The sequence below is a fragment of the Procambarus clarkii genome, chromosome 14 (assembly GCF_040958095.1).
Source record: "Procambarus clarkii isolate CNS0578487 chromosome 14, FALCON_Pclarkii_2.0, whole genome shotgun sequence".
Classification (NCBI taxonomy): domain Eukaryota; kingdom Metazoa; phylum Arthropoda; class Malacostraca; order Decapoda; family Cambaridae; genus Procambarus; species Procambarus clarkii.
In genome coordinates, this window is record NC_091163.1 from 41,420,127 (window position 1) to 41,492,215 (window position 72,089).

Here is a 72,089-nt window from a genome sequence, read left to right on the forward strand (position 1 = left end):
TATACTGGCTTCCAAGTCCATGCCAACCTATACTGGCTTCCCTGACCCATGCCAACATACACTGGCTTCCCTGACCCATGCCAACATACACTGGCTTCCCTGACCCATGCTAACATACACTGGCTTCCCAGTCCCATGCAAACATACACTGGCTTCCCTGACCTATGCCACCCTACACTGGCTTCCCTGACCCATGACAAATACACTGGCTTCCCTGAACTGGCTGGGAGCCCATACCAGCCAGTCATCGAGGTAAGCCAGAACCTGAACTCCTAACAGAGGGAAACAGGTCACCACGACCCAGTATTGCGGATGAACACTGGAGATGCCAGATTCAAGTCGAATGGAAGGCAATGAAAGTGGTAAGCTTGTCGCCCCACGACAAAACCGAGCCAGTCACTGATCCCCGGATGAATCGGAATGCATACAATAAAATTATAAAACTAAAATGCGTCCCGGAGGACCTTAGACACCATCCAGGCACCCGGTGCCAAAAGCAGCCGGACCTGAGAGAGTGGCCATCCGAAAGGAGGGGTAAAAATCCCAGGGATTCAGACTAGACAAGTCCAGTATGAATCAGAGATCTGCACAGTTTCGTTTCGGAAACTGAAAACAGGTGGAACCTACCTGAGGGACGTTGTCGTTTTGACCACACCAAGTGAACTCACCCCCGGATGACCTGACAGCACAGGAGAAGAGACCCGCCCTGCCAGCCCTATTTCCCCCGAAGGAGAAGGAGCGACCCAATGCCACAACAAGTCGGAGGATATGACCCGAAATGCCCATGAATCGTGGGACCAGGCGAGAGCAAACAGCACTAGCCTCCCTCCTATCGCCCCGTCAACAGGGCAACCCGCAAAAGGGCCAACGACCCCTACGAGAGCCCAACCGACGCTCAGAGCAATCCCCCAGAACGCCGACGGCTCCAGAAGAGGTGCTGGCCCCGAATCTGGCACTACTGGCTTACGACAACCGAAGGAACCCCGAGACCTGGCACGACCCTTCTGGGCAAGACCTCCATGGCTCCCCACCTACTCCCCCCCCCCCCCCCGGAGAACCTACAAGTCCGTCAAAGGTCGTCACAGGACAAAGCCGCCTGCAGAAAAAGCACCACCGCAGACTCTGCAAACAGCAACGGACCAAAAGGTGATGAAAATCTAAGAGCCAGGGCCCAAGACAATTCCAAAATTTAGACAAGCACCGTCAGCACGTGAGGCGAGAAGCGAAGAACAGACACTGCTTCCCTCAGAAACCGCTCTACAACTTCACCAAAGTAGCCGGTACCCGAGCTGCCGAAGCAAGCACACCGGATCCTGGCCCGGAACCCAACTCCTCCACCACCCAGCACGAAACAGTCCTGAAGATAGCTCAGCAGGGAAAAGAAGCACAAGAACCGAAGCCAAGTGCCCATAGGTGCACAAATCCTTGGCCACCAGGGATGCGAAAGGGAACCCACACGTGAAGCTGCCACCTGCCGACATCAAAAGGAAGGACGGGAGCGAACTAGCACACCTTGAGGTGCTCCATCTCACCCCCCAGGAAAACCTGAACGACTAAGAGCAAATCTCGCCATTCAAGTGCACTTTAGACAGGACAAATGCCAAGCCCCCAAAGAAGAAAATGCAGTCTGCCAGCCTGGAAGACTCCAGCACTTTGTAACACACCCAATAAAGAAAAGAGGAGCCAAACTCAAAATGAAGGCTTAATTATCGAGGCGTAATCCGGGTCTTGCAGGAGGTAAGCCGCAAGGGGCCTCCCACACCTTCCTCGGTAGGATGCGGGAAGCCAAAAAACCTCCAGAAGGAGGGAACCGAAGAACCCAAGGGAACTCGCACCTGAACCTGGGGAGGAGTCGAACTCGTAACAAAAACGTACAGGGAGGGGAAAGGAAAAAACCCTCCCCCTGTAACAACAAGCCCTGCACTGAGGGTACCAAACACCCAAGCAAGGACAAGTGGGGCTCAGGCTCCCCCAAGTCAACTCCTAACCAGACCCGGAACCCTCCACATTAGGACTCGGGGCCGAGCCGTCCTCCAAACCCTCTGCCTTTGGAGAAAAGCAGAGATGAAGGGGGCCCGCTGGCGTGGCCCAAAAGCTCCGGCAGGAGGACCAGGCTCGAATGCCTCTGCCACCGATCTGGAAGGGGCAATCCCTGAAGCCATCCGAGTCTCACTACAGTATAATTCAGCGGGGCAGCTGCGGGGCATCCGGAAAGGCAACCAACCTTGTACTTGCTGCAACTTAAACCTTGCATGCAACGCTAAAACTGCCTGCACCCAAATATCAGTCTCAGTGGACTGGGTGAATAGAGTACAAGCAAAGAACACCACTCGCAGGACTCCGGATCATAAGTGTCACTGACCCCAACAAGCAGCAAGGCGGAGGCAGATGGTGAATGACACCCCAAAACAGGGGGACAGAGCAACCTTCAAACTCACACAAGGCGAGGTGGGACTCAGAGGTCTCCTACATTGGCCCACAGAGCCCAATGAGGGGGTTTCCCAGGGCCCTTAGGTTGACTGCTAAGGGAAGCCCAGGCGAGGTACTGCTAACCGGTTTATCCAGAGCTACCAAGCAAACAATGTAAAAGCTGAACCCCTGCGACGTGTGCAAGCACGGGGACCTAGTGGAGGGCCACCAAAAACCTACCTGTGGTCCTACTGCCCACACCTGGCAGACCCCCGCCAGGCAAAAAAAAACAAAAACAAAAGAAAAACCTTGCAAAAGCACAATGTCTCCAGGAGAATAGAACTGGTCGCTAGCATATATCAGACAGCCTGCCACAGTACCTCGTGCCCCAGCCAGCAACGAAACTACCTCCTAATCTAAGGAAAACAGGAGTAAGAACCACCCCAGCTGAACTCCCAAGGGTGGGCAATCACCGAGCAGCGACACGGAGGTAGCAGCTCCTGAACGGCTCATGGAAGATAACCCTGAGGCCGCAAAGGCAGTACTTACAGGGCTCCTAGGGAAGGTGGCCCTAGGTGCATGCAGCCCCAGTACTCTTTTTTGTTACGCCTGGCTCACACCCCACCAAAACAGAGCAACAACACCGCACTGCAGCACTGCGCAAAGAGTGGAGCCAGAGCGATCGGACCGTCATGAACAAAACAGCCTCCTTCAACTGAGGAGAGTTGCCAGCGTGGAGGTCTGGGACCACCCCCCCTCCCCTGTCTCAGACCCTGCATGGTTGCTTGCGGGGTTGCGCAGACGAATGCGCAGTGTTTGTGGTGACGTCATACCTGTTTCCTTGGTTTTAATTGGGGAGTTTTGTTGCTAGTTTGGCTTTCGGTTTACAATTATTTGATCAGCAATAGTTTGTTTTGGAATTCCTACCTTTCTGGGTGCCTGACTTGGTAGATGGCAGACAAAGACTACTTCCAACTACACGGGGGTGTCCTTTAGGCCATTGCTCCTCGTGCCTCTCTTGAGGGGGCCAGGTTCTGGCTCTGGTCCCTGGTGGGTTTAGAACTACTTCGATTGACTGTTGCCATGGTCTAATATATGCACATCAGCCCGGTATAGCTCCAGGGAGCCGTAGGGGCTCTCCACAGAAAAAAACTTTTTAAAGGAAAGGCAGAGCTATAGTACACTTTGTTAGTTAGATGAGACTATAATTTATATTCTGGTTATTCAGCTGTTATCCCACTCACCCAGGAAAGAATTTAGGTGTGCCTCAGTGGTTATTACATAAGTTTTTCCAGAGTCAGTCTTCCTAGCTATAATTTTACCATCTTGCACAAAACAATGCTTAATTTCATTGGAATTTTTGCAGATTCCATGCAGTATAAATATGATTTTTTTTTCTGAACCTGGTCAGTCATTCATTCACAAAAACAGTGGGTTTCCTAGAGACTGCAGCTCTGATAAGGTTTGACTTATGGGAGCAGCTATCTAATTTAACACAAATTTTTCTGTTACAGTACAACCTCGCTTCAACGCACTATATGGGACCAACCCCAGTGCGTTGGAGCGTTGGATGCATTGCAAGAGGTGACCTTCAGGAGGTGTTTACGTCAGTGTCTTTTTTTCTTGTACACAATAAAAATGCATTATCATATCATATACTGTACCTATATATTATTACCCTACTAAAAAATACTGTGCTACATTTGTTATTTACCTTATTGTTGGAGTTATGTCCATCTTGAAGTCTCATGGAGTTGTGAATGCTGTACAGTAAATACGTACTGTAGTGTATTATACCGTTAACACCGTATTGATTAAGTAGTTCTGCTGTATGTTGAGTACTACAATACAGTTTAGGAAAAATATTGTACACTAAAATTACTGCAACTTTAATTTCAACACTATGTACACACTTAAATTTAACACTTGTTCTAATTGTTCACGCCACACACGATGTTTTTAGATGTTTGCATCAGCTTTGCTGGTGCTCACTGCTGCTGCTGTGGCTTCAGCTACAACTGAGCTGGTGCTGGCTGCTGTTTGTACCAGTGCTGGGTACGGCTGTTCTCGTGCTGGGTACGGCTGTGCTCGTGCTGGATGATTTTTTGCTACAAGTTCTTGCAAAATATTGCTTCATTTTTGGCATTAATAAGGCACTATTAGTAAGCCCCTGAGACATTTTGTTGTATAACAGTAAAGCTGTAGTCAAAAAATGGTAAATTCCACAATTATTCTTCCACTGGTGGTTAAATACTGTACTTCAATCACAGACAAAGCTAAAGGCACTGGGTACATACTAGACGAACGCAGACTAGGTCTATATGAACACTCTACAGTAGGCTGGTGTTTAACCCTTAACCCTTAAAGTGCGCATCACGTCATATGACGTGCTGGACATTGTTCCAGTCAACTGCGCATCACGTCATATGATGTGTTGGAACACTACGCAAGATTTAAACAGCCTGCGGATACAAGGGGTTCACCACACCTTCATCAGGGCTCTTGTAAACAGACGCCATTTAAAAAAAAAATCGTGGGCCAAACTCCCGGGTGTTATTGGCCTCAGTATTGAGTGAGCAACCAAGCCTGACGCACGCAGCATGAGCTAACAGCACTGCTGTTCAGCTTGTGACCACAGCATCGCCTAAAAATGCCAAATTATACTTGTTCATGCTATTATGTAGCGAAGATATTATTATAGAAGGCCCCTGACTGTGATAAAACTGACCAGGGTTCTGATAATGGCAGGATTGTGGTGATATTTAGCGCTGTGCGCCATGGAAGGAGGTGTAATGCTGTGGGAGGGAGGGTGGTGGCGATGTCTTTTGACTGTGTGTGGCCAACCTTTTATTGACTGCACTCACCATACCAGCTTAGTGGTTCGCTATGGTGAACACAAATGTAGATATGTATATATAACGTGCGAATAGAGGGTATAAACAGCAAGAGAAGGTTTGGAGCCGCCATTTTGGTGAGGGCGGTGGCGTCGTCTGCACGAGCCACTGTGCAGACGACGGTGTTGTTTACTGGTTACCACGATGGTCTTTGGGCACCATACCAGTTTATTTGTACAAGTATGATGAATAAAATAGGTAGATATTTATATATAATGTGTGTATATAGCGTAATAACACCACACAGTATTGTTGGAGGACAAATATTAGTGCGTCTGGCCTTGAGGGCGGCCGCCGATCAGCTGTGTGAGTAGCCACATCTTTGTGCCTTTACTCACCATACAAGCTTAGATGTACAGTTATGGTGAACAAAACATGTAGATATTTATATATAATGTCTGTATATAGTGAATTATAGCAAAAACATTATTGTGGGAGGAGAATGAGGGTGAGTCAGATGACTGGAGGGAGGGCGGGAGTGGCTGGCTGGTACACGGTGGTCACTCCTCATTACTTTTTGACTCGTAATAGCTACTTAGTGGTTCGTTATAGTGAACAAACATGCAAATACTTATATATAACCTGTGCTTATAGTGTAATAACCGACAAAGTATTTGTTCACTGATTGATGAACATAATTGAATCAACAATATGCACACCATATTTTTGAGTACACCCAACGATTCACTCATTTTATTATATAAATATATCAAACTACACACTATTGAATAATATTACAGCAAAAAAAGTATGAAAAATCAATCAGAGACATTGAAATAATTCGGTAATTATCTCTTTGTGGCAACTCTGGCCTGACAGCTTGCGAGCAACAGACCGCCTGGGACGCACGCTGAGTCAGCGCCTATAATTTGCCAGACTTCCCCGCCCAATAGCGGGCAATATATGCCACTTACGATTTTTTTATTATTTTTCCCGTGATCAGTGAACACAAATTAACAGGTTAGAAAGAAAAAATAATTTTTTTTTTTTTCAAAATGACATGCGCCTGTGGGGATGACAGGATGTTAAACCCCGAGCATGTTAAGGGTTAAATGGCACATGGCTATATACTATTTGACACCCACAGGTGCATACGAAAAAAAAAAAAAAAAAAAAAAATTCTTCCAAACCTGTTAATTTGTGTTTACTGATCATGGAAAAAAATAATAAAAAAATTGTAAGTGGCATATATTGCCTGCTATAGGGCAGGGAAGGCTGGCAAAAAACAGGCGCTGACTCAGCGTGCGTCCCAGGCGGTCTGTTGATCGCCAGCTGTCAGGCCGGAGTTGCCACAAAGAGATAATTACCGAATTATTTCAATGTCTCTGATTGATTTTTCATAGTTTTTTTTGCTGTAATATTATTCAATAGTATGTAGTGTGATATATTTATATAATAAATGAGTGAATCATTGCTGTACTCTAAAATATGGTGTGCATATTGTTGATTCAATTATGTTCATCAAACAGTGAACAAATACTTTGTCGGTTATTACACTATATACAGGTTATATATAAGTATCTGCATGTTTTGTTCACCATAACGAACCACTAAGTTGCAATTATGAGTCAAAAAGTAACGAGAAATGACCACCACACACCAGCCAGCCACTCACTCCCTCAACACCTCACTCGCCCACATTCTCCTCCCACCATACTGTTTTTGCTTTTATTCACTATATACAGACGTTATATATAAGTATCTACATTCGTGTTCACCATAACGAACCACTAAGTTGGCATGCTGAGTGGCAGTGCCAGTGTCAGCCCGCCACTGGCTGCTACTTCCTCCCTCCCCTCAAGTCACCTGACTCACCCACATTCTCCTCCCATATTACTGTTTTTGCTTTTATTCACTATATACAGATGCTATATATAAGTACAGTATCTGCATTCGTGTTCACCATAACAAACCACTAAGTTGGTATGATGAGTGGCAGTGGCAGCCAGTGGTTACCCGCCACTGGCTGCCACTCCCTCCCTCCCTCACCTCACCTGACTTGCCACAATTCTCTTCCCACCATACTGTTTTTGCTTTTATATACAGACGTTATATATAAATATTTACATGTTTTTGTTCAACATAACTGTACATCTAAACTTGTATGGTGAGGTAAAGGCACAAAGATGTGGCTACTCACACAGTCAGCTGATCGGCGGCCACCCTCAAGGACAGACACACTAATATTTCTCCTCCAACAATATTGTTTGTGGTGTTATTATGCCTATATACACACATTATATATAAATATCTACCTGTTTTATTCACCATACTTGTACAAGTAAACTGGTATGGTGCCCAAAGACTATCGTGGTCACCAGTAAACAACATGGTAAGTCCTGCAGACGACGCTCCTCCCTCACCAAAATGGCGGCTGCCAACCTACTCCTCTTGCTGTTTATACCCTCTTTACACACGTTATATATAAGTATCTACATTTGTGTTCACCATAGCGAACCACTAAGCTGGTATGGTGAGTGCAGTCAATAAAAGGTGGCCACACACAGTCAGAAGACAATGCCACTACCCTTCCCTCCCACAGCATTACTCCTCCCTCCATGGAGCACAGCGCTAAATATCACCACAATCCTGCTATTATCAGAACCCTGGTCAGTTTTATCTCAGTCAGGGGTCTTCTGTAATAATATCATCGCTACATAATAGCATGAACAAGTATATTATGGCATTTTAGGAGATGCTGTGGTCACAAGCTGAAAAGCAGTGCTGTGAGCTTATGCTGTGTGCATCAGGCTTGGTAGCTCAGTCAATACTGAGGCCTCTAACACCCGAGAATTTGGCCCACGATTTTTTTTTTATAATGGCGTCTGTTTACAAGAGCTCTGATGAAGGGTGTGGTGAACCCCGTGTATCCGCAGGCCGTTTTAATCTTGCGTAGTACTCCAAAGCATCATATGATGTGATGCGCAATTTAAGAGTTAAGCCAGATCCAGTAACATAAATTTCTCTCAAATATTCAATTTACATCAAATTATATAATTTTGAGTTATACATTGGTACCTCGGAATGCGAGTGTCCCTGTATGTGAGTTTTTCGGAAGACGAGCAGGATTTACTCCAAAAATATGTCTCGGAAGGCAAGGGTTACCTCGGGACGCGAGTTTGTTGATACGTGTACAGGCCGACTGGCGCGTGGTGGCATGGCGATCGCGCCTCAGTTTACCAGTGTCTCGTGTCCAGTGACTATCCCACCTGATTCTCACAAGGATTTACAGTTTTTTATCGGTTTTTTGGCCAATTTGAGCATAAAAGTTGTCATTATATATCTTGCCATGGGTCTCAAGAAAGCCATTGGTAAGGTTCAACCTAAGAAAATAGCTGTGAGTAGAGGATGTCCCTTCTTGATAAGAAAATGTGTGAAGTATGGAAGAACTGCAAAGTTTTGTTGAAAAAACTCACCCAGATAAAGCTGTAGCAGGCCGTTGCATTGACCTTTTAAATGATAATGTGATGTCTTACTACAGACAAGTGTTAAAATGTAGGGAAAAACAAGTGTCATTAGACAAATTCTTAGTAAAACAAGCAAGTCCTAGTGGTATGCAGGCAAAACTGTGCCAGAGTGTGCATACCAGTGAAGTCCTCACTGCCTGATGTGATAATGGAAGGGGACTCCCCTTCCAAACAGTAACTCCTCTCTTCCTCCCACCTCCTCACCATCTTCCATACGCCTACAGCATTCAACAGCAAGGTAAGTAATAACTTGAACATAGTTTTGTAGGTTTATTTAGATGAATTAGGTATAAAAATTTAGTTTGATGTGGGGTTTTTGGGGTAGTCAGGAACGGATTAATTCATTTCCCTTTATTTCTTATGGGAAATTAGCTTCGGAATGCGAGTTTTCGGAATACGAGGCGTCTCCAGGAACCAATTAAACTCTTAAACTGAGGTATGCCTGTATATTTAATTTAGCAACATTATTACGATAATAAGAGCTATAAAAATACTTATTTTAGAACTGATTTTATTTATTTTATTATTTCGAAGCCGTAGGTCACTTAACTGTGGCACCGAAATCGAACAAAACACTGCCTGTGTTGTGTTCGTATTTCCAGTAACATAAATTTCTCTCAAATATTGGATTTACATTAAATTATATATTTTTGGATTATATATTTAGTTTAGCAACATTATTATTATATTAAGAGCTATAAAAATACTATTTTAGAACTGATTACTTAATTTTATCATTTCGAAGTTGTAGGTCACTGAACTATGCGACGAAATCGAACAAAACAAGCACGGTGTTGTGTGCACACGGACTAGACCTGTCCACTCGCGCTGGACTTGTGAGCCGCCATTGACATGAATAATTTCTCAAATAGCAGATATCTATCATTACAGTATATTTTGGGTTTATTTAGTTTGAAATTGAATTGAAATTGAAATAAGTTTATTGATGTAAAATACACACAAAGGGATGAGGTAGCTCAAGCTATTCTCACCCCGTTCAGTACATCGTGTTAATACATACATAGACACACATCACAAACACTAAATATATTACCAAACATTCTGAGAGATAAACATCTACATTTCCTCCTTTACACAAGTAGTATGGTATGAGACGTACACACAAATACTTTTATGACCTAGATATACTGTATAGACAATGTGACAATAATCTCCTTCAAGAGATTGAGCCTGCTCTTCCCTCCACAAATACGTCATTACATCTATATAAAACTACTATGGAAGAAATGTCCAACAACGACAACAACACCAGCAAGGTTTGCCAGAGAGCAAAACGTATGCAGCCAGGAACACCTGCTCAGACTCAAACCGCCAAACTATCCGTCCTGCTGCCGGCTCCTCGCTGATTGGTCGCCGGTCTGGCTGCAACTGCACTCGCCCACCATACTACTTGATGTCTGGGGCCGCCACGACCTCAGTCCTCAGAATATTCAGTGCTTTCTCACAGTTAACACTTCTCCCTGCTAGACGTAAGCTTTGGCGTACGTGTACTGAGAGAGGTGATAGCTTAAAGCCGATATTCCCGCACCTCTCATTTACTTGTCTATTGCACTTCTTGTTATTTTGCTCACTTGTCTTAACGTAACTTTTCATTGTGTCATTTAATTATTCTTATTATTTTGATTGATTTTATTATACGAATTTGTTTGTCCATTTTATTCATGTTTTGATTTATTTAACGTAATTAAAATTCCATTGTTAAAGTTTACTTGTGTTTTGTGTGTCTTCTCCTTACCTTACCACAGACGAAGTTCCAGATTTTCTATTTTTTTTTTATACTATGTGACGAGGCCATACCCCTAGCTTTGAACAGCCGAACACCAACGCGTTACCGTCACAACAATTTGCAAGAGACATGCAGATAATTCAACAAAAAATTACAGTCTTGGTGCAAAATTCTTATATCTCTCAAGAATATCATCAACCTTTCCGTTGTGACACATTCAGGCTATTTGTTCAGGAACAGTCCTTATCTCAGTGTTTCTATATACATTAATCAACGGACAATTAAGAACATAATGGGCAAGGGTGTGAGACCTTAACATACCACATAGTTTACACTTCGTGTCATTATCACGAACACCTATCCCATATTCCCAGTAATATTTGTACCCAAGCCTGAGCTGCACGTACACAGAGTCACTCCAAGCATTTCTCCTTTTACCATAAGTGAAATGGGTGTTTTGACTCACATACATGTAGTGTTGCATGGTTTGACTTCTCTCATACATTATATCTCTCCCTCTCCACTCCTGCCTGTGCCTGAATATTTCTGATTTTGCTTCTTATTTGTCTCATTGTGAATTCACATTCAATGTCAACTTGTGGTTTTGATGTAGCACGTTTGGCCAAGTCATCCGCCACCTCGTTGAGCACTATTCCAACATGAGATGGAATCCACATGAATTTCACACTATGACCTTTCAGCTTGTGTCTCAGTTATTCTTTTCTTACAATCCTCAACTATGGGACATGAAGACTGGGTTTCGACTGTTTAAGGACTCAAGTGCTCCTCGGCTATCGACAAATACCAAAACATTTTTGTCGTCATGACGTACTTCCTCAAACCCGCCAGAATGGCCTGCAGTTCAGCTTGTGTGGATGATATATAATTACTAAGCCGGAGTTCAATTATCCTGTCCACAGTCCCAAACTCTGTATATTCTCTTATTAGGACACCACACCCTGCCCCTGCCATCCTCCGCCACCGACCCGTCGTAATATACATGTAAACTGTTGCCTCTTGGTAACCGAGATATCATGCTTCCATACAAACACCGTAATTTGTTCCGGTTCATGATGAATCTTTTTCACCTTGAGGGGTACAATTTCGACGTCTATTTTCTGTACTTTCCAGGGAGCAGACATATTACACTGTCGAGAGGGTTTACAGCAGTCAAGTACATCTTATTCCCTGAGGTCATGAGCTAATCTCCTCGTGTAGCGTGTCTCCCTCATATCTTGAGCATATCTTGAGATGATTTCGGGGCTTTAGTGTCCCTGCGGCCCGGTCCTCGACCAGGCCTCCACCCCCAGGAAGCAGCCCGTGACAGCTGACTAACACCCAGGTACCTATTTACTGTTAGGTAACAGGGGCATAGGGTGAAAGAAACTCTGCCCATTGTTTCTCTCCGGCGCCCGTGATCGAACCCGGGACCACAGGATCACAGTCCAGCGTGCTGTCCGCTCGGCCCGACCGGCTCGAGGGAGGGAGGGAGGTATGGAGGTAGGTAGGGAGGGAGGTAGGTAGGGAGGAGGTAGGGAGGTAGGGAGGGAGGTAGGGACTTAGGTAGGGAGGGAGGTATTGAGGTAGGGAGGTAGGGAGTGAGGTAGGGAGGGAGGGAGGTAGGTAGGGAGGGAGGTAGGGAGGTAGGGAGTGAGGTAGGGAGGTAGGTAGGGAGGTAGGGGGTTGGGAGTGAGGTAGGGAGGGAGGGAGGTAGGTAGGGAGGGAGGTAGGGAGTGAGGTAGGGAGGTAGGTAGGGAGGTAGGGAGTGAGGTAGGGAGAGAGGGAGGTAGGTAGGGAGGGAGGTTGGGAGGGAGGTAGGTAGGTAGGTAGGTAGAGAGGGAAGAAGGGAGGGAGGTAGGGAGTGAGGTTGGGAGGGAGGTAGGGAGTGAGGTAGGGAGGGAGGGAGGGAGGTAGGTAGGGAGGGAAGAAGGGAGGGAGGTAGGGAGGTAGGGAGGGAGGTAGGGAGGGAGATAGGGAGGGAGGGAGGTATGTAGGTATGTAGGGAGGTAGGGAGGTAGAGAGGTAGGGAGGGAGGGAGGGAGGTATGTTGGGAGGTAGGGAGGTAGGGAGGGAGGGAGGTAGGGAGGGAGGGAGGTAGGGAGGTAGGGAGGGAGGGAGGTAGGGAGGTAGGGAGGTAGAGAGGTAGAGAGGTAGGGAGGGAGGGTTGGTAGGGAGGTAGAGAGGTAGGGAGGGAGGTTGGTAGGGAGGTAGGGAGGTAGAGAGGTAGGGAGGGAGGTTGGTAGGGAGGTAGGGAGGTAGAGAGGTAGGGAGGGAGGTTGGTAGGGAGGTAGGGAGGTAGAGAGGTAGGGAGGGAGGTTGGTAGGGAGGTAGGGAGGTAGAGAGGTAGGGAGGGAGGTTGGTAGGGAGGTAGGGAGGTAGAGAGGTAGGGAGAGAGGTTGGTAGGGAGGTAGGGAGGTAGAGAGGTAGGGAGGGAGGTTGGTAGGGAGGTAGGGAGGTAGAGAGGGAGGGAGGCCCGGGAGGGAGGTGCCAGACAAGCTTGTGCCAGCGAGAATTATTACGTACAAATATTTACGTGTAAACAGGACCCAAACTTTGTCAAAGAGGTTAATAATGATATTGCTGTCACTGATAATGAAGGCGGAGTTGTGGTGCGAGTGTGTGTGTTGAGGGAGTGTTGTGTCCCGTCTCTCGTGCGAGGTGTACACACACACACACACACACACACACACACACACACACACACACAGACACACACACACACACACACACACACACACACACACACACACACACACACACACACACACACACACACACACACACACACACACACACACACACACACACACACACACACACACACACACACACACGCACGCACGCACGCACGCACGCACGCACACACACACACACGCACGCACGCACGCACGCACGCACGCACGCACGCACGCACACACACACACACACACACACACACACACACACCACACACACACACACACACACACACACACACACACACACACACGCACGCACGCACGGACGCACGCACGCACGCACACCCACCCACACACACACCCACACACACACCCACACACACACACACACACACACACACACACACACACACACACACACACACACACACACACACACACACACACACACACACACACACACACACACACACACACACACACACCCGCACACACCCACACACACACACACACACACACACACACACACACACACGCACGCACGCACGCACGCACGCACACACACACACACACACACACACACGGCGAATGTGGTCCCAATATACAAAAAGGGCGACAGACAAGAGGCACTGAACTACAGGCCAGTGTCCTTGACTTGTATACCATGCAAGGTGATGGAGAAGATCGTGAGAAAAAACCTGGTAACACATCTGGAGAGAAGGGACTTCGTGACAAATCGCCAACATGGATTCAGGGAGGGTAAATCTTGCCTTACAGGCTTGATAGAATTCTACGATCAGGTGACACAGATTAAGCAAGAAAGAGAGGGCTGGGCGGACTGCATTTTCTTGGATTGTCGGAAAGCCTTTGACACAGTACCGCATAAGAGGCTGGTACATAAGCTGGAGAGACAGGCAGGTGTAGCTGGTAAGGTGCTCCAGTGGATAAGGAAGTATCTAAGGCAATAGGAAGCAGAGAGTTACGGTGAGGGGTGAGACCTCCGATTGGCGTGAAGTCACCAGTGGAGTCCCACAGGGCTCTGTACTCGGTCCTATCGTGTTTCTGATATATGTAAATGATCTCCCGGAGGGTATCGATTCATTTCTCTCAATGTTTGCGGACGATGCTAAAATTATGAGAAGGATTAAAACAGAAGAGGACTGTTTGAGGCTTCAAGAAGACCTAGACAAGCTGAAGGAATGGTCGAACAAATGGTTGTTAGAGTTTAACCCAACCAAATGTAATGTAATGAAGATAGGTGTAGGGAGCAGGAGGCCAGATACAAGGTATCATCTGGGAGAGGAAATTCTTCTGGAGTCAGAGAAGGAAAAGACTTGGGGGTTGATATCACGCCAGACCTGTCTCCTGCAGCCCATATCAAGCGGATAACATCAGCGGCATATGCCAGGCTGGCCAACATACGAACGGCATTCAGAAACTTGTGTAAAGAATCATTCAGAACTTTGTATACCACATATGTCAGGCCAATCCTGGAGTATGCAGCCCCAGCATGGAGTCCATATCTAGTCAAGGATAAGACTAAACTGGAAAAGGTTCAAAGGTTTGCCACCAGACTAGTACCCGAGCTGAGAGGTATGAGCTACGAGGAGAGATTACGGGAATTAAACCTCACTTCGCTGGAAGACAGAAGAGTTAGGGGGACATGATCACCACATTCAAGATTCTGAAGGGAATTGATAGGGTAGATAAAGACAGTCTATTTAACACAAGGGGAACACGCACAAGGGGACACAGGTGGAAACTGAGTGCCCAAATGAGCCACAGAGATATTAGAAAGAACTTTTTTAGTGTCAGAGTGGTTGACAAATGGAATGCATTAGGCAGTGATGTGGTGGAGGCTGACTCCATACACAGTTTCAAGTGTAGATATGACAGAGCCCGATAGGCTCAGGAATCTGTACACCTGTTGATTGACGGTTGAGAGGCGGGACCAAAGAGCCAGAGCTCAACCCCCGCAAATACAACTAGGTGAGTACAACTAGGTGAGTACACACACACACACACACACGCACAATGCAGCCCCAGTATGCGGCCCCAGCATGGAGCCCGTACCTTGTCAAGCACAAGACGAAGCTGGAAAAAGTCCAAAGGTATGCCACTAGACTAGTCCCAGAACTAGGAGGCATGAGTTTCGAGGAAAGGCTGCGGGAAATGCACCTTACGACACTGGAAGACAGAAGAGTAAGGGAAGACATGATCACAATCTACAAAATCCTCAGAGGAATCGACCGGGTAAAGAAGGATGAACTATTCAACACTGGTGGGACGCGAACAAGGGGACACAGGTGGAGACTGAGTACCCACATGAGCCACAGAGACGTTAGAAGGAACTTTGTCAGTGTCAGAGTAGTTAACGGATGGAATGCATTAGGCAGTGATGTGGTGGAGGCTGACTCCATACACAGTTTATAATGTAGATATGATAGAGCCCAGTAGGCTCAGGAATCTGTACACCAGTTGATTGACAGTTGAGAGGCGGGACCAAAGAGCCAAAGCTCAACCCTCGCAAGCACAAATAGGTGAGTACACACACACACACACACATATTGTGCGAAGAAAACTAGTGGAACATCTGGAGCGAAAGAACTTTGTAACACAGCATCAACATGGGTTCAGGGATGGCAGGTCCTGCCTCACTGGGTTACTTGAATTCTACGACCAGGCAACAAAAATAAGGCAAGAAAGAGAAGGGTGGGCAGACTGCATATTTTTGGATTGTCAGAAAGCCTTTGATACAGTACCACACAAGAGGCTAGTGAAAAAACTGGAGATGAAGGCTGGAGTGAAAGGGAAGGTACTCCGTTGGATAAAGGAGTACCTAAGCAACAGGAGACAACGAGTCTGTGTGAGGGGTGAGGTCCTCATATTGGCGAGACGTTACGAGTGGAGTCCCGCAGGGGTCAGTCCATGGACCTATACTGTTTCTGGTATATGTAAATGATCTCCCAGAGGGTAGAGACTCGTTCCTCTCAATGTTTGCCGACGATGCAAAAATTATGAGGAGGATTGAAACAGAGGATGATAGTAGGAGGCTACAAGATGACCTAGATAGACTGAGTGAATGGTCCAACAAATGGCTGTTGAAGTTCAACCCGAGTAAATGCAAAGTAATGAAACTAGGCAGTGGAAACAGGAGGTCATACACAGGATACAGAATAGGAGATGAAGTACTTAATGAAACAGACAGAGAGAAAGATCTAGGAGTTGATATCACACCAAACCTGTCTCCTGAAGCCCACATAAAGAGAATAACGTCTGCGGCATATGCGAGGCTGGCTAACATCAGAACAGCGTTCAGGAACCTGTGTAAGGAATCATTCAGAATCTTGTACACCACATATGTAAGACCAATCCTGGAGTATGCGGCCCCAGCATTGAGCCCGTACCTTGTCAAGCACAAGACGAAGCTGGAAAAAGTCCAAAGGTATGCTACTAGACTAGTCCCAGAACTAAGAGGCATGAGTTATGAGGAAAGGCTGTGGGAAATGCACCTTACGACACTGGAAGACAGAAGAGTAAGGGGGGACATGATCACAACCTACAAAATCCTCAGGGGAATCGACCGGGTAAACAAGGATGAACTATTCAACACTGGTGGGACGCGAACAAGGGGACACAGGTGGAAACTGAGTACCCACATGAGCCACAGAGACATTAGAAAGAACTTTTTCAGTGTCAGAGTAGTTAGTAAATGGAATGCACTAGGAAGTGATGTGGTGGATGCTGACTCCATACACAGTTTCAAATGTAGATATGATAGAGCCCAGTAGGCTCAGGAATCTGTACACCAGTTGATTGACGGTTGAGAGGAGGCCAGATACAAGGTATCATCTGGGAGAGGAAATTCTTCAGGAGTCAGAGAAAGAAAAAGACTTAGGGGTTGATATCACTCCAGACCTGTCTCCTGCAGCACATATCAAGAGGATAACATCAGCGGCATATGCCAGGCTGGCCAACATACGAACGGCATTCAGAAACTTGTGTAAAGAATCATTCAGAACTTTGTATACCACATATGTCAGGCCAATCCTGGAGTATGAAGCCCCAGCATGGAGTCCATATCTAGTCAAGGATAAGACTAAACTGGAAAAGGTTCAAAGGTTTGCCACCAGACTAGTACCCGAGCTGAGAGGTATGAGCTACGAGGAGAGACTACGGGAATTAAACCTCACTTCGCTGGAAGACAGAAGAGTTAGGGGGGACATGATCACCACATTCAAGATTCTGAAGGGAATTGATAGGGTAGATAAAGACAGGCTATTTAACACAAGGAGCACACGCACAAGGGGACACAGGTGGAAACTGAGTGCCCAAATGAGCCACAGAGATATTAGAAAGAACTTTTTTAGTGTCAGAGTGGTTGACAAATGGAATGCATTAGGAAGTGATGTGGTGGAGGCTGACTCCATACACAGTTTCAGGTATAGATATGATAGAGCCCAATAGGCTTAGGAATCTGTACACCTGTTGATTGACGGTTGAGAGGCGGGACCAAAGAGCCAGAGCTCAACCCCCGCAAACACAACTAGGTGAGTACAACTAGGTGAGTACACACACACGCACACACACACAATGTGTGTTTTAAGGAGATGGCCATCCCGGGCTGTGAGGGGTTCAGAGACTACATAGCAGGCACCATAACAATGGGAGGACCAAGAGTAGTAGTAGCAGTAATATACAACCCTCCACCAAATGACAGAAGACCCAGTCAAGAGTATGAAAACAACAACATGGCAGTTAACACTATAATTGAGAGGGCAGCCTCTGCTGCCTGTAGAAATAGATCCCATCTGCTCATCATGGGCGACTTCAATCACGGAAAGATTGACTGGGAGAACAAGGAACCGCATGGAGGCGAGGATACGTGGAGAGCCAAACTATTGGAGGTGGTGACTAGAAACTTTTTAACCCAGCATGTCGGAGAACCCACAAGGATGAGAGGCAATGACGAACCAGCGAGACTCGACCTGGTCTTCACCCTGAACGACTCCGACATAAGAGAAATCGGTTTTGAGGACCCAGTAGGAATGAGCGACCACAGTACTCACCTAGTTGTACTCACCTAGTTGTGCTTGCGGGGGTTGAGCTCTGGCTCTTTGGTCCCGCCTCTCAATTGTCAATCAACAGGTGTACAGGTTCCTGAGCCTATTGGGCTCTATCAAATCTACACTTGAAACTGTGTATGGAGTCAGCCTCCACCACATCACTTCCTAATGCATTCCATATGTCAACCACTCTGACACTAAAAAAGTTCTTTCTAATATCTCTGTGGCTCATTTGGGCACTCAGTTTCCACCTGTGTCCCCTAGTGCGCGTGCCCCTTGTGTTAAACAGCCTGTCTTTATCAACCCTGTCAATTCCCTTGAGGATCTTGAATGTGGTGATCATGTCCCCCCTAACTCTTCTGTCTTCCAACGAAGTGAGGTTTAATTCCCGTAGTCTCTCCTCGTAGCTCATACCTCTCAGCTCGGGTACTAGTCTGGTGGCAAACCTTTGAACCTTTTCCATTTTAGTCTTATGCTTGACTAGATATGGACTCCATGCTGGTGCCGCATACTCCAGGATTGGTCTGACATATGTGGTATATAATGTTCTGAAAGATTCCTTACACAAGTTTCTAAAGGCCGTTCTTATGTTAGCCAACCTGGCATATGCTGCTGCTGTTATCCTCTTGATATGAGCATCAGGGGACAGGTCTGGCGTGATATCAACCCCCAGGTCTTTCTCTCTCTCGGACTCTTGAAGTATTTCATCTCCCAAGTGATACCTTGTATCTGGTCTCCTGCTTCCTACCCCTATCTTCATTACATTACATTTGCTTGGATTAAACTCTAACAGCCATTTGTTCGACCATTCCTGCAGCTTGTCCAGGTCTTCTTGCAGCCTCAAGCTGTCCTCCTCTGTCTTAATCCTTCTCATAATTTTGGCGTCGTCAGCAAACATTGAGAGGAATGAGTCTATACCCTCTGGGAGATCATTTACGTATATCAGAAACAGGATAGGTCCAAGTACAGAGCCCTGTGGGACTCCACTGGTGACTTCACGCCAGTCTGAGGTCTCACCCCTCACTGTAACTCTCTGCTTCCTATTGTTTAGGTACTCCCTTATCCACTGGAGCGCCCTACCAGTTACTCCTGCCTGTTTCTCCAGCTTATGCATCAACCTTTTATGGGGTACTGTGTCAAAGGCTTTCCGACAGTCCAAAAAAATGCAGTCCGCCCACCCTTCTCTTTCTTGTTTAATCTTTGTCACCTGATCATAGAATTCTATCAATCCTGTAAGGCAAGATTTACCCCTCCCTGAACCCATGTTGATGGGTTGTCACGAAGTCTCTTCTCTCCAGATGTGTTACCAGGTTTTTTCTCACAATCTTCTCCATCACCTTGCATGGTATACAAGTTAAGGACACTGGCCTGTAGTTCAGTGCCTCTTGTCTGTCACCCTTTTTGTATATTGGTACTACATTAGCAGTCTTCCATATTTCTGGTAGGTCTCCCGTTTCCAGTGACCTACTATACACTATGGAGAGTGGCAAGCAAAGTGCTCCTGCACACTCATTCAGTACCCATGGCAAGATTCCATCCGGCCCAACAGCTTTTCTCACATCCAGCTCCAATAGGTGCTTCTTGACCTCATCTCTTGTAATACAGTGTACTGGTGTTTGAGTACCTGATTGATGAAGGGTTTATTGAACTCAAGGAGGGATACCGAAACCAAAAGGTTAGCATACCGAAAGGGAAACTATGAGGAGATAAGCAAATTCCTAACAGATATAGCATGGGAAACAGAGCTCAGGGGAAAGACGGCCCAAGATATGATGGATTACATCACGCAGAAGTGCAAGGACGCAGCAAACAAGTTTGTCCCAGTCCAAAAGGAAAACAGTGAAATGAAGATGAGAAACCCATGGTTTAATCAGAGATGTAGGCTAGCTAAGCAGCAAAGTAAAAGGGCATGGAGAAACTATAGGAATAACAGGACACTGGAGAGCAGAGAAAGATACCAGAATGCCAGGAATGAATATGTCAGGATGAGAAGAGAGGCAGAAAGACAATACGAAAATGACATCGCAAGCAAGGCAAAGACTCAGCCTAAATTGTTGCATAGCCACATTAGGAGAAAAACAACAGTAAAGGAACAGGTTATGAAATTAAGGATAGGGGCAGAAGGATTCACTACAAACGACAAGGAAGTGTGTGAGGAACTGAATAAGAAATTCCAGGAGGTCTTCACCTTAGAGCAAGGAGAAATTCCAGAGATAGGAGAGGGAATAGTTAACCAGGAACCACTGGAAGAGTTTGAGATTACCAGCGGGGAAGTAAGGAAGTGTTTACTAGAGTTGGATGTGACAAAGGCTATAGGCCCAGATGGAATCTCCCCTTGGATACTAAAGGAAGGAGCAGAAGAACTGTGCCTACCACTCTCCATAGTGTATAACAAATCACTGGCAACAGGGGAACTGCCAGATATTTGGAAAGCAGCTAACGTAGTCCCGATATACGAGAAAGGGGATAGACAGGAGGCACTGAATTACAGGCCAGTGTCCCTAACCTGCATACCATGCAAGCTGATGGAGAAGATTGTGCGAAGAACGCTAGTGGAGCATCTGGAGCGAAAGAACTTTGTAGCACAGCATCAACATGGGTTCAGGGATGGCAGGTCCTGCCTCACAGAGTTACTTGAATTCTATGACCAGGCAACAAAAATAAGGCAAGGAAGAGAAGGGTGGGCAGACTGCATATTTTTGGATTGTCAGAAAGCCTTTGATACAGTACCACACAAGAGGCTAGTGAAAAAGCTGGAAATGCAGGCTGGAGTGATAGGGAAGGTACTCCATTGGATAAAGGAGTACCTAAGCAACAGGAGACAACGAGTCTGTGTGAGGGGTGAGGTCTCAGATTGGCGAGACGTTACAAGTGGAGTCCCGCAGGGGTCAGTCCTTGGACCTATACTGTTTCTGATATATGTAAATGATCTCCCAGAGGGTATAGAATCGTTTCTCTCAATGTTTGCCAATGATGCAAAAATTTTGAGGAGGACTGAAACTGAGGACGATAGTAGGAGGCTACAAGATGACCTAGACAGACTGAGTGAATGGTCCAACAAATGGCTGTTGAAGTTCAACCCGAGTAAATGCAAAGTATAATGAAACTAGGCAGTGGAAACAGGAGGCCATACACAGGATACAGAATAGGAGATGAAGTACTTAATGAAACAGACAGAGAGAAAGATCTAGGAGTTGATATCACACCAAACCTGTCTCCTGAAGCCCACGTCAAGAGAATAACGTCTGCGGCATATGCGAGGCTGGCTAACATCAGAACAGCCTTCAGGAACCTGTGTAAGGAATCATTCAGAATCTTGTACACCACATATGTAAGACCAATCCTGGAGTATGCGGCCCCAGCATGGAGCCCGTACCTTGTCAAGCACAAGACGAAGCTGGAAAAAGTACAAAGGTATGCTACTAGACTAGTCCCAGAACTAAGAGGCATGAGTTATGAGGAAAGGCTGCTGGAAATGCACCTTACGACACTGGAAGACAGAAGAGTAAGGTGGGACATGATCACAACCTACAAAATCCGCAGGGAAATCGACCGGGTAAACAAGGATAAACTATTTAACACTGGCGGGACGCGAACAAGGGGACACAGATGGAAGCTGAGTGCCCAAATGAGCCACAGAGACGTTAGAAAGAACTTTGTCAGTGTCAGAGTAGTTAACGGATGGAATACATTAGGCAGTGATGTGGTGGAGGCTGACTCCATACACAGTTTATAATGTAGATATGATAGAGCCCAGTAGGCTCAGGAACCTGTACACCAGTTGATTGACAGTTGAGAGGCGGGACCAAAGAGCCAAAGATCAACCCCCGCAAGCACAAATAGGTGAGTACACACACCATGATTGGACCATGACCCCCCTCCCCTTACGTGCCCCCCCCCCACCTCTTCCCCCCTTCTGCCCCAATGCCCACACCTACCCCCTGAGTTCCCCCTGACTAATACACCATCTTTCCCACTCTTACTCCCCATGCTCCATCCTCCCCTCTTCCCCCCCCACCCTCTCTATCCTTCTCCCCCCCCTCAACCTCTCTACCTTTATCCTTCTCTCCCCCAACCTCTCAACCTCTGTCTTACTCTCAGCCTCACGCTGCCTCTCAACCCCCCCCCCTCCTATGCCTATCAAATCTTCCCTAATTTTCAGACCCAGTATGCCCTTCCTACTCCTGACCAACCTACCCAGATCTTCCTACCCAAGACCTTCCTACCTACCATCCTAGATGCCCAGACACCATTCGACCCCCAGTCACCCCGCAGACCCCCAGCGAAAGGGAGAACTCTGGTACCAGAGTTTCCATGAAGAGTCTCAAGGTTTGGTACACCAATGCTGATGGGGTATCTAATAAAGCAGAAGAGATAAAAGAAAGAGTGAGTGAGGCAGATCCTGACATAGTTGCAATAGTGGAAACTAAAATAAATGGCATGATCTCAGATGCAATCTTTCCTGAAGGGTACCAGGTGATACGAAAAGAGAGGACACAGAGACAGGGAGGGGGAGTGGCACTCCTAATAAAGCAGGAATGGAAGTTTGAAGACCTGGGAAATCGGGTTACCAATGAGAGCACAACCTTCATACATGGAACTCTGACAGCAGATGGGAGGAAGATTGTGATCTTGGTAATCTACAATCCCCCAGCAAACAGTAGAAGACCCAGGCAGGAGTATGATGACAACAACAAGGCATGTATAGATGAACTGCAGAAGGCAGCAACATTAGCTCACAGAATGAGAGCGAAGCTGCTGATCATGGGGGACCTAAATCATGGAGAGATAAATTGGGAATGAAGGAATCACCATGGAGGGGACGAAACGTGGGGAGCAAAGTTAGTAGACGTTATAGACAGGAATTTCTTAATACAACATGTGAAGGAAGACACAAGGGAAAGAGGAGGAGATGCACCAAGCCTATTAGACCTGATTTTCACCCAGAACGTAGAAGATATCGAGAATTTAGAGCATGAAATACCTCTAGGGGCCAGCGACCATTGTGTCCTAGTCTTTGACTACATGATGGAACTCAAACTTGTGACCATGGAACAAGAGGTCTGGGAAAGGAGAGTTGACTACAGGAAAGGGGACTATAGGAGGATAAGGGACTACCTGGGAAAAGTGCAGTGGGAGGAAGAAATTAGAGGAAAAACAGTCCAAGATATGATGGACCTGGTCATACGGAAATGCCAGGAGGCCGAAGAGATATTTATACCACCAGTAAAGGGAATAATAAGAGGGAATATAATAACCCATGGTTTAATAGACAGTGTCAGGAAGCAAAAATGGCCAGCAGGCCGGAGTGGAGGAAGTACAGAAGACAAAGAACAGAGGACAACAGGATCAGATACAACAGAGCTAGGAACGATTACATTAACATAAGACGAATATCGTAAAGGGACTATGAGAACGATATTGCGATCAAAGCGAAAAAGCAACCTAAGTTACTACACAGTCATATAAGAAGAAAAATGTCGGTGAACGACCAAGTGACAAGACTAAGGAAGACAGAAGGGGCATATACTGAAAGTGACAAGGAAATCTGCGAGGCACTGAATGCCAGTTTCCATGGAGTGTTCACAACTGAGCCTGAGCAGCCCCCATTGTTAGACGAGATTACCCTAGATGAAAGACTATCAGATATAGAGGTGACAGCAGAGGAGGTAATGAAACAGTTGACAACTCTAGATGCAACTAAAGCAGTTGGCCAGACAAAGTATCACCGTGGATACTAAAAGAAGCAGTGCAGGCCCTCAGCGTGCCTCTGGCAATGATCTTTAATGTGTCACTTATGTCGGGAGAATTGCCCAGTTGCTGGAAGAAGGCAAATGTCGTGCCGATCTTCAAGAAAGGTGATAGGGAGGAGGCACTTAACTATAGACCTGTATCACTGACAAGCATGCCCTGTAAAATACTTGAAAGAATAATTAGGCTACGACTGGTTGCACACCTGGAGAACGTTAGGTTTGTGAACAAACATCTACATGGGTTCTGGACAGGGAAATCGTGCCTAACAAACCTTCTGTAATTCTATGATAAAATAACGAGGATAAGACAGGACAGAGATGGCTGGGCAGACTGCATATTTCTAGACTGCCAAAAGGCCTTTGATACAGTACCGCACATGAGACTGCTGTTCAAACTCGAGAGGCAGGCAGGAGTAAGCAGAAAGGTCCTAGCATTGGTAAGGAAGTAACTAACGGGAAGGTGCCAAAGAGTTACGGTAAGGGGCGAGAAGTCGGACTGGCGAACAGTAACGAGTGGAGTACCTCAAGGATCAGTGCTGAGACCAATTCTGTTTCTAATATACGTTAACGACATGTTTACAGGCGTAGAGTCTTACATGTCGATGATCGCGAATGACGCAAAGTTGATGAGAAGAGTTGTGACAGATGAGGATTGCAGGATCCTCCAAGACGACCTGAACAGGTTGCAGAGATGGTCAGAGAAATGGCTACTGGAGTTCAACACGAGCAAATGTAAAGTTATGGAAATAGGACTAGGTGATAGGAGACCAAAGGGACAGTACACAATGAAGGGGAACTGCCTACCTGTGACGACGCGAGAAAGAGACCTGGGAGTGGACGTAATACCTAATCTATCTCTTGAAGTACATATAAAAAGGATAACGACAGCAGCGTACTCTACACTGGCAAAAGTTAGAACGTCATTCAAAAATCAAAGTAAGGAGGCATTTAGGGCGCTTTACACTGCCTACGTGAGGCCAGTCTTAGAGTATGCCGCCTCATTATGGAGTCCCCATCTGAAGAAGCATATAAGGAAACTGGAAAAGGTTCAGAAACTTGCGACGAGACTCGTCCCAGAGCTACGAGGGATGGGGTATGAGGAGCGCCTGAGGGAACTGTGCCTTACGACACTAGAAAGAAGAAGGGAGATGGGGGACATGATAGGAACGTATAAAATACTCAGGGGGATTGACAGAGTGGACATAGACGAAATGTTCACACGGAATAGTAACAGAACGAGGGGACATGGGTGGAAGCTTGAAACTCAGATGAGTCACAGAGATGTTAGGAAGTTTTCTTTTAGCGTGAGAGTAGTGGGAAAATGGAATGCACTTAAGGAGCAGGTTGTGGAAGCAAATACTATTCATAATTTTAAAACTAGATATGATAGGGAAACTAGATATGATAGGGAAATGGGACCGGAGTCATTGCTGTAAACAACCGATGCTCGAAAGGCGGGATCCAAGAGTCAATGCTCGATCCTTCAGACACAAATAGGTGAGTACACACACACATACACACCCAGGAATAGTCATACGAAACTGAACGAATGGTCCAACAAATGGCTACTAAAGTTCAACCCAAGTAAATGTAAGGAAATAAAACTACGGGGAGGAAACAGTAGGCCAGACACAGGATACCGAATAGGAGATGAAGTACTTAATTAAACGGACAGAGAGAAAGATCTAAGAGTTGATATCACACCAAACCTGTCTCCTGAAGCCCACGTCAAGAGAATAACGTCTGCGGCATATGCGAGGCTGGCTAACATCAGAACCGCGTTCAGGAACCTGTGTAAGGAATCATTCAGAATCTTGTACACCACATATGTAAGACCAATCCTGGAGTATGCGGCCCCAGCATGGAGCCCGTACCTCGTCAAGCACATGGCAATGCTGGAAAAAGTTCAGAGGTATGCCACTAGACTAGTCCCAGAACTAAGAGGCATGAGTTACGAGGAAAGGCTGCAACTGTTAGGATAAACTATTCAACACTGGTGGGACGCGAACAAGGGGACACAGGTGGAGACTGAGTACCCACATGAGCCACAGAGACGTTAGAAGGAACTTTTCAGTGTCAGAGTAGTTAACAGGTGGAATGCATTAGGCAGTGATGTGGTGGAGGCTGACTCCATACACAGTTTATAATGTAGATATGATAGAGCCCAGTAGGCTCAGGAACCTGTACACCAGTTGATTGACAGTTGAGAGGCGGGACCAAAGAGCCAAAGCTCAACCCCCGCAAGCACAAATAGGTGAGTACATACCAACATGTGGGCCACACCACATACCAACATGTGGGCCACACCACATACCAACATGTGGGCTACACCACATACCAACATGTGGGCCACACCACATACCAACATGTGGGCCACACCACATACCAACATGTGGGCCACACCACATGTTGGTATGTGGTGATTACATTGATAACAGTGTTATGCTCCCAGGTAGCTGAGAAACGAGTCTACCTTGAGAGTTGTTCTGCAAGACCTGACCTAAATAAGAGGTCACAGAAAAATAGACATGAAGATACATACGTAAAACAATTGGGTAAATTTGACAGACAGTTTAAGAATATGGGCAGTGAATCAGGATATAGATAAATGACTGGTTATGAGATGTGGAGAGTTGGCTGGAGGCGTGAGGCTCGCTGGCAGAGTAGCTTGAGCACTTGAGCTGAAGAACTCGTGAGGGGAGGACGTGCTCTGTTGAGCCCCTGCTGAAGATGAACCCCTGTTTGATATACCTTCAAGAGGAAGGGAGTGGACAGACTTTTCGGCTGTGGAATACGTTTGTGGACGTGCCAACTCGAGTCGTGAAGTGCAGAAGGTGTTGAAGGGGCAGTTAAAGCAGTTCTGTGGGTAGCTTGAGGCGCCCTCAGTGTCCCGCCCCGTCACAGAGCGCCCTGCAAGACACCTTTTGTGGTAGGCACAATTTTAACCAGTTAATAGTGATTGCCTATAGTTGATCGTATGCCCAGCGATCGTATCAAGTGTCTGTTGATATGTTAGGCATGTTTTGATAAGGCAGAAGGCCTAAATAAGTGAGTAAAGATGAAGGAACGTCCTGGAGGGCGGAGCGACGTCCATCCTCTCCAAGCGCTGGCAGGTAACTGAGGAGCCTCAGCTCCTGACAGAGGGGCTGCCCCCCAGCGGCAGGCTGAGGAACCACCCAGCGGGAGGCGGAAGATGGACTCGTCCTGGATGGGGGAGTCCGTCCTTACAGCATGCAGAAAGCAGGGAGATGTCAAGTGAAACATTTATTGTGTGTGATTCATTTCAGTTAAGTGTTTGTAGAGGAACATTTTTATTGGCGTGTAGATGGGTTGCAGGTTTGTCTGAGGAAGGAGTTGCTGAGGAAGCCAGGAGAGTGGGAGTAGTTGATGACACTCCAAGGTTGTGGAAGGTACTGAGCTCTGTGGAGGAGCAGCCATACAGTGAGGAGCAGGACCTCAAGCTGTGAGAAGAGGAGCAGTGAAGTGAAGTTTCACATGTTTCTGTGATACCAGTGGTGAAGCACCATTGTTGCTCAAGGAAGACTTCATGGTGTAGCAGCCGGGAGAGCTGTGGAGGACCCTGGTAGACTGGTCTAGGAAAACCTGTAGATGTCAGGGTAGTGAACTTCCAGACGTGGGAAGGAAGTTCTTATTGACTACTTGTAGGGAGTTGGTAGCGTGTTTGGTGGTCATTAGCGTGCAAGACGCAGTGAAAGGTGGGTGATTGGTTACCATTTATGTGCCAAAAAGTACTTATACTGAAGTATAGAGTTACAACCGTAGGTTGGATTACCTGCAGAGACATACATATGTGTTCTAGGACTGATAGGCTGATTGATCATTGTTGTTTATCAAGGAATATTTATGTTATCCCAGTTATAGGCTGGTTTTCCTTGTATACATTTACGTATATATATTCTCTTGCTGATAGTGTAATATTGTCTTATGAGCCTTGACCTACTTGGTGAGGTTGGTGGTATAAGTGGTGAGTCAGGAGTTGGGCTCCCACTTGATAGGCAGATGACAGAATCCTGATGGTATTGGAGTACAACCTGACTACAATAGTATAGAGCGTTGGATTCATATTATTATATGTGTGTATGTATTGTGCATGTGCCTTGTTCAGTAAATGTTTTCAAATTTGCTGGTGTTTGCCCTTGTCCTAGTGAGGCTTCACAGAAAGTAGAAAAGAGGGAGAGAGAGAAAGAACCACTACTGTGGACAGGGTAGAACAGAATAATAATAAGAGAAAGGGGATTGAGGAGGTCATACCAAATAAGAAGAGAGTAAGGAGTCACGGCGGCTCGAGTGGGTGTGTGCACGTGACAACGAGGTCAGTATTGGAGCCGCATCCCCTAAACGTGTGACGTTGAACGCTTCGACAGTGTACAGGTGAGTACATTGATGACAGTTTACAGGTGAGTACATTGATGACAGTTTACAGGTGAGTACATTGATGACAGTGTACAGGTGAGTACATTGATGACAGTGTACAGGTGAGTACATTGATGACAGTGTACAGGTGAGTACACTGATGACAGTGTACAGGTGAGTACACTGATGACAGTGTACAGGTGAGTACACTGATGACAGTGTACAGGTGAGTACACTGATGACAGTTTACAGGTGAGTACATTGATGACAGTGTACAGGTGAGTACATTGATGACAGTTTACAGGTGAGTACACTGATGACAGTGTACAGGTGAGTACACTGATGACAGTTTACAGGTGAGTACACTGATGACAGTGTACAGGTGAGTACATTGATGACAGTGTACAGGTGAGTACATTGATGACAGTGTACAGGTGAGTACACTGATGACAGTTTACAGGTGAGTACATTGATGACAGTGTACAGGTGAGTACATTGATGACAGTGTACAGGTGAGTACACTGATGACAGTGTACAGGTGAGTACATTGATGACAGTGTACAGGTGAGTACACTGATGACAGTGTACAGGTGAGTACACTGATGACAGTTTACAGGTGAGTACATTGATGACAGTGTACAGGTGAGTACACTGATGACAGTGTACAGGTGAGTACATTGATGACAGTGTACAGGTGAGTACACTGATGACAGTGTACAGGTGAGTACACTGATGACAGTGTACAGGTGAGTACACTGATGACAGTGTACAGGTGAGTACACTGATGACAGTTTACAGGTGAGTACATTGATGACAGTGTACAGATGAGTACATTGATGACAGTTTACAGGTGAGTACACTGATGACAGTGTACAGGTGAGTACACTGATGACAGTGTACAGGTGAGTACACTGATGACAGTGTACAGGTGAGTACATTGATGACAGTGTACAGGTGAGTACATTGATGACAGTGTACAGGTGAGTACACTGATGACAGTTTACAGGTGAGTACATTGATGACAGTGTACAGGTGAGTACATTGATGACAGGGTACAGGTGAGTACACTGATGACAGTGTACAGGTGAGTACATTGATGACAGTGTACAGGTGAGTACACTGATGACAGTGTACAGGTGAGTACACTGATGACAGTTTACAGGTGAGTACATTGATGACAGTGTACAGGTGAGTACATTGATGACAGTGTACAGGTGAGTACATTGATGACAGTGTACAGGTGAGTACACTGATGACAGTGTACAGGTGAGTACACTGATGACAGTGTACAGGTGAGTACATTGATGACAGTGTACAGGTGAGTACACTGATGACAGTGTACAGGTGAGTACACTGATGACAGTTTACAGGTGAGTACATTGATGACAGTGTACAGGTCAGTACATTGATGACAGTGTACAGGTGAGTACATTGATGACAGTGTACAGGTGAGTACATTGATGACAGTGTACAGGTGAGTACATTGATGACAGTGTACAGGTGAGTACATTGATGACAGTGTACAGGTGAGTACATTGATGACAGTGTACAGGTGAGTACACTGATGACAGTGTACAGGTGAGTACATTGATGACAGTGTACAGGTGAGTACACTGATGACAGTGTACAGGTGAGTACACTGATGACAGTTTACAGGTGAGTACATTGATGACAGTGTACAGGTGAGTACATTGATGACAGTTTACAGGTGAGTACATTGATGACAGTGTACAGGTGAGTACACTGATGACAGTGTACAGGTGAGTACACTGATGACAGTTTACAGGTGAGTACATTGATGACAGTGTACAGGTCAGTACATTGATGACAGTGTACAGGTGAGTACATTGATGACAGTGTACAGGTGAGTACATTGATGACAGTGTACAGGTGAGTACATTGATGACAGTGTACAGGTGAGTACACTGATGACAGTGTACAGGTGAGTACACTGATGACAGTGTACAGGTGAGTACACTGATGACAGTGTACAGGTGAGTACACTGATGACAGTGTACAGGTGAGTACACTGATGACATTGTACAGGTGAGTACATTGATGACAGTGTACAGGTGAGTACACTGATGACAGTTTACAGGTGAGTACATTGATGACAGTGTACAGGTGAGTACATTGATGACAGTGTACAGGTGAGTACATTGATGACAGTGTACAGGTGAGTACACTGATGACAGTGTACAGGTGAGTACATTGATGACAGTGTACAGGTGAGTACACTGATGACAGTGTACAGGTGAGTACACTGATGACAGTTTACAGGTGAGTACATTGATGACAGTGTACAGGTGAGTACATTGATGACAGTTTACAGGTGAGTACATTGATGACAGTGTACAGGTGAGTACATTGATGACAGTGTACAGGTGAGTACATTGATGACAGTGTACAGGTGAGTACATTGATGACAGTGTACAGGTGAGTACACTGATGACAGTGTACAGGTGAGTACACTGATGACAGTGTACAGGTGAGTACATTGATGACAGTTTACAGGTAAGTACATTGATGACAGTGTACAGGTGAGTACATTGATGACAGTGTACAGGTGAGTACATTGATGACAGTGTACAGGTGAGTACATTGATGACAGTGTACAGGTGAGTACATTGATGACAGTGTGCAGGTGAGCACATTGATGACAGTGTACAAGTGAGTACACTGATGACAGTGTACAGGTGAGTACACTGATGACAGTGTACAGGTGAGTACATTGATGACAGTTTACAGGTAAGTACATTGATGACAGTGTACAGGTGAGTACATTGATGACAGTGTACAGGTGAGTACATTGATGACAGTGTACAGGTGAGTACATTGATGACAGTGTACAGGTGAGTACATTGATGACAGTGTACAGGTGAGTACACTGATGACAGTGTACAGGTGAGTACACTGATGACAGTGTACAGGTGAGTACACTGATGACAGTGTACAGGTGAGTACACTGATGGTGTCACCACGCCCCTCGCTCCTCGCTAATGACTCGGCTAACTACCCATTAATTACGCAGTGTTGTAAACAACGAGCAGCGCCCTGGTGGGTGTACTCACCTAGTTGTGCTTGCGGGGGTTGAGCTCTGGCTCTTTGGTCCCGCCTCTCAACTGTCAATCAACTGGTGTACAGGTTCCTGAGCCTACTGGGCTCTATCATATCTACATTATAAACTGTGTATGGAGTCAGCCTCCACCACATCACTGCCTAATGCATTCCACCTGTTAACTACTCTGACACTGACAAAGTTCTTTCTAACGTCTCTGTGGCTCATGTGGGTACTCAGTCTCCACCTGTGTCCCCTTGTTCGCATCCCGCCAGTGTTGAACACTTTATCCTTATCTACCCTGTCAGTTTCCCTGAAATTTTTTTGTGATGATCATGTCTCCCCTTACTCTTCTGTCTTCCAGTGTCGTAAGATGCATTTCCCGCAGCCTTTCCTCGTAACTCATGCCTCTTAGTTCTGGGACTAGTCTAGTGGCATACCTTTGGACTTTTTCCAGCTTCGTCTTGTGCTTGACAAGGTACGGGCTCCATGCTGGGGGCCGCATACTCCAGGATTGGTCTTACATATGTGGTGTACAAGATTCTGAATGATTCCTTACACAGGTTCCTGAACGCCGTTCTGATGTTAGCCAGCCTCGCATATGCCGCAGACGTTATTCTCTTTATGTGGGCTTCAGGAGACAGGTTTGGTGTGATATCAACTCCTAGATCTTTCTCTCTGTTCGTTTCATTAAGTACTTCATCTCCCATTCTGTATCCTGTGTCTGGCCTCCTGTTTCCACTGCCTAGTTTCATTACCTTACATTTACTCAGGTTGAACTTTAGTAGCCATTTGTCGGACCATTCATTCAGTCTGTCTAGGTCATCTTGTAGCCTCCTACTATCATCCTCAGTTTTAATCCCCCTCATAATTTTTGCATCATCAGCAAACAATGAGAGGAACGATTCTATACCTTCTGGAAGATCATAAGCAGAAACAGTATAGGTCCAAGGACTGAACCCTGAGGGACTCCACCGGTGACGCCTCGCCACTCCGAGACCTCACCCCTCACAGTGACTCGCTGTCTCCTGTTGCTTAGGTACTCCCTTATCCAGTGGAGTACCTTCCCTTTCACTCCTGCCTGCATCTCCAGCTTATGCACTAGTCTCTTATGTGGTATGTGGCGCGGCCCGCATGCTGGTATGTGGCGCGGCCCGCATGCTGGTATGTGGCGCGGCCCGCATGCTGGTATGTGGCGCGGCCCGCATGCTGGTATGTGGCGCGGCCCGCATGCTGGTATGTGGCGCGGCCCGCATGCTGGTATGTGGCGCGGCCCGCATGCTGGTATGTGGCGCGGCCCGCATGCTGGTATGTGGCGCGGCCCGCATGCTGGTATGTGGCGCGGCCCGCATGCTGGTATGTGGCGCGGCCCGCATGCTGGTATGTGGCGCGGCCCGCATGCTGGTATGTGGCGCGGCCCGCATGCTGGTATGTGGCGCGGCCCGCATGTTGATCATGTTACCGGTGTATGAGTTACACCATCATTGGCCTTTCCTGGGACACCAGATACCTCTCCCACTCTCTCACTCTCACTATCACACACTCTCACTATCACACACTCTCACTATCACACACTTTGAATTTCACATACTATCACACTCACTCACATATTCTCTCTCTCTCTCTCTCTCTCTCTCTCTCTCTCTCTCTCTCTCTCTCTCTCTCTCTCTCTCTCTCTCTCTCTCTCTCTGTCTCTCTCTCTCTCTCTCTCTCTCTCTCTCTCTCTCTCTCTCTCTCTCTCTCTCTCTCTCTCTCTCTCTCTCTCTCTCTCTCTCTCACTCTCACTCTCACTCTCACTCTCACTCTCTCTCTCTCTCTGTGTCTCTCTCTCTCTCTCTCTGTGTCTCTCTCCCTCCCTCCCCCCTGGCCCCACCTACCAACAATGTACAGGACCTGCACCAAGCATACATCACCCTATTAGGTCCCATACACAAATGACTCTCCACACTGCCCCAGGCAGCACCCATTACACCCCACCGTCACGGCTAATGGTTATACGACACCTGCCCATTATGCCAGTCACTCTAATGGCCCCATTACCCATTTGCTCCAATTAACGTGTGTTCACATCTGTACAATATTTGGAAAAATGTACAATATTTTGCTGGTATTATTTATTTTTTAGTTCTCTATGCTTAGCAGTATAGTGACTTTGTTGTCACTATACTGCCTCACCATCCCCAGTGACCACCATGATGGTCACTATACTGCCTCACCATCACCAGTGACCACCATGATGGTCACTATACTGCCTCACCATCACCAGTGACCACCATGATGGTCACTATACTGCCTCACCATCACCAGTGACCACCATGATGGTCACTATACTGCCTCACCATCACCAGTGACCACCATGATGGTCACTATACTGCCTCACCATCACCAGTGACCACCATGATGGTCACTATACTGCCTCACCATCACCAGTGACCACCATGATGGTCACTATACTGCCTCACCATCCCCAGTGACCACCATGATGGTCACTATACTGCCTCACCATCACCAGTGACCACCATGATGGTCACTATACTGCCTCACCATCACCAGTGACCACCATGATGGTCACTATACTGCCTCACCATCACCAGTGACCACCATGATGGTCACTATACTGGCTCACCATCACCAGTGACCACCATGATGGTCACTATACTGCCTCACCATCACCAGTGACCACCATGATGGTCACTATACTGCCTCACCATCACCAGTGACCACCATGATGGTCACTATACTGCCTCACCATCCCCAGTGACCACCGTGATGGTCACTATACTGCCTCACCATCACCAGTGACCACCATGATGGTCACTATACTGCCTCACCATCACCAGTGACCACCATGATGGTCACTATACTGCCTCACCATCACCAGTGACCACCATGATGGTCACTATACTGTCTCACCATCACCAGTGACCACCGTGATGGTCACTATACTGCCTCACCATCACTAGTGACCACCATGATGGTCACTATACTGCCTCACCATCACCAGTGACCACAATGATGGTCACTATTCTGCCTCACCATCACCAGTGACCACAATGAGGGTCACTATACTGTCTCACCATCACCAGTGACCACCGTGATGGTCACTATACTACCTCACCATCCCCAGTGACCACCATGATGGTCACTATACTGCCTCACCATCACCAGTGACCACCATGATGGTCACTATACTGCCTCACCATCACCAGTGACCACCATGATGGTCACTATACTGCCTCACCATCACCAGTGACCACCATGATGGTCACTATACTGTCTCACCATCACCAGTGACCACCGTGATGGTCACTATACTACCTCACCATCAAGAGTGTCACTATAACTGCACCATACATAAGACTTGTGTCACACTGGGGGCACTGAGTTGACTGTAATTGCAGAGATAATTGGTCACTATAATTACAGGGTAGTTACCGTGGATAATTACCCCGCCCCCCCAAGACCCTCTCCAGAATGTGTATAGATTTCTTCCTCCTCCTCTGACCTCCTACTTCAGGTCTAACTACCTCCTAACTACCTCTGACCTCCTGCTTCAGGTCTAACTACCTCCTAACTACCTCTGACCTCCTGCTTCAGGTCTAACTACCTCCTAACTACCTCTGACCTCCTGCTTCAGGTCTAACTACCTCCTAACTACCTCTGACCTCCTGCTTCAGGTCTAACTACCTCCTAACTACCTCTGACCTCCTGCTTCAGGTCTAACTACCTCCTAACTACCTCTGACCTCCTGCTTCAGGTCTAACTACCTCCTAACTACCTCTGACCTCCTGCTTCAGGTCTAACTACCTCCTAACTACCTCTGACCTCCTGCTTCAGGTCTAACTACCTCCTAACTACCTCTGACCTCCTGCTTCAGGTCTAACTACCTCCTAACTACCTCTGACCTCCTGCTTCAGGTCTAACTACCTCCTAACTACCTCTGACCTCCTGCTTCAGGTCTAACTACCTCCTAACTACCTCTGACCTCCTGCTTCAGGTCTAACTACCTCCTAACTACCTCTGACCTCCTGCTTCAGGTCTAACTACCTCCTAACTACCTCTGACCTCCTGCTTCAGGTCTAACTACCTCCTAATTACCTCTGACCTCCTGCTTCAGGTCTAACTACCTCCTAACTACCTCTGACCTCCTGCTTCAGGTCTAACTACCTCCTAACTACCTCTGACCTCCTGCTTCAGGTCTAACTACCTCCTAACTATCTCTGACCTCCTGCTTCAGGTCTAACTACCTCCTAACTACCTCTGACCTCCTGCTTCAGGTCTAACTACCTCCTAACTACCTCTAACCTCCTGCTTCAGGTCTAACTACCTCCAAATGTATCTCTGACATAACTACCTCACTCTACCCTAACTACCTCTCTCTGACCTCCAACTATCTTCCCTCTATTCCTCTCTCCCTCACCTTCTCTCTCTCTCTCTATCTCCCCTTCCCTCTCTCTCCCTCCCTCTCTCTCCCTCCCTCACTCTCCCTCACTCTCTCCCTCCCTCTCTCTCTCACTCTCTCTCTCCCTCCCTCTCTCTCTCACTCTCTCTCTGCCTCCCTCCCTCCCTTCCCCCCCCCCTCACAATCATCACTGGGTGAGGAAGAGTCTGACCATTTACAGATAATGTCAACTGAGTGTCTGGGATTGATGGAGCCTGGGCCCGGTCTCTAGCGTCCCCAGGAGCCTGGAGCCACTGTCTGCAGGTGTTGTCAGACCATCTTTATCACCCCCGTCCCTCTCCTTCCGTTATTATCGCCCCTTCCTTCCTATCATCTACATCTTCTAATTCATTATTTTTCCCTTCAAGACTTACTGCTGCTTCCTTTCTGCTGTCTGCTGTTGCTGCTGCTCTTGTCTGCTGTTGGTGCTGCTCTTCTCACTGTTGACTGTTCGTCTGCTGGGGCGAGGTGGTAGCTCTTGGACCCCGCCTTCATCACCTATGTTGGCTAATATGTACTGACGCCAGAACTATTTTTTTTCATCTGTCATGTCAGCTACATATCTCACACACACACACACACACTGGTGGGTGGTGGCTGAGCGGACAGTGTTCTATACTCGTGGATCTAGGGACCGGGGTTCGATTCGTCGGTACTGCTGGAAAAACAAATGGGCAAAGTTTCTTTCACATTGATGCTCCTGTTTCCTAGCTGTAAATAGGTACCTGGGAGTTAGACAGCTGTTACGGGCTGCTTCCTGTGTGTGTGTGTGTGTGTACTCACCTAGTTGTACTCACCTAGTTGTGCTTGCGGGGGTTGAGCTCTGGCTCTTTGGTCCCGCCTCTCAACCGTCAATCAACTGGTGTACTGGTTCCTGAGCCTACTGGGCTCTATCATATCTACACTTGAAACTGTGTATGGAGTCAGCCTCCACCACATTGCTTCCTAATGCATTCCATTTGTCAACCACTCTGACACTAAAAAAGTTCTTTCTAATATCTCTGTGGCTCATTTGGGCACTCAGTTTCCACCTGTGTCCCCTTGTGCGTGTGCCCCTTGTGTTAAATAGCCTGTCTTTATCTACCCTGTCGATTCCCTTGAGAATCTTGAATGTGGTGATCATGTCCCCCCTAACTCTTCTGTCTTCCAACGAAGTGAGGTTTAATTCCCGTAGTCTCTCCTCGTAGCTCATACCTCTCAGCTCGGGTACTAGTCTGGTGTGTGTGTGTGTGTGTGTGTGTGTGTGTGTGTGTGTGTGTGTGTGTGTGTGTGTGTGTGTCTGTGTGTGTGTGTGTGTGCGTGTGTGTACTCACCTAGTTGTGTTTGCGGGGGTTGAGCTCTGGCTCTTTGGTCCCGCCTCTCAACCGTCAATCAACAGGTGTACAAATTCATGAGCCTATCGGGCTCTGTCATATTTACACTTGAAACTGTGTATGGAGTCAGCCTCCACCACATCACTTCCTAATGCATTCCACCTGTGTCCCCTTGTGCGTGTTCCCCTTGTGTTAAATAGACTGTCTTTATCTACCCTATCAATCCCCTTCAGAATCTTGAATGTGGTGATCATGTCCCCCCTAACTCTTCTGTCTTCCAGCGAAGTGAGGTTTAATTCCCGTAGTCTCTCCTCGTAGCTCATACCTCTCAGCTCGGGTACTAGTCTGGTGGCAAACCTTTGAACCTTTTCCAGTTTAGTCTTATCCTTGACTAGATATGGACTCCATGCTGGGGCTGCATACTCCAGGATTGGCCTGACATATGTGGTATACAAAGTTCTGAATGATTCTTTACACAAGTTTCTGAATGCCGTTCGTATGTTGGCCAGCCTGGCATATGCCGCTGATGTTATCCGCTTGATATGTGCTGCAGGAGACAGGTCTGGCGTGATATCAACCCCCAAGTCTTTTTCCTTCTCTGACTCCAGAAGAATTTCCTCTCCCAGATGATATCTTGTATCTGGCCTCCTGCTCCCTACACCTATCTTCATTACATTACATTTGGTTGGGTTAAACTCTAACAACCATTTGTTCGACCATTCCTTCAGCTTGTCTAGGTCTTCTTGAAGCCTCAAACAGTCCTCTTCTGTTTTAATCCTTCTCATAATTTTAGCATCGTCCGCAAACATTGAGAGAAATGAATCGATACCCTCCGGGAGATCATTTACATATATCAGAAACAAGATAGGACCGAGTACAGAGCCCTGTGGGACTCCACTAGTGACTTCACGCCAATCGGAGGTCTCACCCCTCACCGTAACTCTCTGCTTCCTATTGCTTAGATACTCCCTTATCCACTGGAGCACCTTACCAGCTACACCTGCCTGTCTCTCCAGCTTATGTACCAGCCTCTTATGCGGTACTGTGTCAAAGGCTTTCCGACAATCCAAGAAAATGCAGTCCGCCCAGCCCTCTCTTTCTTGCTTAATCTGTGTCACCTGATCGTAGAATTCTATCAAGCCTGTAAGGCAAGATTTACCCTCCCTGAATCCATGTTGGCGATTTGTCACGAAGTCCCTTCTCTCCAGATGTGTTACCAGGTTTTTTCTCACGATCTTCTCCATCACCTTGCATGGTATACAAGTCAAGGACACTGGCCTGTAGTTCAGTGCCTCTTGTCTGTCGCCCTTTTTGTATATTGGGACCACATTCGCCGTCTTCCATATTTCTGGTAGGTCTCCCGTCTCTAGTGACTTACTATACACTATGGAGAGTGGCAGGCAAAGTGCCTCTGCACACTCTTTCAGTACCCATGGTGAGATCCCATCTGGACCAACAGCCTTTCTAACATCCAGATCCAGCAGGTGTCTCTTGACCTCCTCTCTCGTAATTTCGAACTCCTCCAAGGCCGCCTGGTTTACCTCCCTTTCTCCTAGCACAGTGACCTCACCCTGTTCTATTGTGAAGACCTCCTGGAACCTCTTGTTGAGTTCCTCACACACCTCTCTGTCATTCTCTGTATACCTGTCCTCGCCTGTTCTAAGTTTCAATACCTGTTCTTTCACTGTTGTTTTCCTTCTGATGTGACTGTGGAGTAGCTTTGGTTCGGTCTTGGCTTTGTTTGCTATATCATTTTCAAAATTTTTCTCTGCTTCTCTTCTCACCCTGACGTACTCATTCCTGGTTCTCTGGTATCTCTCTCTGCTTTCTGGTGTTCTGTTTTTCCGGAAGTTCCTCCACGCCTTTTTGTTCAGTTTCTTCGCTTCCATACATGCCCTATTATACCATGGATTCTTCTGTTGCTTCTCGGATTTTTCCCTTTGGGCCGGGATGAACCTGTTTACTGCCTCCTGACACTTTTGGGTAACATAGTCCATCATACCCTGTACAGACTTGTCTCTGAGGTCTGTGTCCCAAGGTATTTCACTTAGGAAACTTCTCATCTGTTCATAATTCCCCTTTCGGTATGCCAGCCTTTTGATTCCTAGTTCTTTTTGGGGGGAGATAAGTCCTAGCTCTACCAGGTACTCAAAGTTCAATACACTGTGGTCACTCATTCCCAAGGGCGCTTCCATCTTAACTTCCCTTGTATCCCATTCATTTAGGGTAAATATCAAATCAAGCATTGCTGGTTCATCTTCTCCTCTCATTCTTGTTGGTTCTTTGGTGTGCTGGCTTAGAAAGTTTCTTGTTGCCACGTCCAGCAGCTTAGCTCTCCATGTTTCTGGTCCTCCATGCGGGTCTCTGTTCTTCCAATCTATCTTCCCATGGTTGAAGCCTCCCATAATTAGTAGTCCAGATCCATTCCTGCTCCTGTGTGTGTGTGTGTGTGTGTGTGTGTGTGTGTGTGTGTGTGTGTGTGTGTGTGTGTGTGCGTGTGTGTGTGTGTGTGTGTGTGTGTGCGTGTGTGTGTGTGTGTGTGTGTGTGTGTGTGTGTGTGTGTGTGTGTGTGTGTGTGTGTGTGTGTGTGTGTGTGTGTGTGTGTGTGTGTGACAAAAAATAGTTAGTATTTAGTAACAGTTGATTTACAAGTGAGAGTCCGGTAGAAAGAGCAGAGCTCAACCACCGCAAGCACAACTAGGTGAATACAAACACCCAAACCATCCTAACCTCCCCCAAACCATCCTTACTTCCCCAAACCACCCTAACTTTCCCCAAACCATCCTAACTTTCCCCAAACCACCCTAACCTTCCCCAAACCATCCTAACTTTCCCCAAACCATCCTAACTTTCCCCAAACCATCCTAACTTTCCCCAAACCATCCTAACTTTCCCCAAACCATCCTAACCTTCCCCAAACCATCCTAACTTTCCCCAAACCACCCTAACCTTCCCCAAACCATCCTAACTTTCCCCAAACCATCCTAACTTTCCCCAAACCACACTAACCTTCCCCAAACCATCCTAACCTTCCCCAAACCATCCTAACTTTCCCCAAACCATCCTAACTTTCCCCAAACCACACTAACCTTCCCCAAACCATCCTAACCTTCCCCAAACCATCCTAACTTTCCCCAAACCATCCTAACTTTCCCCAAACCACACTAACCTTCCCCAAACCATCCTAACTTCCCCAAACCATCCTAACCTACCCCAAACCATCCTAACCTTTCCCAAACCATCCTAACCATCCCCAAACCATCCTAACCTACCCCAAACCATCCTAACCTTTCCCAAACCATCCTAACCTACCCCAAACCATCCTAACCTTTCCCAAACCATCCTAACCTTCCCCAAACCATCCTAACTTACCCCAAACCATCCTAACCTTTCCCAAACCACCCTAACCTTCCCCAAACCATCCTAACTTACCCCAAACCATCCTAACCTTTCCCAAACCATCCTAACCTACCCCAAACCATCCTAACCTTTCCCAAACCATCCTAACCTTCCCCAAACCATCCTAACTACCCCAAACCACCCTAACCTTTCCCAAACCATCCTAACCTTCCTCAAACCATCCTAACCTCCCCCAAACCATCCTAACTTCCCCAAACCATCCTAACCTACCCCAAACCATCCTAACCTCCCCCAAACCATCATAACCTACCCCAAACCATCCTAACTTCCCCAAACCATCCTAACCTCCCCCAAACCATCATAACCTACCCCAAACCATCCTAACTTCCCCAAACCATCCTAACTTACCCCAAACCATCCTAACCTTTCCCAAACCATCCTAACTACCCCAAACCATCCTAACCTTTCCCAAACCATCCTAACTACCCCAAACCATCCTAACCTCCCCCAAACCATCCTAACCTCCCCCAAACCATCCTAACTACCCCAAACCATCCTAACCTCCCCCAAACCATCCTAACCTCCCCCAAACCATCCTAACTACCCCAAACCATCCTAACCTCCCCCAAACCATCCTAACCTCCCCCAAACCATCCTAACATACCCCAAACCATCCTAACCTCCCCCAAACCATCCTAACCTCCCCCAAAAAATCCTAACTTCCCCAAACCATCCTAACCTTTCCCAAACCATCCTAACTACCCCAAACCATCCTAACCTCCCCCAAACCATCCTAACCTCCCCCAAACCATCCTAACATACCCCAAACCATCCTAACCTCCCCCAAACCATCCTAACCTCCCCCAAAAAATCCTAACTTCCCCAAACCATCCTAACCTTCCCCAAACCATCCTAACCTCCCCCAAACCATCCTAACCTACCCCAAACCATCCTAACCTTTCCCAAACCATCCTAACCTTCCCCAAACCATCCTAACCTCCCCAAACCATCCTAACTTCCCCAAACCATCCTAACCTACCCCAAACCATCCTAACCTCCCCCAAACCATCCTAACTTCCCCAAACCATCCTAACTTCCCCAAACCATCCTAACCTCCCCAAACCATCCTAACTTCCCCAAACCATCCTAACCTACCCCAAACCATCCTAACCTACCCCAAACCATCCTAACCTCCCCTAAACCATCCTAACTTCCCCAAACCATCCTAACCTACCCCAAACCATCCTAACCTCCCCCAAACCATCCTAACCTACCCCAAACCATCCTAACCTTTCCCAAACCATCCTAACCTTTCCCAAACCATCCTAACCTTCCCCAAATCATCCAAACTTCCCCAAACCATCCTAACCTACCCCAAACCATCCTAACCTTTCCCAAACCATCCTAACCTCCCCCAAACCATCCTAACCTACCCCAAACCACCCTAACCTTCCCCAAACCATCCTAACCTACCCCAAACCATCCTAACTTAACCCAAACCTTCCTAACTTACCCCAAACTATCCTAACCTACCCCAAACCATCCTAACTTACCCCCAAACCATCCTAACTTAACCCAAACCATCCTAACCTAAACCAAACCATCCTAACTTACCCCAAACCATCCTAACTTAACCCAAACCATCCTAACCTAAACCAAACCATCCTAACTTACCCCCAAACCATCCTAACTTACCCCCAAACCATCCTAACTTAACCCAAACCATCCTAACCTAAACCAAACCATCCTAACTTACCCCAAACCATCCTAACTTAACCCAAACCATCCTAACCTAAACCAAACCATCCTAACTTACCCCAAACCATCCTAACTTAACCCAAACCATCCTAACCTAAACCAAACCATCCTAACTTACCCCCAAACCATCCTAACTTAACCCAAACCATCCTAACTTACCCCAAACCATCCTAACCTGTCACTTGTACCACCTGTGTCCCCTGTACTACCTGTATCACCTGTGTCACCTGTGTCACCTGTACCACCTGTACGACCTGTGTCACCTGTTCCAATTGTTCCACCTGTGTCGCCTGTGTCACCTGTACCACCTGTGTCACCTGATTCACCTGTACCACCTGGACGACTTATACCACCTGTGTCACCTGTGTCACCGGTGTCTTCTGTACCGATTGAATCACCTGTGTCACCTGTTCCAATTGTACCACCTGCGTCACCTGTGTCACCTGTACCAACTTTGTCACCTGTACCACCTGTACCACCTGTGTCACCTGTACCACCTGAGTCACCTGTACCACCTGTACCACCTGTGTTACCTGTGTCACCTGTACCACTTGAACCACCTGTGTCACCTGTACCACCTGTGTCACATTTGTCACCTTTATCACTTGTGTCACCTGTACCACCTGTACCACCTATACCACGTGTACCACCTGTACCACTTGTGTAACCTTTGTCACCTGTACCACCTTTTTCACCTATACCACCTGTGTCTCCTGTACCACCTGTACCACCTGTGTCACCTGTACCACCTGTGTCACCATTACTACCTGTACCACCTGTGTCACCTGTACCACCTGTACCACCTTTGTCACCTGTACCACATGTACCACCTGTGTCACCTGTACCACCTGTGTCACCTTTACTACCTGTACCACCTGTGTCACCTGTACCACTTGTACCACCTGTGTCACCTGTACCACCTGTGTCACATGTACCACCTGTTCCAGCTGTGTCACCTGTACCACCTGTGTCACCTGTACCACCTGTGTCCCCTGTACCACTTGTACCACCTGTACCCCCTGTACCACCTTTACCACCTTTACCACCTGGGTCATCTGTTCAAAATGTACCACCTGTGTCACCTGTACCACCTGTGTCACCTGTACCACCTGTGTTACCTGTACCACCTGTACCACCTGTGTCACCTCTACCACCTGGGTCATCTGTTCAAAATGTACCACCTGTGTCACCTGTGTCACCTGTACCACCTGTACCACCTGTGTCACCTTTGTCCCCTATACCACCTGTACCACCTGTGTCACCTTTACCACCTGTGTCACATGTGTCAACTGTTCTACCAGTAACACCTGTACCACTTGTACCACCTGTGTCACCTGTATCACCTGTGTCACCTGTACCACTTGTACCACCTGTGTCACCTGTACCATCTGTGTCACCAGTACCACATGTGTCACCTGTACCACCTGTGTCACCTGTACCACCTGTACTATCCGTAACACCTGTGTCACCTGTACAACCTGTACCAAATGTACCACCTGTACCACTTGTATCACCTGTGTCACCTGTACCACTTGTACCACCTGTGTCGCCTGCGTCACCTGTACTAACTGTGTCACCTGTACCACATGTGTCACCTGTACCACCTGTGTCACCTGTACCACCTGTGTCACCTGTACCACCTGTGTCACCTGTACCACCTGTGTCACCTGTACCACCTGTGTCACCTGTACCACTTGTACACCTGTACCACCAGTACCACCTGTGTCACCTGTGCCACCTGTACACCTGTGTCACCTGTACCACCTGTGTCACCTGTACCACCTGTGTCATCTGTATCACCTGTACCACCTGTGTCACCTGTACCATCTGTGTCACCTGTACCACCTGTGTCACCTGTACCACCTGTACTATCCGTAACACCTGTGTCACCTGTACAACCTGTACCAAATGTACCACCTGTACCACCTGTGTCATCTGTACCAAATGTACCACCTGTGTCACCTGTACTACCTTTACCAACTGTTCCACCTGTATACCTGTACCACCTGTATCACCTGTTTCACCTGTACCACATGTGTCACCTGTACCTCCTGTATCACCTGTACCATCTGTGTCACCAATACCACCTGTACCACCTGTGTCGCCTGCGTCACCTGTACCACCTGTGTCACCTGTACCACATGTGTCATCTGTACCACCTGCGTCACCTGTACCACCTGTACCACATGTGTCATCTGTACCACCTGTTTCACCTGTACCATCTGTGTCACCTGTACCACCTGTGTCACCTGTACCACCTGTACTATCCGTAACACCTGTGTCACCTGTACAACCTGTACCAAATGTACCACCTGTATCACCTGTACAACCTGTCATCTGTACCAAATGTACCACCTGTGTCACCTGTGTCACCTGTACTAACTTTACCAACTGTACCACCTGTACACCTGTACCACCTGTATCACCTGTGTCACCTGTACCACCTGTGTCACCTGTACCTCCTATATCACCTGTACCACCTGTGTCACCAGTACCACCTGTGTCGCCTGCGTCACCTGTGTCACCTGTACCACATGTGTCACCTTGTTACGGACCCGAGCCCAGCGTCCGAGCATGGAGCAGTGACGACCACGCCATCTGTGGGTCAGCTCCCGAAACCCCCTCCAAATGGACGACGCCACCTAGTGAGGACGAGAATTACCAGCCACAAGGGCAAGTTTCCCGTCCTGATCAGCTCATAACACAGCCGCTGCTGACCTCTGGTGAGGTGACGCTTGGACAGCCACGCCATCTATGGAGTGGATAGGTGGGCGTTTGTGTCTAAGCCTGTAAGTGAGGTGCCCTAGAGTGTAACTAGCACTGATGACGTGTCTGATTACAGAGTCGACCTGGGACTGCTGAATCGGACGTTGGATCAGTCTACCCAAGGCAGCCGTATAGCCTCCAAGTATTAGCTGCAGAAGTTGTGAGTCACCCCCTGGATGAACACTGTTGTGTTAGCCTGCCTGTGACGTGGCAGTTGAGGAATTGTCGTACCCGGGGCTGACTAGTAAAGAAGACTAACCACTGAGGTGTTGTGGCGAGGAGAGTGATCTGTGGGATCACACGAGGCTCCTGCCTAGGGCTCGCTACTCTAGTATCGGTCGTGGAGTAGCCTAACCAGCGTAGCTGATTGGAACCTGCCAGCTAAAGGCTGGATTTGTGGTTGAAGGCCTCCACGACGGTGCACCCAGTGGGACTGTGATTTGGCTGGCCTGTGGCCGGGGTAGATTCGCCGAGGGAATCAAAGGATTCATCGTGAGGCCACAAGAGAACCAGGACCACTCGTCTTGAGCACCGTGAACGTTCAGGGTCTTCAGAGGAAGACCACATTGTACATAAGTGTTTATACCTCCCCCGTGTGATAATCTATATATTATTTATGGTGATGGTGATAATTATATTATTAAGTTTTTGCCTTTGTCTCCCGTCCCCTTTAATTTACTTGCGTTACGGAGCACACCCCTTGAAAGCCACTACTAGCTTGGGGCCGGATACCCAAACTCTACTAACATCAGAGAAAGAACCCAGTTGCGACCCGAGACGGCCGTAACACACCTGTACCACCTGTGTCACCTGTACCACCTGTGTCACCTGAAACATCAGTACCACCTGTGTCACCTGTACCACCTGTACACCTGTACCACCTGTGTCACCTGTGCCACCTGTACACCTGTGTCACCTGTGTCACCTTTACCACCAGTGTCACCTGTACAACCTGTACCACCTGTGTCACATGTACCACCAGTGTCACCTTTACCACCTGTGTCACCTGTACCACATGTGTCACCTGTACTACCTGTGTCACCTGTACCACGTGCACAACCTGTACCACCTGTGTCACCTCTACCACCTGTGTCGCCTGTACAACCTGTGTCACCAGTACCACCTGTGTCACCTGTACCACCTGTGTCACCTGTGTCATCTTTACCACCTGTACAACCTGTTTCACCTGCACCACATGTCACCTGTTCCATCTGTGTCACCTGTACCAACTGTACCACCTGCACCACCTGTGTCACCTGTACCACTTGTGTTACCTCTACCGCCTGTGTCACCTGTACCACCTGTGTCACCTGTACTACTCGTGTCACCTGTACCACCTATGTCACCTGTACCACCTGTGTCACCTGTACCACTTGTGTCATATGTACCACCTGTGCCACCTGTACCACCTGTGTCACCTGTACCACCTGTCACCCGTACCACCTGTGTCACCTGTACCACCTGTGTCACCTGTACCACCTGTACCGCCTGTGTCACCTGTACCACCTGTACCACCTGTGTCACCTGTACCACTTGTGTCACCTGTACCACTTGTGTCACCTGTACCACCTGTGTCACCTGTACCACCTGTGTCACCAGTACCACCTGTCACCTGTACCACCTGACTCCTGTACCACCTGTGTCACCAGTACCACTTGTGTCACCTTTACCACCTGTCACCTGTACCACCTGACACCTGTACCACCTGTGTCACCTGTACCACTTGTGTCACCTTTACCACCTGTCACCTGTACCACCTGTGTCACTTGTACCACATGTGTCACCTGTGTCACCTTTACCACCTGTGTCACCTGTACCACCTGTTTCACATGTTCCACCTGTGTCACCTGTACCTCAGGTGACAAGTGACTCAGGCCTCTGTCACCTGTACCACCTGCACCACTTGTACCACCAGTGTCACCAGTACCACCCGTTTCACCTGTGTCACCTGTACCACCTGTTTCACCTGTACCACCTGAGTCACCTATACTGCCTGAGTCACCTGTACCACCTGTGTCACCTGTACCACCTGTGTCACATGTTCCACCAGTGTCACCTTTACCACCCATGTCACCTGTGTCACCTGTGCTACATTTGTCACCTGTACTACATTTGTCACCTGTACTACTTGTACTACCTGTGTCACGTGTACCACCTGTGTCACCTGTACCACCTGTGTCACCTGTACTACCTGTGTCACCTTTATCACCTGTGTCACCTATACCACCTGTGTCATATGTACCTCCTGAGTCACCTGTGTCACCTGTACCACCTGTGCCACTTGTGTCACCTGTACCACCTGTGTCACCTCTACCACCTGTGTCACCTGTACAACCTGTGTCACCAGTACCACCTATGTCACCTGTGTCACCTGTGTCACCTTTACCACCTGTACCACCTGTTTCACCTGCACCACATGTCACCTGTACCACCTGTGTCACCTTTACCACCTGTACCACCTGTTTCACCTGCACCACATGTAACCTGTACCACCTGTGTCACCTGTACCACATTTAGCACCTGTTTCACCTGTTCCATCTGTACCACCTGCACCGCCTGTGTCACCTTTACCACTCGTGTCACCTGTACTACCCGTGTCACCTGTGTTACCTGTAGCACCTGTCACCTGTACCACCTGTGTCACCTGTACCACCTGTGTCACCTGTACCACCTGTGTCACCTGTACAACCTGTCTCCTGTACCACCTGTGTCACCTGTACCACCTGTACCACATGTATCACCTGTACCACCTGTGTCCACTGTACCACCTGTGTCCACTGTACCACCTGTGTCACCTGTGCCACCTGTGTCACCTGTACCACCTGTGTCACCTGTACCACATTTAGCACCTGTTTCACCTGTTCCATCTGTACCACCTGTACCACCTGTGTCACCTGTACCACCCGTGTCACCTGTACCACCCGTGTCACCTGTACCACCCGTGTCACCTGTACCACCTGTGTCACCTGTACCACCTGTGTCACCTGTACCACCTGTGTCACCTGTACCACATTTAGCACCTGTTTCACCTGTTCCATCTGTACCACCTGTACCACCTGTGTCACCTGTACCACCCGTGTCACCTGTACCACCCGTGTCACCTGTACCACCCGTGTCACCTGTACCACCTGTGTCACCTGTACCACCTGTGTCACCTGTACCACCCGTGTCACCTGTACCACCTGTGTCACCTGTACCACCCGTGTCACCTGTACCACCCGTGTCACCTGTACCACCCGTGTCACCTGTACCACCCGTGTCACCTGTACCACCTGTGTCACCTGTACCACCTGTGTCACCTGTACCACCTGTGTCACCTGTACCACATTTAGCACCTGTTTCACCTGTTCCATCTGTACCACCTGTACCACCTGTGTCACATGTACCACTTGTGTCACCTGTACCACCTGTGTCCACTGTACCACCTGTGTCACATGTACCACTTGTGTCACCTGTACCACCTGTGTCCACTGTACCACCTGTGTCACATGTACCACTTGTGTCACCTGTACCACCTGTGTCCACTCTACCACCTGTGTCACATGTACCACCCGTGTCACCTGTACCACCTGTGTCACATGTACCACTTGTGTCACCTGTACCACCTGTGTCCACTCTACCACCTGTGTCACATGTACCACCCGTGTCACCTGTACCACCTGTGTCACCTGTACCACCTGCGTCACCTGTACCACCTGTGTCACCTGTACCACCCGTGTCACCTGTACCACCCGTGTCACCTGTACCACCCGTGTCACCTGTGTCACCTGTGTCACCTGTACCACCTGTGTCACATGTACCACTTGTGTCACCTGTACCACCTGTGTCCACTCTACCACCTGTGTCACATGTACCACTTGTGTCACCTGTACCACCTGTGTCCACTCTACCACCTGTGTCACATGTACCACCCGTGTCACCTGTACCACCTGTGTCACATGTACCACTTGTGTCACCTGTACCACCTGTGTTCACTCTACCACCTGTGTCACATGTACCACCCGTGTCACCTGTACCACCTGTGTCACCTGTACCACCTGCGTCACCTGTACCACCTGTGTCACCTGTACCACCCGTGTCACCTGTACCACCCGTGTCACCTGTACCACCCGTGTCACCTGTACCACCCGTGTCACCTGTACCACCCGTGTCACCTGTACCACCTGTGTCACATGTACCACCTGTGTCACCTGTACCACCCGTGTCACCTGTACCACCCGTGTCACCTGTACCACCCGTGTCACCTGTACCACCTGTGTCACCTGTACCACCTGTTGTTGGAAATAACCAACAGTTTATACATCCGTTGTATTTTTATTCAACATTTGTATTAACCACAAGTAGTTACTAAAATAACTAACTTATAGATTTACTTATCATCATGATTTATATTAAACATATTGCCAGATACCTCCTGGTCTGAGAGACGACGCGAGGAACGACAGGCGGGAACATGGGCCTGGGGCCTCGTAGCCTGGTGGATAGCGCGCAGGACTCGTAATTCTGTGGCGCGGGTTCGATTCCCGCACGAGGAAGATACAAATGGGCAAAGTTTCTTTCACCCTAAATGCCCCTGTTACCTAGCAGTAAATAGGTACCTGGGAGTTAGTCAGCTGTCACGGGCTGCTTCCTGGGGGTGGAGGCCTGGTCGAGGACCGGGCCGCGGGGACACTAAAGCCCCGAAATCATCTCAAGATAACATGAAGTCTCTCAACATTTAGTTGGATTTATAACAGAGTCCAGTTTATCATTTCCTTTACTAAATATAGTTACTTACTAATAATTTTAGTTTCGTAGTATACTACTACTCACTGGAACTCCTTTATTTAGTTGATATTAAGCATTCTAGAGGAAATTATTTTAATGGAAGTGATTTCACTTTAATGTCCTCGATTAGTTGCACAACTTCAATAAGTCAATTTATGTTACACGAAACTCTATTTTATCACAGAAGAATTTAATGTGACATTAATACTCGTCACTACCTTAGTTAATTACGATATTCTATATATATATATATATATATATATATATATATATATATATATATATATATATATATAAGTATATTTTGGTAGCAGTCTTTCGTGTAGACATATATTTTCGAAAATAAATGACATTTATTTTCGGTCATATTTAATAATATATATATATATATATATATATATATATATATATATATATATATATATATATATATATATATATATATATATATATATATATATATATCCGTTTACGCTCGAGATGTCTATAGAGAGCCGCGCATGCGCAATCGGGAGGAGGAGGAAGACGAGAGAGCGTCACCAGCATGACTCGGACGCCATTGACAACGTGCATCAGAGAGCTGCGTTTCGACCGTACTTATTTGGCTCCCACGACCAGTAGAGCGGTGCCACGTTATCTGGCGCATTATAGCCGTGTTCCAGAAGAGTATATCTGCACCTCCATAGTCAACGTCTTTCAAGCAGCAGCTGGAGGACGAAGGATTGCTCAGCTCTCTACATCAACGGACACGCGGCTCGGCGGCGAGGTTCACCTGTTTGTTATCGTGTGGCCACAGCTTGTTGTCGTTAGGCCGTATATATAATAATAAAATCCCGTACGTGTCTTTAGTAATTTTACATTTTAAATAGATGATTATTCTCATTGTTTCTGTAGAAGAAACTTACAGTGCTTGAATATAAATTGCACAGATATTGGCTGAAGATTTCTAGTTATCCTTATAATGTAAGATGTATTTGTAGTTACCTATTATGTAGAAGATTTCTACAATGTAATTGCCTTCCAGCTCCCAGTGGGCGTCACCCGAGGTGCTAGGTGCTAGGTGCTAGGCTTCTCCACCTTCACTTGCAACAATGTGTCCTATGCCACACGTCGTCGGTGGAGCGAGGCTACTGGTTACACCTCTACACTTACACCTTCCAGTTCCCAGTGGGCGTCACCCGACTGGGAGCTAGGTGCTAGGTGCTAGGCTTCTCCACCTTCACTTGCAACAATGTGTCCTATGCCACACGTGGTCGGTGAAGCGAGGCTACTGGTTACACCTCTACACTTACACCTTCCAGTTCCCAGTGGGCGTCACCCGAGGTGCTAGGCTTCTCCACCTTCACTTGCAACAATGTGTCCTATGCCACACGTGGTCGGTGGAGCGTGGCTACTGGTTACACCTCTACACTTACACCTTCCAGTTCCCAGTGGGCGTCACCCGAGGTGCTAGGCTTCTCCACCTTCACTTGCAACAATGTGTCCTATGCCACACGTCGTCGGTGGAGCGTGGCTACTGGTTACACCTCTACACTTACACCTTCCAGTTCCCAGTGGGCGTCACCCGAGGTGCTAGGCTTCTCCACCTTCACTTGCAACAATGTGTCCTATGCCACACGTCGTCGGTGGAGCGTGGCTACTGGTTACACCTCTACACTTACACCTTCCAGTTCCCAGTGGGCGTCACCCGAGGTGCTAGGCTTCTCCACCTTCACTTGCAACAATGTGTCCTATGCCACACGTCGTCGGTGGAGCGTGGCTACTGGTTACACCTCTACACTTACACCTTCCAGTTCCCAGTGGGCGTCACCCGAGGTGCTAGGCTTCTCCACCTTCACTTGCAACAATGTGTCCTATGCCACACGTCGTCGGTGAAGCGAGGCTACTGGTTACACCTCTACACTTACACCTTCCAGCTCCCAGTGGGCGTCACCCGAGGTGCTAGGCTTCTCCACCTTCACTTGCAACAATGTGTCCTATGCCACACGTGGTCGGGGAAGCGAGGCTACTGGTTACACCTCTACACTTACACCTTCCAGCTCCCAGTGGGCGTCACCCGAGGTGCTAGGCTTCTCCACCTTCACTTGCAACAATGTGTCCTATGCCACACGTCGTCGGTGGAGCGAGGCTACTGGTTACACCTCTACACTTACACCTTCCAGTTCCCAGTGGGCGTCACCCGAGGTGCTAGGCTTCTCCACCTTCACTTGCAACAATGTGTCCTATGCCACACGTGGTCGGTGGAGCGTGGCTACTGGTTACACCTCTACACTTACACCTTCCAGTTCCCAGTGGGCGTCACCCGAGGTGCTAGGCTTCTCCACCTTCACTTGCAACAATGTGTCCTATGCCACACGTCGTCGGTGGAGCGTGGCTACTGGTTACACCTCTACACTTACACCTTCCAGTTCCCAGTGGGCGTCACCCGAGGTGCTAGGCTTCTCCACCTTCACTTGCAACAATGTGTCCTATGCCACACGTCGTCGGTGAAGCGAGGCTACTGGTTACACCTCTACACTTACACCTTCCAGCTCCCAGTGGGCGTCACCCGAGGTGCTAGGCTTCTCCACCTTCACTTGCAACAATGTGTCCTATGCCACACGTGGTCGGTGAAGCGAGGCTACTGGTTACACCTCTACACTTACACCTTCCAGCTCCCAGTGGGCGTCACCCGAGGTGCTAGGCTTCTCCACCTTCACTTGCAACAATGTGTCCTATGCCACACGTCGTCGGTGGAGCGAGGCTACTGGTTACACCTCTACACTTACACCTTCCAGTTCCCAGTGGGCGTCACCCGAGGTGCTAGGCTTCTCCACCTTCACTTGCAACAATGTGTCCTATGCCACACGTGGTCGGTGGAGCGTGGCTACTGGTTACACCTCTACACTTACACCTTCCAGTTCCCAGTGGGCGTCACCCGAGGTGCTAGGCTTCTCCACCTTCACTTGCAACAATGTGTCCTATGCCACACGTGGTCGGTGGAGCGAGGCTACTGGTTACACCTCTACACTTACACCTTCCAGTTCCCAGTGGGCGTCACCCGACTGGGAGCTAGGTGCTAGGTGCTAGGCTTCTCCACCTTCACTTGCAACAATGTGTCCTATGCCACACGTGGTCGGTGGAGCGTGGCTACTGGTTACACCTCTACACTTACACCTTCCAGTTCCCAGTGGGCGTCACCCGAGGTGCTAGGCTTCTCCACCTTCACTTGCAACAATGTGTCCTATGCCACACGTGGTCGGTGGAGCGAGGCTACTGGTTACACCTCTACACTTACACCTTCCAGTTCCCAGTGGGCGTCACCCGAGGTGCTAGGCTTCCCCACCTTCACTTGCAACAATGTGTCCTATGCCACACGTGGTCGGTGGAGCGTGGCTACTGGTTACACCTCTACACTTACACCTTCCAGTTCCCAGTGGGCGTCACCCGAGGTGCTAGGCTTCTCCACCTTCACTTGCAACAATGTGTCCTATGCCACACGTGGTCGGTGGAGCGTGGCTACTGGTTACACCTCTACACTTACACCTTCCAGCTCCCAGTGGGCGTCACCCGAGGTGCTAGGCTTCTCCACCTTCACTTGCAACAATGTGTCCTATGCCACACGTGGTCGGTGGAGCGTGGCTACTGGTTACACCTCTACACTTACACCTTCCAGCTCCCAGTGGGCGTCACCCGAGGTGCTAGGCTTCTCCACCTTCACTTGCAACAATGTGTCCTATGCCACACGTGGTCGGTGGAGCGTGGCTACTGGTTACACCTCTACACTTACACCTTCCAGCTCCCAGTGGGCGTCACCCGAGGTGCTAGGCTTCTCCACCTTCACTTGCAACAATGTGTCCTATGCCACACGTGGTCGGTGGAGCGTGGCTACTGGTTACACCTCTACACTTACACCTTCCAGCTCCCAGTGGGCGTCACCCGAGGTGCTAGGCTTCTCCACCTTCACTTGCAACAATGTGTCCTATGCCACACGTGGTCGGTGGAGCGTGGCTACTGGTTACACCTCTACACTTACACCTAAGCTCTTCGTGTTTATCTGTAGTAATAACTCTATAGTTACAGTAGTCATCTCTCAAAGAGATCAATTACATTAACCCTTAACTTGAGGTGCTTCCGGGGCTTAGCGTCCCCGCGGCCCGGTCGTCGACCAGGCCTCCTTTGATTTACCATATACTGTACTATACTATCCAGTAGTATATTAAGGTGCATTTACCTCCAATTAATATTATATAATCAACCTTATTTACTTCATAATGTATTTATTCTGGTGAAGAACCAGCACCAGAATAATGCTAGGGATGTATTAATCTTTTAGCATGTAACCTCACAATTTTGTGTAGGATAATTTGACTCCATTTATATAAGAAATACAATTTCACTAAGATCCATAGGACACTAGTTCTTGGGATCAGTTTAATCCATTGTTTCATTTTGGTTTCCACTTTTTCTCAAAAGTTGGTGGTCCTTCATAGCTATCGAAGTATTTATTTAATTATTAGTTATTGGAGTCAGGTTTTTCCCCCACCACCTGTGTCACCTGTGTCACCTGTGTCACCTGTACCACCTGTGTCACCTGTACCACCTGTGTTACCTGTACCACCTGTATCACCTGTGCCACCTGTGTCACCTGTACCACCTGTGTTACCTGTATCACCTGTGTCACCTGTACCACCTGTGTCACCTGTGTCACCTGTACCACCTGTGTTACCTGTACAACCTGTATCACCTGTGTCACCTGTACCACCTGTGTCACCTGTACCACCTGTGTCACCTGTACCACCTGTGTCACCTGTGTCACCTGTACCACCTGTGTTACCTGTACAACCTGTATCACCTGTGTCACCTGTACCACCTGTGTTACCTGTACCACCTGTGTCACCTGTACAACCTGTACCACCTGTGTTACCTGTACCACCTGTACAACCTGTACCACCTGTACCACCTGTGTCACCTGTACCACCTGTGGCAGTTCTTAAGGTCAAGGCCAGAGTGCCCAACCACTTAAGTCTCCCCTTACAACACCTGTAAATTTTCCTCCAATATGAAGGCTTTGTTTAGACTTATTAAAGACTTTACGAGCTGGGAGCTTCACGAGTCAAGGTTATCGTAGTTATCAACAACCTCGTAAGACTTGAGACATCGTAAACTGATTACCTTAGTAAGTGTAAACAACGCAGCCTCCATGATTGAGGAAAATACTCAGGGATCGTAAGTCAGACTTAAGAGGTTGGTGTGGTCCGGCCTGGTGGTTGGATACTCACCTATTTGTGCTTGCGGGGGTTGAGCTCTGGCTCTTTGGTCCCGCCTCTCAACTGTCAATCAACTGGTGTACAGGTTACTGAGCCTACTGGGCTCTATCATATCTACATTATAAACTGTGTATGGAGTCAGCCTCCACCACATCACTGCCTAATGCATTCCATCCGTTAACTACTCTGACACTGACAAAGTTCCTTCTAACGTCTCTGTGGCTCATGTGGGTACTCAGTCTCCACCTGTGTCCCCTTGTTCGCGTCCCACCCGTGTTGAATAGTTTATTCTTACCTACCCTGTCAATTCCTCTGAGAATTTGTAGGTAGTGATCATTTCTCCCCTTACTCTTCTGTCTTCCAGTGTCGTAAGGTGCATTTCACGCAGCCTTTCCTCGTAACTCATGCCTCTTAGTTCTGGGACTAGTCTAGTAGCATACCTTTGGACTTTTTCCAGCTTCGTCTTGAGCTTGACAAGGTACGGGCTCCATGCTGGGGCCGCATACTCCAGGATTGGTCTTACATATGTGGTGTACAAGATTCTGAATGATTCCTTACACAGGTTCCGGAAGGCTGTTCTGATGTTAGCCAGCCTCGCATATGCCGCAGACGTTATTCTCTTTATGTGGGCTTCAGGAGACAGGTTTGGTGTGATATCAACTCCTAGATCTTTCTCTCTGTTCGTTTCATTAAGTACTTCATCTCCTATTCTGTATCCTGTGTCTGACCTCCTATTTCCACTGCCTAGTTTCATTACCTTACATTTACTCAAGTTGAACTTTAGTAGCTATTTGTTGGACCATTCATTCAGTCAATCTAGGTCTAGGTCACCTTACATTTACTCAAGTTGAACTTTAGTAGCCATTTGTTGGACCATTCATTCAGTCAGTCTAGGTCATCTTGTAGCCTCCTACTATCATCCTCTGTTTCAATCCTCCTCATAATTTGTGCATCATCGGCAAACATTGAGAGAAACGAGTCTATACCCTCTGGGAGATCATTTACATATATCAGAAACAGTATAGGTCCAAGGACTGAACCCTGCGGGACTCCACTTGTGACGTCTCGCCAATCTGAGACCTTACCCCTCACACTGACTCGTTGTCTCCTGTTGCTTAGGTACTCCTTTATCCAATGGAGTACCTTCCCTTTCACTCCAGTCTGCACCTCCAGCTTTCGCATTAGTCTCTAGTGTGGTACTGTATCAAAGGCTTTCTGACAATCCAAAAATATGCAGTCTGTCCACCCTTCTCTTTCTTGCCTTATTTTTGTTGCCTGGTCGTAGAATTCAAGTAACCCTGTGAGGTAGGACCTGCCATCCCCTGAACCCATGTTGATGCTGTGTTACAAAGTTCTTTCGCTCCAGATGTTCCACTAGCTTTCTTCGCACAATCTTCTCCATCAGCTTGCATGGTATGCAGGTTAGGGACACTGGCCTGTAGTTCAGTGCCTCCTGTCTATCCCCTTTCTTGTATATCGGGACTACGTTAGCTGCTTTCCAAATATCTGGCAGTTCCCCCTGTTGCCAGTGATTTGTTATACACTATGGAGAGTGGTAGGCACAGTTCTTCTGCTCCTTCCTTTAGTATCCAAGGGGAGATTCCATCTGGGCCTATAGCCTTTGTCACATCCAACTCTAGTAAACACTTCCTTACTTCCCCGCTGGTAATCTCAAACTCTTACAGTGGTTCCTGGTTAACTATTTCCTCTCTTATCTCTGGAACTTCTCCTTGTGTGTGTGTGTGTGTGTGTGTGTGTGTGTGTGTGTGTGTGTGTGTGTGTGTGTGTGTGTGTGTACTCACCTAGTTGTACTCACCTAGTTGTGTTTGCGGGGGTTGAGCTCTGGCTCTTTGGTCCCGCCTCTCAACCGTCAATCAACAGGTGTACAGATTCCTGAGCCTATTGGGCTCTGTCATATCTACACTTGAAACTGTGTATGGAGTCAGCCTCCACCACATCACCCCCTAATGCATTCCATTTGTCAACCACTCTGACACTAAAGAAGTTCTTTCTAATATCTCTGTGGCTCATTTGGGCACTCAGTTTCCACCTGTGTCCCCTTGTGCGTGTTCCCCTTGTGTTAAATAGACTGTCTTTATCTACCCTATCAATCCCCTTCAGAATCTTGAATGTGGTGAGAATGTGGTGAATGTGTGTGTGTGTGTGTGTGTGTGTGTGTGTGTGTGTGTGTGTGTGTGTGTGTGTGTGTGTGTGTGTGTGTATGTGTGTGTGTGTGTTCTGTGTGTACTCCCCTATTTGTGCTTGCGTGGGTTGAGCTCTGGGTCTTTGATCCCGCCTCTCAACTTTCAATCAACTGGTATACAGGTTCCTGAGCCTACTGGGCTCTATCATATCTACATTTAAAACTGTGTATGGAGTCTGCCTCCACCACATCACTGCCTAATGCATTCCATCCGTTAACTACTCTGACACTGAAAAAGTTCCTTTTAACGTCTCTGTGGCTCATGTGGGTACTCAGTTTCCACCTGTGTCCCCTTGTTCGTGTCCCACCAGTGTTGAATAGTTTATCCTTGTTTACCCGGTCGATTCCTCTGAGGATTTTGTAAGTTGTGATCATGTCTCCCCTTACTCTTCTGTCTTCCAGTGTCGTAAGATGCATTTCCCGCAGCCTTTCCTCGTAACTCATGCCTCTTAGTTCTGGGACTAGTCTAGTGGCATACCTTTGGACTTTTTCCAGCTTCGTCTTGTGCTTGACAAGGTATGGGCTCCATGCTGGGGCCGCATACTCTAGGATTGGTCTTACATATGTGGTGTACAAGATTCTGAATGATTCCTTACACAGGTTCCTGAACGCTGTTCTGATGTTAGCCAGCCTCGCATATGCCGCAGACGTTATTCTTTTTATGTGGGCTTCAGGAGATAGGTTTGGTGTGATATCAACTCCTAGATCTTTCTCTCTGTTCGTTTCATTAAGTACTTCATCTCCTATTCTATATCCTGTGTTTGGCCTCCTATTTCCACCACCTAGTTTCATTACTTTGCATTTACTCGGGTTGAACTTCAAGAGCCATTTGTTAGACCATTCACTCAGCCTGTCTAGGTCATCTTGTAGCCTCTTACTATCGTCCTCAGTTTCAATCCTCCTCGTAATTTTTGCCTCATTGGCAAACATTGAGAGAAACGATTCTATACCCTCTGGGAGATCATTTACATATATCAGAAACAGTATAGGTCCAAGGACTGACCCCTGCGGGACTCCACTTGTAACGTCTCGCCAATCTGAGACCTCACCCCTCACACTGACTCGTTGTCTCCTGTTACTTAGGTACTCCTGTATCCAACAGAGTACATTCCCCTTCACTCTAGCCTGCATCTCCAGCTTTTTCACTAGCCTCTTGTGTGGCACTGTATCAAAGGCTTTCTGACAATCAAAAAATATGCAGTCTGCCCACCCTTCTCTTTCTTGCCTTATTTTTGTTGCCTGGTCGTAGAATTCAAGTAACCCTGTGAGGCAGGACCTGCCATCCCTGAACCCATGTTGATGCTGTGTTACAAAGTGTGTGTGTGTGTGTACTCACCTATTTGTACTCACCTATTTGTGCTTGCAGGATCGAGCATTGACTCTTGGATCCCGCCTTTCTAGCTATCGGTTGTTTACAGCAATGACTCCTGTCCCATTTCCCTATCATACCTAGTTTTAAAAGTATGAATAGTATTTGCTTCCACAACCTGTTCCCCAAGTGCATTCCATTTTTCCACTACTCTCACGCTAAAAGAAAACTTCCTAACATCTCTGTGACTCATCTGAGTTTCCAGTTTCCACCCATGTCCCCTCGTTCTGTTATTATTTCGTGTGAACATTTCATCTATTTCCACTTTGTCAATTCCCCTGAGTATTTTATATGTCCCTATCATATCTCCTCTCTCCCTTCTTTTCTCTAGTGTCGTAAGGTTCAGTTCCTTCAGCCGCTCTTCATATCCCATCCCTCGTAACTCTGGGACAAGCCTCGTCGCAAACCTCTGAACCTTCTCCAGTTTCTTTATGTGTTTCTTCAGGTGGGGGCTCCATGATGGCGCGGCATACTCTAAGACGGGTCTCACGTAGGCAGTGTAAAGCGCCCTAAAAGCCTCCTCATTTAGGTTTCTGAATGAAGTTCTAATTTTCGCCAGTGTAGAGTATGCTGCTGTCATTATCCTATTTATATGTGCCTCAGGAGTTAGATTAGGTGTCACATCCACTCCCAGGTCTCTTTCTCGAATCGTTACATGTAGGCTGTTCCCCTTCATTGTGTACTGTCCCTTTGGTCTCCTGTCACCTGATCCCATTTCCATAACTTTACATTTACTGGTGTTAAACTCCAGTAGCCATTTCCCTGACCATCTCTGCAGCCTGTTTAAGTCCTCTTGGAGGATCCTACAATCCTTGTCTGTCACAACTCTTCTCATTAATTTTGCGTCATCCGCAAACATTGACATGTATGATTCCACTCCTGTAAACATATCATTTACGTAAATTAGAAAGAGGATTGGTCCCAGCACCGATCCTTGAGGTACTCCACTTGTTACTGTTCGCCAGTCCGACTTTTCGCCCCTTACCATTACCCTCTGGCTCCTTCCTGTTAGGTAGTTCTTCACCCATACTAGGGCCTTTCCGCTTACTCCTGCCTGCCTCTCAAGTTTGTATAGCAGTCTCATGTGCGGTACCGTATCAAAGGCCTTTTGGCAGTCAAGAAATATGCAGTCTGCCCAGCCTTCTCTGTCCTGCCTTATCCTTGTTACTTTATCATAGAATTCTAAAAGGTTTGTTAGGCATGATTTCCCTGTCCAGAACCCATGTTGGTGCTTGTTTACAAACCCAATGCTCTCCAGGTGCTCAACAAGTCTTAGCCTAATTATTCTTTCAAGTATTTTGCAGGGGATGCTTGTCAGTGATACGGGTCTGTAGTTAAGTGCCTCCTCCCTATCACCTTTTTTGAAAATCGGTACGACATTTGCCTCCTTCCAGCAACTGGGCAATTCTCCCGACATAAGTGACTCATTAAAGATCATTGCCAGAGGCACGCTGAGAGCCTGCGCTGCCTCTTTAAGTATCCACGGTGATACTTTGTCTGGTCCAACAGCTTTATTTGCATCCAGTGTTGTCAACTGTTTCATTACATCCTCTGCTGTCACCTCTATATCTGATAGTCTTTCATCTTGGGTAATCTCTTCTAACAATGGGAGCTGCTCAGGCTCGGTTGTGAACACTCCATGGAATTTTGCATTCAGTACCTCGCAGATTTCCTTGTCGCTTTCTGTATATGCCCCTTCTGTTTTCCTCAGTCTTGTCACTTGGTCATTTACCGACATCTTCCTTCTTATATGGCTATGTAGTAATTTTGGTTGCTTTTTCGCTTTGACTGCAATATCATTCTCATAATTTCTTTCCGACACTCGTCTTATGTTAATGTAATCATTCCTAGCTCTGTTACATCTAATCCTGTTGTCCTCTGTCCTTTGTCTTCTGTACTTCCTCCACTCCCTCCTGCTTCTCACCTTTGCTTCCTGACACTGTCTATTAAACCATGGGTTATTAAACCATGGCCCTCCTGCTTTTTTCCTTTATTGTTGGAATAAATCTCTCTTCAGCCTCCTTGCATTTCAATATGACTTGGTTCATCATACCTTGCACTGTTTTTCCTCTAAGTTCTTCCTCCCACTGCACTTCTCCCAGGTAGTCCCTTATCCTTCTGTAGTCCCCTTTTCTGTAATCAAGTCTCCTTTCCCGGACCTCTTGTCCTTTGGTCACAATTTTAAGCTCCATCATGTAGTCAAAGACTAGGACACAATGGTCACTAGCTCCTAGTGGTATTTCATGTTCCAACTGCTCGATGTCTTCTACATTCTGAGTGAAAATGAGATCTAATAGGCTGGGCGTATCCCCTCCTCTTTCCCTAGTATCTTCTTTCACATGCTGTGTTAGGAAATTCCTGTCAATAACGTCTACCAGCTTCGCTCCCCAGGTCTCCTCCCCGCCATGGGGATTCCTCGTTTCCCAATCTATCTCTCTGTGATTTAGGTCCCCCATGACCAGCAGCTTCGCTCTCATTTTATGCGCTAAAGTTGCTGCCCTCTGCAGTTCATCTATACATGTCTTGTTGCTGTCCTCGTACTCCTGCCTGGGCCTTCTACTGTTTGGTGGGGGATTGTAGAGTATCAAAATTACAATCTTCTTCCCATCCACTGTCAGAGTTCCATGTATGAAGCTTGTGCTTTCATTGGTACCCGGATTTTCCAGCTCATCAAACTTCCATTTCCGCTTTATTAGTAGTGCCACTCCTCCTCCCTGTCTCTGTGTCCTTTCTTTTCTTATCACCTGGTACCCCTCTGGAAAGATTGCATCCGAGATCATGCCATTTATTTTAGTTTCCACTATTGCCACTATGTCTGGGTCTGCCTCACTAACTCTTTCTTTTATCTCTTCTGCTTTATTGGCTACCCCATCAGCATTGGTGTACCAAACCTTGAGACTCTTCTTGGAAACTCGGGTGTCAGAGTTCCCCCTTTCACCAGGGGTCTGGGGGGAACTGGGGGGTGTCTGGGGGGCAAGTGGGGGCTGTGGGGGTGAGTGGGGGGTGCTAGGGGGGTGCCTGGGAGTGCCTGGTAGGCGAATGGGGTCTGGGCATCTAGGGGGGTAGGAAGGGCATAATGGGTCTGAAAGTTAGGGGTCTGAATAGCATAGGGGGTTGAGAAATAGAGTGAGACTGAGAGTCAGATAGAGGTTGAGAGGTTGGGGGGGAGAGGGATACTGAGGGCGGAGGGCTGAGATGAGAATGGAGCATGGGTGCTGGGAGTGGAAGAGAGGGTATATTAGTTAGGGGGGAATCGGGGGTAGGTGGGGGTTTTGAGGTAGAAGAGGGGAAGAGGGAGATGGGGGAAGGTGTTAGGGGGTCACAAGGTGAGGGGGTTAAATGTGGGCTGGAGGTGCATAGGAGGGGTGAGGGTTGGGTGGGGTTTGGGGGTGAGTGGAAGAGGGGTGCAGTGGAAGCTGGGATGGAGTAGATGGAATTGAAGTCAATGGGGTAGAAGGGGCAGGGGAGTAGGAAGGGGTAGTTGGGGAGGGGGGATGGGAAGGTGGGTTTGGGGAGGGCATGGCTTGACCCACTGGGGTCGCTGACAAGTGTGATGTAGCAGGGGCAGGGGAATCGTTGGGGAGGTGCAAATGTGGAAGGGACAGGGGGGTTTTGGGAGGCTGAGGCAGGGGGGATGTATAGGAGGGCTGAGTTGGGGAAGATGCGACCTGGGAGGTGACCTGGGAGGTGGCCTGGGAGGTGACCTGGGATGTGACCTGGGAGGTGAGACTACCTGAGAGGCTAGTTTGGTGTCATTGTTGCCATCTATTCTTGTGGGCTATTTGCTCATCTTTCGTCATAAACCTCTCTATAAACACATTGTAATGGGTTTCCCTTCCTCTGAGTAAATGCTTGGTCCTCATTATGTACTCCACAGCCTCCTCATTGGAGAATTGCACCAGAACAGGTCTATTCTTGGTACAATTGTAAGGTCCAACCCGGCGGCTGATATCCACCTCGTGTTCTGCCATTCCTGCTCCAATACACCTCAATATCTCGTGCAATTCGTATTTTTCCGTTTCTATTCTCTCTTGTCTTGTTGGTGCCCCAGATTCGAATAATCCATGTATTATAATAGACCGTCTCCTCAGTAATTCATTGTCATGCTGGTAGCCTGTCCCCTGGGGATTCTCCATCCCAACCACAGTCACTAACCCATCCCCCACTAATCCTCTGTCCTTAGCCATGCTGTTAATCCTTCCTAATTCGTTTGTGATACGAGCACATTCCCTCTCCCAGTCCTCTCTTCCCTTCCTAATCTCTTCCTGAACATAGAGCATAAGTTCTTGTTTCTGCCTCTCTACCGCATCCTGTATTTGCTGAAATACCTCACTTTTAATCCCCTGGATTAGATCCTCCAACCAATCACTCCTTCTCTCTACAAATTTCCCTATTAATTTGTCTATAAATCTGTCCTCCTCCTCATCCCTGCTGGTGATTGACCTTGAACCCCTTCTAGTCATTGCAGTAACAACCTAGCCAAAAAGGCGCTCCTCAATACCTTGCACAATCTGCAGCACAAACAGGCGAGAAAGTACTCCACGCGGCTGGTCCAGATGTGAGGTCGCTGGGTCCCGCGTCACAGCTGGTGAGGTCACTAGTGGTGAGGTCACTCCGGCTCCACAATTTCGGCTCCACAATTTCACAATACCACGATGTACTCGACACTTATTTTCAGTGGTGGTGTTTGTACTGTTTTTCTTCACTTTCTTGTGGTTTGAGTGAGCTTACTAGTTATTCAATCACTCATATACACTCACATACGCATATACACTGATTATTCCCCCCAATTCACTAGCTACGCAAGAGCTTCCCAGACCCTTCTGACCTCCGCGGCTGTCTGACCTCAACACACAACTATGTGTGTACTCACCTATACTCACCTATATGTGCTTGCAGGATCGAGCATTGACTCTTGGATCCCGCCTTTCGAGCATCGGTTGTTTACAGCAATGACTCCTGTCCCATTTCCCTATCATACCTGGTTTTAAAATTATGAATAGTATTTGCTTCCACAACCTGTTCCTGAAGTGCATTCCATTTCCCCACTACTCTCACGCTAAAAGAAAACTTCCTTACATCTCTGTGACTCATCTGAGTTTCAAGCTTCCATCCATGTCCTCTCGTTCTGTTACTATTCCGTGTGAACATTTCGTCTATGTCCACTCTGTCAATTCCTCTGAGTATCTTATACGTTCCTATCATGTCCCCCCTCTCCCTTCTTCTTTCTAGTGTCGTAAGGCACAGTTCCCTCAGGCGCTCTTCATACCCCATCCCTCGTAGCTCTGGGACGAGTCTCGTTGCAAACCTCTGAACCTTTTCCAGTTTCATTATATGCTTCTTCAGATGGGGACTCCATGATGAGGCGGCATACTCTAAGACTGGCCTTACGTAGGCAGTGTAAAGCGCCCTAAATGCCTCCTTACTTAGGTTTCTGAATGATGTTCTAACTTTTGCCAGTGTAGAGTACGCTGCTGTCGTTATCCTATTAATATGTGCCTCAGGAGATAGATTAGGTGTTACGTCCACCCCCAGGTCTCTTTCACGCGTCGTTACAGGTAGGCTGTTCCCCTTCATTGTGTACTGTCCCTTTGGTCTCCTATCTCCTAGTCCCATTTCCATAACTTTACATTTGCTCGTGTTGAATTCTAGTAGCCATTTCTCTGACCATCTCTGCAATCTGTTCAGGTCCTCTTGGAGGATCCTGCAATCCTCATCTGTCACAACTCTTCTCATCAACTTTGCATCATCCGCAAACATCGACATGTAGGACTCTACGCCTGTAAACATGTCGTTAACATACACAAGAAATAGAATTGGTCCCAGCACCGATCCTTGTGGTACTCCACTTGTTACTGTTCGCCAGTCCGACTTCTCGCCCCTTACCGTAACTCTTTGGCTCCTTCCTGTTAGGTAGTTCCTTATCCATTCTAGGACCTTTCCCCCCACCCCCGCCTGCCTCTCGAGCTTGAACAGCAGTCTCATGTGCGGTACTGTATCAAAGGCTTTTTGGCAGTCCAGAAATATGCAGTCTGCCCAACCATCTCTGTCCTGTCTTATCCTCGTTATTTTATCATAGAATTCCAGAAGGTTTGTTAGGCACGATTTCCCTGTCCAGAACCCATGTTGATGTTTGTTCACAAACCTAATGTTCTCCAGGTGTGCAACCAGTCGTAGCCTAATTATTCTTTCCAGTATTTTACAGGGGATGCTTGTCAGTGATACAGGTCTGTAGTTAAGTGCCTCCTCCCTATCTCCTTTCTTGAAGATCGGCACGACATTTGCCTTCTTCCAGCAACTGGGCAATTCTCCTGACATAAGTGACTCATTAAAGATCATTGCCAGAGGCACGCTGAGGGCCTGTGCTGCTTCTTTTAGTATCCACGGTGATACTTTGTCTGGTCCAACTGCTTTAGTTGCATCTAGAGTTGTCAACTGTTTCATTACCTCCTCTGCTGTCACCTCTATATCTGATAGTCTTTCATCTAGGGTAACCCCTTCCAACAATGGGAGCTGCTCAGGCTCGGTAGTGAACACTCCATGGAAACTGGCATTCAGTGCCTCGCAGATTTCCTTGTCACTTTCAGTATATGCCCCCTCTGTCTTCCTTAGTCTTGTCACTTGGTCGTTCACCGACATTTTTCTTCTTATATGACTGTGTAGTAACTTAGGTTGTTTTTTCGCTTTGATTGCAATATCGTTCTCATAGTCCCTTTCCGATGTTCGTCTTATGTTAATGTAATCGTTCCTAGCTCTGTTGTATCTGCTTCTGTTGTCCTCTGTTCTTTGTCTTCTGTACTTCCTCCACTCCCGCCTGCTGGCCATTTTTGCTTCCTGACACTGTCTATTAAACCATGGGTTATTATATTCCTTCTTATTTTTTCCCTTTACCGTTGGTATAAATCTCTCTTCGGCCTCCTGGCATTTCTGTATGACTAGGTCCATCATATCTTGGACTGTTTTTCCTCTAATTTCTTCCTCCCACTGCACTTCACCCAGATAGTCCCTTATCCTCATATAGTCCCCTTTCCTGTAGTCAGCTCTCCTTTCCCAGATCTCTTGTCCCATGGTCATAATTTTGAATTCCATCATGTAGTCAAAGACTAGGACACAATGGTCACTGGCCCCTAGAGGTATTTCATGCTCTAAATTCTCGATATCTTCTACGTTCTGGGTGAAAATCAGGTCTAATAGGCTCGGTGCATCTCCTCCTCTTTCCCTTGTGTCTTCCTTCACATGTTGTGTCAGGAAATTCCTGTCTATAACATCTACTAATTTTGCTCCCCACGTTTCATCCCCTCCATGGGGATTCCTTGATTCCCAATTTATCTCTCCATGATTTAGGTCCCCCATGATCAGCAGCTTCGCTCTCATTCTGTGGGCTAGTGTTGCTGCCTTCTGCAGTTCATCAATACATGCTTTGTTGTTGTCATCATACTCCTGCCTGGGTCTTCTACTGTTTGGTGGGGGATTGTAGATTACCATGATCACAATCTTCCTCCCATCTACTGTCAGAGTTCCATGTATGAAGCTTGTGCACTCATTGGTAACTCGATTTCCCAGGTCTTCAAACTTCCATTTCCGCTTTATTAGGAGTGCTACTCCCCCTCCCTGTCTCTGTGTCCTCTCTTTTCGTATCACCTGGTACCCTTCAGGAAAGATAGCATCTGAGATCATGTCATTAATTTTAGTTTCCACAATTGCAACTATGTCAGGATCTGCTTCACTCACTCTTTCTTTTATCTCTTCTGCTTTATTAGATACCCCATCAGCATTGGTGTACCAAACCTTGAGATTCTTCATGGAAACTCTTGTACCAGAGTTCTCCCTTTCTCTGGGGGTCTGGGGGGATCTGGGGGATGTCTGGGGGGTGACTGGGGGCAGAGGGGATCTGGGGGATCTGGGGGGTGTCTGGGGGATGACTGGGGGCGGGGAGGGTCCGGGGGATGTCCGGGGGGATCCAGGGGGTGTCTGGGGGGGTCCGGGGGGTGTATGGGGGGTGAAAGAGTTCAGGAGGGGTGCTTGGGGGGCTACTGGGGGCTGGGCTTCTAGGAAGGTAGGTAGGAGGGTCTGGGGTAGGGCCTGGGTAGGTAGGTCTGGAGTAGGAAGGGCATACTGGGTCTGAAGATTAGGGAGGGCATAGAGGGGTTGGGAGATGGCGTAAGGTTGGGAGACAGATAGAGGTTGAGAGGTTGGGAGGGGGATGGATAGAGGGGGTGGGGGGGACCTCCCACCTCCCTCGCAAGGGTGGGGGGTCACATGGAAGGAGAGGGGATGAGGAGGGGTGAGGGCAGGGTAGGCTTTGGGTGTTGAGGGGATGAGGTCTGGGTGGGTTCTTGGGGTTGAGGGGATGAGGTCTGGATGGGATTTGGGGGTTGAGGAGATGAGAGCTGGGTGGGTTTTGGGGGTTGAGGGGACGAGGGCTGGACGGGTTTTGGGGGTTGAGGTGATGAGGGGGTCCTTGGAATGTGGGATGAATTTGACTCCAGTGGGGTCAGAGGGGTCAAGGGATGTGCTGGGGAGATAAGCAGGGGCGGCTGATTTGGGAAAGGGGTGACCTGAGAAGCACGTGTGAGCTGGTTAGCATGGGGTGGATTAGCACTGGGGTGTGTAGCTGCGCTCAAATGGGAAGAGTCGTATTGTTGTTTGCTTGCTCTGTGGGCAATCTGTTCCTCCTTCGTCATGAATTTGTCAATAAATACGTTGTAGTAATTTTCGCTACCTCTGAGTAGGTGTTTGTGATGCAGTATGTAATCCACTGCCTCTTCGTTAGTGAACTGTACCAGGACAGGTCGTTTCCTGTTACAGTTGTATGGTCCAATGCGTCGGTGGACTTGCACCTCATTCCCTGCCATCTGGGCTCTCATGTCTCTCAAGATCCCCTGTAGTTCCAAATCCTCAATCTCCATCCTTTCCTGCCTCGATGGTGCCCTGGCTTCAAGTAATCCATGGATTATGATTGTCCTCTTTCTCAGTTCAGGGTCATGCTGGTGGCCCTCTCCCTGGCTGACCCCCACCCCTCCTACACCCGCTACTCCACCTACTACTACTACTTCCCCTTCCCCTGCCAAGCTTCCCTTATTCCTGCCAAATTCATTAGTAAGCCTAGATATTTCTCCTTGCCATTCTACCCTGCTCTTCCTGATTTCCTCTTGAATATAATCCATAAACTCTTGTTTGAGTCTTTGAACCTCGCCCTGTATCTTATTAAAGACTTCACTTTTAATCCCCTGGATTAGATCACCTATCCAAACATCCCTCTTCTCTACAAATTTCCCAATCATCTTCTCCACAAACCTATCTTCTTCCTCAATCATAATACTGCTGGACCTAGACGCCCTTCCTGACCTAGTCATTGCTATAATGCAACCTTACCCACAGGGGTTCCAAGTATCTTACCGTCCTGCTAACACAATAGGTGAGTGAATCTCCAAGCGTCGTCCCCGTGGTGGTAGGAGGGTTGCTGCCGGGGTGAGGTCACGCGGTCAGAGGTCGGTGAGGTCTGCTCCACACTACACACTGCCACAATACTACAACTATTTTGAATTACGCTATTTAAACTGTTTTTCTTCACTACTTTATGGCTCTGGCCAAAACTCAAGGTTTTTTCATTCACTTGTACACACTTTTTCACTTCGAAGCTGCCTGATTACCCCTCCCACTCCACTAGTGAGACAGGAGCTCCCAACCCACGTCCACCCAACACGATGGTCACAAGACAATATGTGTGTGTGTGTGTGTGTGTGTGTGTGTGTGTGTGTGTGTGTGTGTGTGTGTGTGTGTGTGTGTGTGTGTGTGTGTGTGTTTGTGTGTGTTTGTGTGTGTGTGTGTGTACTCGCCTAGTTGTGCTTGCGGGGGTTGCGTTTTGGCTCTTTGGTCCCGCCTTTCAACTGTCAATCAACTGGTATCAACTATTGTATCAACTACTCTGACAAAAAATTAAATCTTTCTAATATCTCTGTGGCTCATTTGAGCACTCAATTCCCACCTGTGTTCCCTAGTGCGTGTGCCCCTTGTGTTAAATAGACTGTCTTTATCTACCTCTATCAATTTCCTTGAGAATCTTGTATGTGGTGATCATGTCCCCCTAACTCTTCTGTCTTCCAGCGACGTGAGGTTTAACTCCCGTAGTCTCTCCTCGTAGCTCATACCTGTCAGCTCGGGTACTAGTCTGGTGGCAAACCTTTGAACTTTTTCCATCTTAGTCTTATGCTTGACTACATATGGACTCTATGCTGGGGCAGCATACTCCAGGATTTTTCTGACAAATGTGGCATACACAGTCCTGAACGATTCCATACACAAGTTTCTAAAGGCCGTTCTTATGTTAGCCAACCTGGCATATGCTGCTGATGTTATCCTCTTGATTTGAGCTTCAGGGGACAGGTCTGGCATGATATCAACCCCCAGGTATTTCTGTCTCTCTGACTCTTGAAGTATTTCATCTCCCAGATGATACCTTGTATCTGGTCTCCTGCTCCCTACCCCTGTCTTCATTACATTACATTTCCTGGGACTAAACTCTAATAACCATTTGTTCGACCATTCCTTCAGTTTGTACAGTTCTTCTTGAAGCCTCAAGCTGTCCTTCTCTGTCTTAATCCTTCTCATTATTTTGGCGTCGTCAGACATTGAAAGGAATGAGTCTATACCCTCTGTGGGATCATTTACGTATAATTGAGCCCGGATAGGCCCGAGTACAGAGCCCTGTGGGACTCCACTGGTGACTACTTGCAAATCTGATGTCTCATCCCTCACTGTAACTCTCTGCTTCCTATTGCTTAGGTACTCCCTTATCCACTGGAGCACCTTACCAGTTACTCCTGCCTGTTTCTCCAGCTTATGTACCAGCCTCTTATGGGGTACTGTGTCAAAGGCTTTCCGACAGTCCAAGAAAATGCAGTCCGCCCATCCTTCTCTTTCTTGCTTAATCTTTGTCACCTGATCGTAGTATTCTATTAAGCCTGTAAGGCAAGATTTACCCTCCCTGAACCCATGTTGATGGGTTGTCACGAAGTCCCTTCTCTCCAGTTGTGTTACCAGATCTTCTCCATCACCTTGCATGGTATACAAGTTAAGGCCTGTAGTTCAGTGCCTCTTGTCTGTCACCCTTTTTGTATATTGGGACCACATTAGCCGTCTTCCATATTTCTGGTAGGTCTCCCGTCTCCAGTGACCTACTATACACTATGGAGATTGGCAAGCAAAGTGCCTCTGCACACTCTTTCAATACCCATGGTGACATTTCATCTGGACTTTCTCTCATCCAGATCCAGCAGGTGTCTCTTGACCTCATCTCTTGTAATTTCGAACCTTTCCAAGGCCACCTGGTTTACTGCGACCTTTCTTAGCGCCATGACCTCTCCTAGTTCTATTGTGAAGACCTCCTGGAACCTCTTGTTGAATTCCTCACACACCTCTTTGTCATTCTCTGTGTACCTGTCCTCGCCCACCCTAAGTTTCATCACCTGTTCCTTCACTGTTTTTTTCCTTCTGATATGACTGTGTAGTAGCTTTGGTTCGGTCTTGGCTTTATTAGCTATATCATTTTCATACCTTTTCTCAGCTGCTCTTCTCACACTAACATACTCGTTCCTGGTTCTCTGGTATCTCTCTCTACTTTCTGGTGTTCTGTTATTACGGAAGTTCCTCCACGCCCTTTTGTTCAGCTCCTTTGCTTTCATACATTCCCTATTAAACCACGGATTCTTCTTTTGCTTCTCGGTTTTTTCCTGTCGGGCCGGGACAAACCTGCTTACAGCCTCCTGACACTTTTGGGTGACATAGTCCATCATGTCTTATACAGACGTAGCTCTGAGATCTGTGTCCCAAGGTATTTCTCTTAGGAAGCTTCTCATCTCCTCATATTTCCCCTTTCGGTATGCCAGCCCTTTGTTTCCTAGTTCTGTTTTTGTGGAGATAATTCCTAGCTCTACCAGGTACTCAAAGCTCAATACACTGTGGTCACTCATTCCCAAGGGCGCTTCCATCTTGGCTTCCCTTATATCCCACTCATTTAGGGTAAACATCTGATAAGGCATGACTGGTTCATCTTCTCCTCTCATTCCTGTCGGTCCATTGATGTGCTGGTTTAGAATGTTTCTTGTTGCCACGTCCAGCAGCTTAGCTCTCCATGTTTCTGGTCCTCCATGCGGGTCTCTGTTCCCCTAATCTATCTTCCCGTGGTTGAAGTCTCCCATGATTAGTAATCCAGATCCATTCCTGCTAGCGAGAGATGCTGTTCTCTTTATTATGTTAATGGTGGCCATGTTGTTTCTATCATATTCCTGTCTGGGTCTTCTGTCATTTGGTGGCGGATTATATATGACTACGACTATAATTTTTGTCCTCCAGTTGTTATGGTTCCTGTTATGTAGTCACTGAAACCTTCACAGCCCTGAACAACCATCTCTTCAAAACTCCAGCCTTTTCTTACCAGCAAAGCTAAACCACCTCCTCCTCTTCTCTCTTTCCTCACTACACAGTAGTCATGTGGAAACACTGCATTTGTTATTGTTTTCATTAGCTTTGTTTCTGTGAGTGCTATTATGTCTGAGTTTTCCTCTAGTACCCATTCTCAAAGTTCATTTGCTTTATTTGTAATTCCATCTATGTTAGTGTACATTGCTTTGAGGCTCACTTTCTTCTGTCCCTTCTCATATCGCCACCTTGGTGAGTGTTGTGCTGGTGGGGGAGGCTGTTCCATGGGTGTGAGGAATTTGTGAGGTGGATGAAAGTGTTTCAGAGGAGACTGGGGTGAGGGGCGGGGGTCAAGTGAAGGGGGGACTGGGAGGGTATGGGGTGAAGGGGGAGGGGTAGCAGGGTGGGTATGGGGGTTTGGCTGAGCATTTGAGTAGGGGCAGGGAGGGTTGTGTGTGTGTGTGTGTGTGTGTGTGTGTGTGTGTGTGTGTGTGTGTGTGTGCATGTGAATGTGTGTATGCATGTGTGTGTGTCTGTGTCTGTGCACTCTCCTACTTGTGCCGGCAGGATCAAGCTCCAGCTCTTGAGCCCCGCCGTTAGTCGTATCCAATGACTCCTGACCTATTTCCCTATCACACCTGCTTTTAAAGTTACGTGCAGGCGCGCGCGCGCTGGGGGAATGAACGCGAGCGCCCAACACGGGGCGCCATAAACAACAAACAAACAAACACGGAGCCACACCAACAAGGTGAGGTCATTAACTGGACAATTACAATCACTCAAACCATGAGTGTTCCGGAGGTACTCGAGGGCCTCACCACGCACTCACCCGCACTCTCAGCCCTTACCCATCAGGTGGGGAGGTGATGGCCTGACCAAGTGTGTGGCAGGTCCTGGACCTGACCCAGTGTGGGGCAGGTCCTGGACCTGACCAAGTGTGTGGTAGGTCCTGGACCTGACCAAGTGTGTGGCAGGTCCTGGACCTGACCAAGTGTGT

General features: G+C 47.6%; 1 protein-coding gene across 1 annotated transcript; it reads left to right on the forward strand.

Moving 5' to 3' along the window:
• Positions 1–778: 778 nt before the first annotated feature.
• On the forward strand, positions 779–53,945 carry LOC138364807 (mucin-2-like). The gene is made up of 5 exons (XM_069324789.1): positions 779–1,008; positions 51,114–51,722; positions 51,768–52,337; positions 52,467–52,913; positions 53,015–53,945. The coding sequence occupies exons 1-5, from the start codon at positions 779–781 to the stop codon at positions 53,943–53,945; spliced, it is 2,787 nt and encodes a 928-aa protein (XP_069180890.1).
• The last annotated feature ends 18,144 nt before the right edge of the window (positions 53,946–72,089 follow it).

Excerpts from the sequence above, each read along its gene's own strand:
- LOC138364807 (XM_069324789.1), top strand. The coding sequence starts at position 779 with ATGCCCATGAATCGTGGGACCAGGCGAGAGCAAACAGCACTAGCCTCC. Across the intron at positions 1,009-51,113 it reads ACCTGGCACGACCCTTCTGG|CGAGGCTACTGGTTACACCT; the intron begins GCAAGACCTCCA and ends TGGTCGGTGAAG. Across the intron at positions 52,338-52,466 it reads TCCTATGCCACACGTCGTCG|CGAGGCTACTGGTTACACCT; the intron begins GTGAAGCGAGGC and ends TGGTCGGTGAAG.